Raw genomic sequence first — 52289 nt, 5'->3', positions numbered from 1 at the left:
CTACTTAATTCCCTCTGAAATTCATTTTCACTTATATGCAAAAAGAGAATGATAGATCTATCCTACAAGGTTTATAAGGGGATGAAAGCAGATAATACACTTAATACAGCACCTGACACATAAAAATTAATCATTAACCAGCAATTATCATTAGATAAGTAGAGCTTGGAAAGTTGAAACAGTGTCATTGCAGGGCCAAACAAGAGACTTTGCTCACAGATCGTTTTTTGTTGTTGTTGTTCAATTAGCCACCATATAGTACATCAATAGTTTTTGATGTAGTGTTCAACGACACATTAGTAGCATATTAACCCAGTGCTCATTAGATCACACGCCTTCCTTAATGCCTATCACCCAGTTATCCCATCCGCCGCTTTGGCAACCCACAATTTGTTTCCCAGAGTCAAGAATCTCTCTAGGTTTGTCCTCTCTGATTTCTTCCCATTCAGTTCTCCCTCCCTTCTCCTATAGTCTGCATGATTCTTTATGTTCCGTATATGAGTGGAATCTTATGAAAATTGTCTTTCTCTGATTGACTTATTTCACTTAGCATAATACTCTCCAATTCAATCCATGCTGATGGGAATGGTAGGTAGTCACCCTTTCTGGCAGAGTAATATTCCATTTTATCTGAACCATATCTTCTGTATCCATTCATCTGTTGAAGAACATCTCAGCTCCTCTCACAGTTTGGCCATTGTGGACATTGCTGCTATGAATACTGGGGTGAAGGCACCCAGTCTTTTCACTTCCTCTATATTTTTGGGCCAGTAGTGCAATTGCTGGGTGTAGGGTAACTCTATTTTTAACATCTTGAGGAGCCTCCGTACTGTTTTCCAGAGTGGCTGTACTACTTTGCATTCCCACTGACAGGGCAAGAGAGTTCCCCTTTATCTGCATCCTTGTCAACATCAGTTACTTCTTGTGTTGTTGACTTTAGCCATTTGACAGGTGTGAGGTGACATCTCATTTTGGTTTTGATGTGTATTTCCCTGATGATAAGTGATGTTGACCATCTTTTCATTTGTCTGTTGACCATCAACATGTCTTCCTCTGAGAAGTACCTATTCATGCCTTCTGCACGTTTTTTAATTGAATTATTCATTTTGAGTTGTTGAGTTTGAGAAGTTCTTTATACATTTTGGATATTAATATAGTCAGGTTTTGAAAGAATAGAATTATTGAGAGTACATCTTTAGATCACAACAAAATTAAACAAGAACACTTACATAATAAACCCAGTGCTAATCACAGGTGCTCTCCTTCATACTCATCACCCTTTAAACCATCCACCTGCCCACCACCCCTCTAACCACCCTCAGTTTATTCTCTACAGTTACAAGTCTGTTTTATGGTTTTCCTCACTCTTTTCTCCACCTATGTTCATCTGTTACATTTTTAAAATTCTTCATATAAGTGAAATCATACAGTATTGTCCTTATAAGAAATCAACTTAAAAGATAACTAGAAAATCTCCAGTTCCCAGAAACTGACACTTCCTCAGAAATTTTATTTTCTTATTTTTTATTTGTTATTTTAAAAATTAAAGTGAGACTTGTAAATATTGCTGTGTGAATTCACTAAGCCTAGAGAAGAGATAAGGAAATGGACTCTCACATATCCAGTTGTCTGATTTATGATGAAAGTCAGCATAAAGCAGTGTCCTAGGAAAGAGATGATATTTTCAGTAAACAGTGCCAGAAGAATTGGATCGCCATATTTTAAAAATGTATCTGTCGCCCTTCATTATACCATACATAGAAGTCAAATGCAGTCTTAAATGTGAGAGAGAAAAAAATGCTTTTAGAGGAAAGTGTCATTGTACCTTAGGATTAGGCAAAGAATCCTTAAATAGCTCACAAAATAAGTAGGAAAAAAAATTGAAAATTTGTTCTTTTTTTTTTTTTAAACTTTAAAAATATCGTTTCTTCTTAACCTCCAAACATTCTCTTTTCTTTTTTCATTGCAAATGTATATACTGTGACCTTTACAAGGAAATGTTCTCCTATAGCTAGAACAATGAACATGCAAGGGGTCTTAATGACCCAGAATTGTTTTCTCTTAGACATGTCAGTGAACTCAGCATGACTTTGTGATTTGAACCCTCTGAAAAACTTCCAGTTCAAAAGCAGGCTACCTTTGTCAGTTGGACTTTTTATGAATATATTTGGAAAAATGAATCAAGCATAATTCATACAGAGCTGTCTTTATCTCAACCATCTCAATATTCATCAACCCACTTGTTTATATGCTCTTTATGCATATTCTGTTTCAATAAAAGGTTTAAAAACTCAGTGTTCAAATTTCTTGATTTTTGAATTATTAAATGCAGTTATGACCAAGGAGAGTGATCCTGTTGCTTCACACACATATTTAAGAAACCCCAAAAGGAATAATTTCCTGGATTGTGGGAAAAGCAGGCCAGCACTATATTCTAGGCAAAGTTTGCTCACACTGGTCTGGGTCTTATTTTGAAAACATTGACTCACTCCAGTTCTAGAAATGATTTTTTTCAATATTATTTTATTTTTTCAGTGTCCAAGATTCATTGTTCATGCACCACACCCGTGCTCCATGCAATAGGTACCTCCTTTCTACCAGGCTCACCATCCCCCCACCAAGAGTTTCTATTCTTTTATCTTTTGAGGGTTTATGAAATCCAGAGGATGTCAGCAGTTATTGCTTTGCACATTCCAAGAACTTGAACGTGTTCCAGCAGAGAACATGCCTGGGTTAATGAAACAAATGAAAAGCAGGCCACAGCATTAACATTCAGTGGGAATGCAGGGAGAATCAGATTCAAACTCTGACATTGCTGGGGTTTGGGGTTAATTTTTTCGTCTACCTTGCAAAATTTCTGAGGGGTGGAGCATCTGCTACTCCCTTTAATTCCCGAGTTGTGTTTCAATTTCCTTTTGAGCAAGTGCTTTCCTGTGCTAATCACATTTCGTAGAGGAAGAGAACTTGACATCGTGTGAACACTGTCAGCTATCAAATGTTCCCCTCAAAGATCCTCAGAATGAGATTTCCAGGGGAGATCATTTGGCTTATATTGTGGGCTGTTCGTGTTTCAGAAGGTAAGAGTAAGAAAAGGGAGACTTTTTCCTACATTATAAAACACTTGCTAATATGCTTTTCACGGTGGTAATAGGAATTCTGTCTAGAAAATGTGATTTAATTACTGTTCTCTAGCTTCATGTGTGTGTGAGTGGCTTTTGACATTACTAAGTTTAAAAAATTGTAAGTAGCTTATTTAAATGATATGATTATCATAATTTTATTTAATGTAAAAACTCAAAAATTGGTTTTTTTAAGATTGTATTTATTCATTTGCGAGAGAGAAACAGAGAGAGAGAGGACAAGGAGGGGAAGTGGCAGAGGGGAAGGGAGAAGCAGACTCTCCGGTGAACTGGAACTCCCCCCTACCCCACATACATAGGCTGGGGCACCATCCCAGGACCAGGAGATCATGACCTAAGCCAAAGGCAGACACTTAACCATCTCAAGCACCCTAGTACCCCTCAAAAAATGTTTTAATAAACATTTTGAAAACTAATTATCATAATAATTTCCCTTGAAATTATCATAATTTTTTCTGCTTCAAATTTTCACCAAAATGTTTTGGGTGAAGGTATTATGAAGCATATGAACATACATAGAATGAGAACAGAAATTAGACAATAGAAACTGTGAAATCATGTGATGATGGAATTTATTTTGGAGATTGTTGTTAACTCTCTCTAAAGAAAAATCCATGTATCATTTACAATTGATATTGCCACAGCCTTAGAAGTCTTGCAGTGAAGCAAGCAATACTTGTATCATTAGAATGAAAATAACACATAAATTTGAAAAAGTTGAACATGCAATGTTTGTAACACTGAGTTATTCAAAAGGGTTTCTTCCTGTGGTGTATTTGAGATATATTCTAGAAGATCAGTCTTTAGGAGAAGTGAATATGAATGTAGAAGTTTTTTTTTTTTTCTGGTATCAGTAAGATAATTACCAGATTTATAATTAAATTTAATTCTAACCTCCTTCTCAATAGATTAAAAAGTTTCTTTGGAAGAAATTTGGTTTCTAATTCATAATAGGTAACTAAGTTATGTGATAATATTTGACTGACATTTTTAAACCAAATTAGTTACCTATCATTCATCAATTTCCAAAACTTTTCACTAAGTCAACAAATTTTGATTGAACCCTTACTTCATGTCAGCCTCTAAGAATTGAGAAATATTAGCAAATAACATAAAATCTCTCTCCCTGAGCATCTTTCAATCTAGAAAATAAAGGTAGATATCGCTTTAATTATATCCTTTAATCATTTTTGTAAGGCTTATTCAAATGTGTTTAATTTTTTTCAAGGGTAGAGCCTTTTTTCAGTTTTGCATTCTAATATACTACTGCTTGACTTTTACCTTGGAAATCTTAAATCTAGTCACCTTTTCAACTAGGTATTCCATCGTTCCTCTGCACACGTAAATATTACAGTTAGTACTCAAAAGTAAAATATTGTATTGGCAAAGACTTCCAGGACACTGTTAATGTTACCAATCATACCAAATATCTTTTTTTTTTAAGATTTTATTTATTTATTTGACAGAGAGCGCACAGGCAGGGGGACCAACAGACAGAGGGAGAGGGAGAAGCAGACTCCCTACTAAGTAGGAGCCCAATGTGGGACTCAGTCCCAGGACCTTGGGATCATGACCTGAACCAAGGGGAGATGCTTACTTAACCAACTGAGCCACCCAGGGACTCATAAACACCTTTTTATTTACCCAAGTTTTTTTTGTATTTTGTTTTGTTTTGTCTTTTCTTTAACAGGAATACTTTCAGTGTCTCAACATTTACATATTGTTTGCTGAGGCTTTATGTAGATATCATTTGTCACATAAAGAAGATTTGTTTTATTTGTAGTTCATATTTAAAACTCAAGAATTGAAGCCAAGTTTAATTAAATGGTTTAAGAGTTTACAAAGTGCAATTGGAATTAAATTTGATGCTGTGAAATATGTAATAAAAATTAAATCATAGCGATTTAAACTCCTTACTTACATAATTGATTCTAGCTGACTCATTTTATCTATATTTTATCTTTCATCAAAATGTGTTTAATTGTCATATAGGTTTCTTCTAGTTGAATACTGGACTGAATACTATCACAATCTGCTTTATTCAAAGGAGCTTGGCATTTTAGCTTTCATAAATGGCCTCTGGTCTGTTTAAAACTGAACATTCCTCAAAAAATGCTACTCACCAGTAAAGAGGAATAACAGACAATAGCAAGAATTTATTGGCCCAAGTTTCTCAGAGACGAACTAGTACCTTTTTAATGTGATAGGCTCTCTGCATTCCCATTGCCATTTGTATAATTGCTTCCGTATAAAACATCATGTTTGCAGGAGTCCCTACAGGCTGCTAGAATCTGGTCAGATTTACAGGACAGAGTTGAGAATAATAGCCTCTTAAACATAACACATACTCTTTGAAATTAGCCACAGCCCAGGACTATCAGGCTCATAAATGTGAATAAATGAAAACCTATTGAAACATGTTCAAGTATACATAAGCTATTTTGTGTGGAGAGATATATGTGTTATCTAATTCTGGAAGTTTAAAGGGCAAAAAACTTCTTTAATTAAGGACTTAAAATATAGATCAAAGCTCGATGATTCTCTTCAATCAGAAGAGGAGGAAAAGGAACTTTATATATGGTTTCAAATTTGAGTTAACCCTAAAAAGGAAAAAATAATTGATGTTTTAAGTCCTAAGAATTAATTCTAAACTATCTTCTTTTATGAGGTTATATGTGAATGTGATACATGGTTATCCCATTCCCAGACAACTTGAGGTAGAGGTTTCTAATCAAAAAATCTATGTCTCAGTTCCAATATCTTAATAAATTTTCTCCTTCTCCCTTCACCAGAACTCCCCATTTTCAGAGATAGTTGTGTGGTGCTTACCTTTATGATGTGATTTAAAGTTGTGCATTGACCCAACTGCCTTCAATATTGTGTCTTCTTCAAAAATATGAGATCACCAGATTGAACAAACCTGAAGTTTATGTGGAATGACAAATACTCTGAACAAATACTTTAGAAGAATGAAAGCTAGTGTTCCTCACTGCAATTCATTGTGAATTATCCTAAATGGATAACTTCTCTGGAGCATTTTAGTGAGGAAAGGTAGAAAGGGAAGATGAGGGTGAAGAACTGGACTAAGCAAGTCTGGCACGTGGGGTATTCCTGAGGAGGGGAGATCCGAGCAGGAGAGCCCCATGAGAAGGGTCAGAGCAGATGCCCCAGAATGTCATGAGAGGGGGAGGTCAGCTGAAGCAAACCTTGTTTATTTTAAGGGTACACATGTCCAGAGAACGCGCATTCTACTCTTCTGCCTGCATGTAATGTTCAACTACAACTGAATTATTGAGTATCGCTGAAATTATTCTTAGCCAGAAGTAAGTTCCCAAATGACAACAAATTACTAAAAGTCTTCATTTTCGACCTTTGATTGCTAGGGCTTGAGCCAAAGTCTAAATCGATCCACTTTTCTTTGCTCAATCCCTGATTGTAGGACAGCCTTTGCACTTTTCCTTCTTCCCAGCAATGCCTCCCCCTCCTCACCCCACACACCATCCCCCACCTGCCCAGACCTGTGAGATTCTTGCCAGCTGATCTCTCCTGTGCTCACTTTACCCATTTAACATCTTTAACTGTTTTCAGAATATGGCGCGTAAAAGGGACATGAAGTAATTGTGGGTGAGAGGAAGTGTTAAAATTCAGTTGAAAATTTTAAGGAAACATTATAAAAATGGCTCAGAGAAATTAATGTAGTAGAACAAAAAAAATCACAAAAATAACGGAAGGGAAGGGGTAAAAATATTTCTTAGAAAACTCCATTTGCTTTGACATTTTTGCTCAGCGCAACAAGTTTCTCAAATCTTGTTGACCAAAAATTTAATAGACAGAAAAGTGGTTACTGAAATGTTCACTTCACAGACTCTCAAAAGTTTTTATTTTTTGAACTTAACTAAAATCATCCCTGACTTCAGAATTATAAATTAAAATTTAGGACATGTGGACAAGATATACAATGGAATTACAGATATCAGAGTTTCTTGAATTCATGCAGTAGAGCTTTAAGATCACTAAACATTTGTTCCCAAGTCTTATCTATTACATTTGCTACCATCCACTATGCTCTTTCCTGACATTGTCTACAATCTGCAGATGTAATGGAAAGGCTCCATGAGAATTCTCTAGTCATCCACTCATTTTATTGTTTCATTTTTTTATTCATCCAATAATCATTTTTTGAGTGACTGTTAAGTGCCAGGCCCAGTGACCAGCATTTTCCAAAAGAGCACTTTTTGTAAGGAAAACAAAAAGAATGGTTGTTGTATTTTATTAATATTCTGTATTTTATCATATAAGGTATTGTGATGGAGATAAGCAAAAGAAAAACTATAGGATTACTTAGAGGAGACAAGAAACCCAAATTGGAATGGGAGGATGGAGTGGGATAGGGTTCAGGAGTTGATTTGTGAGAGCCCGAATGGAGAGGTAAATCACGATGGCATCTTGGGTAGGCTTTGGAGGTTGAATAGGAGTTAACCAGTTAAGGATGATAGGAAGGAGGACATTTAAGACTGAAGAAACATCAATTGGTGTACAACAGACTAACAGTAGATCTGCAAAAATGGAGGATTGAGATCAGCCCCCAACTAAATCCTCCATCATGGCATTTCCACAAGTGCTGCAGGTGTAACTGGGTATAGTGTGTGTTGTTTTTCTTCTTTTTCTTTTTCAATACTTATTCTTCGAGATTGTCATGAGAATTATTCAGATGCCAAATCATTCCTGCTAGAGTTTTCAAAGGTCCTCAATTAGTGTCACCCTCTGACCCAGAGCCATTTTACAACATCCAGTCAGTATAGACTGTTTTAGGAAGATACCATTTTGGCTTGAACAATAATTGACATTAGATTTTCGTGATCCAAACACTACACATCCCACGAAACTTGATTTCAGTGATGTATTCAAGCTATATCCTGAGTGTAGCTTGTTTCAGCCCTCATTATCGCATATTTGTTTTCTGCCTGATTTCTTTTAGCTATTATCTGTTCTCCCATTTGCTTTTTATAACCCTGGAATTATCTTCATGGCATTTACACTGTTAAAATTTCAAGAAGAAATTGTATAATCATACTTCCAAATTTTAAAAATATTTTATTTCTTCAAATGCTTTAATAATGCAGTATAATCTCTCTTTTTCTAGAGTTAATTTTTTGAACTTCATTTGTGGACACCTGAGTGGCTCAGTCAGTTGAGAAACTACCTCTTGATTTCAGTTCAGGACATGATCTCAGGGTCAGGGGATCGAGCCCTGAATAGTGCTCTGCAGTCAGTACAGAGGGGCTAAGATGCTCTGCTCCCTCTGCCCCTCCCCCAACCCCTCACCTCTGCTCACATGTGCAAACAAGTGTGCTCCCCACCCAAAATAAATAAATAAATAAACTCAAATTAAAATAAAACATAAAACCTTCATTACAATTGATGTTTTCTTTTTTATGGATATATGTATTATTGGCCAAATACCTTTAATTATTCTCATATTATTTACAAAATACTTTGAATATGTTTTCTTTTAAAAAGCTAATTGGATCATATATATATGCACAATAACCAATATGCATATATACCAATAAGAAGTTGGGGAAAAATTTTAATATAAAATATCTACTTTTGCTATTTCCATTTTGCCCATTTTATTTTTTTCTAATTTGATTTTTAGTTTTCTTAATAATATATTTTAATATCTACTAAATTTAAACTTAGACTAGCTGAAAGATAGTATCTCCTGTTTTTTGTCCCCCAAATTGTTTTAGAAAAACAGAGTAATTGTATGAAGAGAACAATTTTAGTCTACCAAAGCAATTTGGTACACATCTCATTAAGGATTTCTCAAATATATAATTTATCATGATTTATTTCATTTGTTTAAGATTGCTTATCAAATAACAGTTTATAGATACACTGATTTAAAAACAAGTAATTAGCTCTCTGTTTTATGTTAATAATATCCCTTTAAAATTTGAAATTTGAAATATTAAATTAATGATGATTATTAAATTATCAAGGATACTTGTTTTTAACTTGAAGCAATCATTTATAACTATGTCCCTCAAATAGAAGCAAAATGAATCTTAGTCCTATCCAATAATCAAAACTATCCACCCTCTTATTTATGGAGAGAATAATTTTAAATTACAAAATCAGGCCAAGAGAATAAATAGTTCACCCAGATAATTTTATAATTTTTTTACAAATTTATGTGACTACACAAATGTATAAGTTGAAATATTTGTTGTTTAACATAAATAGTACATAAGACAATAGAAAGTTTAGTTCACTCACTAACTTAGAACTTGAGAAGAGAGATATTATTAAAAAAAATAGAGTCATCAGCTAAGTCTTCCTTGAAAATGTTTGTATGCCTTTGAAATATGTATATGTTACCTACTTAAAACTGACAACTTAATTTAAACAATAGTGGTAGCTGTAAATTCATGCCAATTATTTGACTGCATGGGCTGAAATTACTCTTTTTGTCTAATTAAAAAAATTTTTGAGAATGTAGTTTAAGTAAACTTTACTTCTTTTGGTCAATTCAAACAGGTAAAAGTCATGTTTTGTAAGATATGCCTAATTCCTGTTAGAACACAAGATAGTGAATCATTGATATATTTTGTTATGACATGAGCTGATAATGCTCAGCATGTTGAAGATTAGAACCAAAGCAGACAGGAGATGAATTTGAGGTTAAGAGGATCTGAGTATTACTGAGAATTGTTCCTTCTATAAAAAAGGATGGAGATGGTCGTTCTTCTCAGGGAGCCTTCATTTTGATGGCAGGATAGTTGAAATCCTTGTAAAAGGATTATGAATGATAATTATTAATCGTGAACTATGTTGGGAAGGAAGTGAAGTAGGCGCTGAGGGAGAACAACAGAGATGGGCTAGTGGGGTAAAAGCCTTTAGCTGGGCTGGTCTGAAGTGGGTCACTTTGAGGAAATAATATTTGAGCAGAACCTGAAAGACGAGACAAAGGCAACCACCAAATTCTCCAGTGCACATGTTGCAGAAGAGAAAACAACTAAAAGACCTACAGGAAAAAAATACATTTGAGATGCTGGACAAAACATGAACAAACCAGGGAGACTTTGGTGCAATGGGCACATGGTAGAGGAGACAAGATGATGTCAGAGAGAATGGAAGAGTGAGACAGGGGGGTTCCCAGGGCAGAGTAAGGAGTTTGGAATGTCTTACACGTTAAAGGGGAAGTCACCAAAGAATTTTAAACACAGGAGCGGTGTGACCAATTTTGCAGTAACTCCTGTGTAGCCCTGTGGAGAATGGGAGGATGGAAGCTTGGAGACTGGTTAGCAGGCTGTTTCCCAGTCAAGGTGGCAAAGGATCATAATCAGAGCTGAGATTCTGGAGATGGCAGTAGAAGGATGGACAAATAGAGTAGGGGGTGGTGATACCGTTTTCTTACAGTCAAGAGCTGCCATTTAAAATTCATGGAAATTCTTGAGAATTACTGGAAGTAAAAAGGGTAATCGATAGGAGAACTTTTCCTCTTTAGTAAACATACATAACAGTGAATACCAGGAGAAGGTGGTAGGAAGATGACGTCAAAGAGATATGTCCCTGTCTTTTAGATCTGGTGGCTAAAAGTAGTTAATAAAGTTGAAAAATCAAGAATTATATTGAGATATAACCGAGAGGGAATGCGTTTGGCTCAGGCTAGCTAATGGGCTGACCCTGTGTGTATGTGTTTGTGTATTGATTGCTACTTTGGGGATGGATTATTCCTTTGGTAGATTCTTTACTTTTTAAAAAATAATTGAGATGAACCTGGGTGGCACAGCCAATTAAGCACTTTGCTCTTGGTTTGGACTCAGGTCATCATCTCAGGGTCCTGAGATCAAGCCCTCTGTGGGGTTCAGAGCCCAACATAGAGTCAGGTTAACACTCTGTCCTTCTCTTCTTCAGCCCCTCCCCCTTCCCCATCTCTCCTCCTCCCCACGCCATCCAAGCTTGTGCTCCTGTGGTCTCTCTAGCAAATAAATAAATCCTTAAAAAATAGTAATAATTTAAGTTGAGTGAATTAATTGATTAAAAAACTTTATTACTCTTCCCTTGCATTAACTTAGTAGGATAGAAACTAATTCTATCAAAATGTTAATATACCGAGTGATATGGAGCACTTTTTCATGTGTCTGTGTATCATGCTTAGCGAAATAAGTCAAGCAGAGAAAGACAACTATCATATGATCTCCCTGATATGAGGAAGTGGTGATGCAACATGGGGGCTTAAGTGGGTAGGAGAAGAATCAATGAAACAAGATGGGATTGGGAGGGAGACAAACCATAAGTGACTCTTAATCTCACAAAACAAACTGAGGGTTGCTGGGGGGAGGGGGTTTGGGAGAAGGGGGTTGGATTATGGACATTGGGGAGGGTATGTGCTTGGGTGAGTGCTGTGAAGTGTGTAAACCTGGTGATTCACAGACCTGTACCCCTGGGGATAAAAATATATGTTTATAAAAAATAAAAACATAAAATAACAATCAAAAAAAAAAAAAGAATGGTGAGAATGGACATTGCTGTCTTGTTCCTGCTGGAAGAGGAAAAGCTCTCAGTTTTGCCCCATTGAGAATTATATTAGCTGTGGCTTTTTCGTATTCAGACTTATGATGTTGTGATACATTCCCTGTGTCCCTACTTTGTTGAGGGTTTTCATCAAGAATGTATACTATACTTTGTCAGATGCTAATTCTTAGACAAAATGTCAGGACTGGAATTTCATCCCAAAAGAAAGAACACAGAGGCAGGAAATGCTGCCAGCCCTCTCTCTTGTCCCTGGAAAGGGGAGCTCAAGCCCACTGCTGTCTGGGAAGCCCTCACAAAAGAGGAAACAGTCTCCCCTTATGTGTTCCAGATGTCCCTCAGATCCTGCTTTAACCCTGACTGTATCTGGGCCATCTGCTTGCCCACCTGTGTTCTATCCCAGGCAAGCCAGCTGAGTTTTAGAACTCAAAACTTTAGAAATCTGGCATAGTGCAGACCAGTGCGGGTCCTCTGCAGGAAGGTCTCACCATGTTGGAACTGATGCAGGTTTATCCCAAAAGGGCAGTCGCACCAAAGCACAAGGCTATGGTAGTTTGGAGCAAAATGTGTCAAAGAACCAGTGTTTGTGTTAGCTGCTCTCAGCAGATGTCTTAGGAAATGGTGCCTGTCAGTTCTTTTTTCTCCCAGAGAGACAATGAATGGCACCTCTCCCAGATGTGCTTCAAGAGGAGGGAACAGTCTCTCCCAGGACTCCCAGGGGATCCTCAGACTGCATCTTCTGCCCCCAGGTTATCTGCCCTCCTTCTCCACAGGAACACTGCAGGGCCTTCAAGGCTCAACACTGGCCATGCTGCAGACTTCTAAAACTCTAGTCTTTGAACCCACTGGTTATAAAATCTCACAAAAATTAGCCCCTCTCATCTTCCCAGTCAGTGTCTTTGGGGATGTATTTTTCTTGTGCAATCCCCTGTGTAGTCCTCCCTCTCTTATTCCCTCTTTCTTTCTCCTGCCTCTCTCCATGACCAGGGCTCCCCTCCACAGTACCTGTGATCCATTTCTCCTCTAAATCCAGTCTCCGCACCTCCTACCTTCCATTATGTGGCCCCTTCTCTCCCAGTTTAGTTTATCAATAGTTGTGCAGTTTATCAATATGCAGATCGATTTTGTGGGTGTTCAGAATGATTTGATATTTCTCTAGGTGTGTGGAAAGGATGAGGAAAGACTAGGGTCTTCCTACCACCCTGCCATCTTAGCTCTTCCTGTCATCATTGTAGTAGCAAGGGTACTTATACCCAAATTAAACAGCAGGCAGTATTAAAAATATTAGCAGTTACACTCAGTAGGCATGAGCTTCCTATTAACATCCTGTGATCTCTTTATATGTCAGTCAATTTTTGCAAAATAAGAATCATACTCTATATGCAGATTATGTTACTTTAATACATTTATTGTGAGATATAAGAGGTAAGAGTGAATAAAATATGAGGTACTGTGTTACAAATATAAGAAATCACCCATGTCAACAAATAGAACTTTCCCAGTATCCCAGAAAATCCCAGTGGCTTTCTATTATGTCAATAGCCCTACATTTCCTCTAGAAGAAAATGTTATCTTAATATTTCTGATAATTACATTTTTGCTCTTCTTTAATATCTACACAGCCAATGGACACATCTCTAATATATATGTTATTCTAAAATTTTATATAGATGAAATCTTCCTATAATAATAATGTACCTATGTGTCTTTTTAGTTCATGTGATTATTAATTTATATCTTCATGTCATTTTATAGCATTGGTATGCTATTCCATTGCACAAATACATCATAATTTTTTATCCACTCAACTATTGATAGATACTGTAAAGTTGTTTCCATTTTTGGCTATTGAATAATCATATTCTATAAATATCACCACACATGAAGTCTGATTGGCATGTGTGTTAGTTTCTTATTGCCATATTCCTAGGACTAAAACTGCTAAGTAATAATCAACGCATATTTTCAACTTCACTACAAGTTGCTAAACTCTTTCCTTTTGTGCTGGTTCCCATTTTCCTTTGGACCAGCAGTTCCTAATGCTCCACATTATTTCCAAATAGTGGAATTTTTAGACTTTCCAAATTTTTGCCAATGTCTTCTTGCTTTGTTCATGGTTTATTATGATTTTCATTTTCATTTTCAGTTTGAGTACTTTTTCATCAGTTTACAGATCACTTGCATTTTCTCTTTGGAGAAATACTTGTTTAGATCCTTCACCATTATCCTTTTTTTCCCCCTAGGTTTTTTTGTCTGTTTGTTTGTTTTTGTTTTTGTTTTTGTTTTGTATTAATAGCAAGGTTGTTTCTCCTTGCATGTTTTGTGGAAGTGGCTGGGGAAATAAATCAGTTCTACAAAATAATGCTAGAGGGTTTTTTTTTTTTTTTTTACATATTTTTCTTATGGGACTGTTGAGGTTTGTTTTGTTTTGTTCTAAAGATTTTATTTTCTAAGTAATCTCTACATACAATGTAGGGCTCAAACTGACAACCCCGAGATCAAGAGTCACATGCTTTACAAACTGAACCAGCCAGACACCCCAGGACTCAAGGTTTTTGAAATCTCCTGGTAATAGCGATATCCTGTCTCCTGAATGATTACCGCTTCTATCCACTCAGGGGAAGGACTAAAATCTGTCCAGAGCCAGACCCCTTCCTCCACTACCTGAGGTCACAGTACAGGGCTTTTGTGGACAGGGCTCCCAGATGTATAGTTTAGGAATTCTGCTTTAGTATCATTCTACAAATTTTGATATATATCATATTTTCATTATTGTTTATTTCAAATTATTTTCTAATATATACTGGGATTTCTTCTTAACCCATGAGTGATTTAGAAGTGTTGTTCAGCTTCAAAACTTTGAGATTTTTCCAGTTATTTTCTGTTAACAATGTCTAGTGTCAAAGTGTGCACTTAGAAAGACTTTAATATTTTGAAATTTGTGGAGCCTTGCTTATAGACTATTTTGGTGAATATTCCAAATTGCATACTTAGAATAAATACATATCTGAACCTGTTGAAGGTTGCATTCTATCATGATATAAAAGGTCGATTTAGTTAATAATGTTCATATATTTGGGGTGCCTGGGTGGCTCTGTTGGTTAAGCGTCTCACTCTTGATTTCAGCTCAGGTCATGGTATCAGGGTCATAAGATCAAGTTCCACATCAGAGTCCATGCTGAGTGTGCAGCTTGCTTAAGATTCTCTCTCTCTCCCTCTCCCACTTCCCTCCCCACTCCATCCATTCTCTCTCTCTCTCTCAATAAAATAGTATTCATATATTCTATATCCTTATTTGTCTATCTGCTTGTCTATCAAATATTTGGAGAAGTGTATTTAAATCTCAATCTATGAGGATGGATTTGTTCACCTCTCTGACTCCCTTATATCTTGAAGACATATTATTAGGTTTATGTACAGTGGTATGCTGGCAAATATATAACAATCAACTATTCAGAAAAAGAGTCTTGATTTGTAGAATTTTCCAACACTCAACGTGTAAATACTCATGATAAGGTCAATTTCAAGTTATCAATGTGACATCACTGAATACTGCATTGGGAAGAGATGTTTTTCAATTATCTCCTATCAATTGGTATGAGCCAACTCCAGCAATCGTTCTAAACATTCATACACATTTAGAATTATTTCATCTTTCTGTTCAAGAAGTTCTTTTATTATTGTGAACTAGCCTTCTTTTATCTAGCAATACTTTCTGCCTTAAATTATTATTTGCCTGATATTAATATATTAACCCTATCTTCTTTGGCTAATATCTTCATAGCATATTAGTTTTCATCATTTACTTTCAACTTGTCATTCCCATTTTTTAAAGATTTATTCATGTATTTATTTATTTATTTATTTATTTGAGAAAGAGAGAGACAGAGCATGAGCAGGGGAGGAGGCAGAGAAAGCCCATATCCAAGGAGACTCCTGCTGAGCAGGGGGCCCAGCAGAGTGCTCCAACCCTAGGAGCCATGAGATTAGGTCCTGAGCCGAATCCAAGAGTCAGACACATAACCACCTAAGCCACGGGGTGGCTGGGTCCCATTTTATCAAAAGTAATCAGCACATACTTCAGTTTTATTTTGTTTTTGTCCAGTCAGTTCTTATACTTTAATTGGAGTGGAGAATCCATTTAATTTTATTGTAATTACTGATACAGTTAAGTTCTGGTCTAACATACTGCTATTTATTGTTTTCTGTCATCTCTTTGTTCTTCTATTCCTCCTTTACTGCCTTTTAAAAATATTAATCAAATATTCTTTACTACCTCACTGTATCATTTCTATTAGTTATATAGCTCTTAATGTTTTACAACAAACATGCTCAAATTATTACAGTCCACTCTTAATCAATACTTTCACTACATTCTAAACTATGTAAGCATTAAAACAGTTTAAGTTTATCTGTTGTCTCTTGACATTTTTATTATTATTTCTATGTGTTATACTCCTGAACTTTTTGCAAGCACTACAGGACATTGTTATCAATTTTAAGTCCATAGCGGCTTTTAAATTCTTTTAAAATATATATAGAACATTGCTTATTATTTTTCAGTACTCATTTTATTAATCCATATATTTATTTTCTTTAGTTCTGCTCATTCATTTCTTTCAGTTCTGCTCATATGATTCATATATTTATTTTCTTCAGTTCTGCTCATTTAATATTACCCTTTTTTGTTTATTTATGGGATCATATTCCTTCAGCCTAGTGAGCTTTAGTGGGTTTTTTTGTGGTGTCTGTCTGCTATTGTTAAATTCTCACTGCTTTTGGTTTGTTTGAGAATGTGTTTCTAATCTCCTTCATTTTGAAGTATGTTTTCTCTGGGCTCAGAGTTCTCTGATCCATTTATTTATCAACACTTTAGAAATGGCAGCACATTGACTTCATGCCTCAGTTGTTATTGTCACAAACATACTGTTATTTTTATTGTTTTCCTAAAAGAAATGTGTGTTCTTTTCTTAGCCTGCTTTTAAGATTTTGCCTTTATCATATGATTTCAGCAAAGCCTCTGTGTATCTTTTCTTTGTATTTATGCTTCTGTTTTTTTTTCTTAGCTTTTGAATCTGAGAGTTGATCTTTTTTTCAGCAATTTTTGAAATCTTTGAGGTATTCTTTCTTCAAATATTTCTGTCTTTTCTCTAGCGTTGGAATTTTAATTAGACATACATATCACTTGACTCTGCCTCATATATTGCTTATACTCTTTTGCTATTGCTGTTTTGTACACTTTTATCTCTCTGCATTCATTTTGGATATTTCTACATAAAGTCTCAGATTTAATACTTTTGGGTTCTGTTAAATCCAAATGGTTCTTAAGGCCATGCAATGCATGCCTACTTCAGATACTCATTTTGTATTTGTAGTATAAAACATGATTTTTTTTTTTTGCAGTGAACTATCAGATTTATTTTGGTTCCTTGAAAACACTAGATGGTAGGGGGAAAAAAGAAACATTCTACAGCTTATAGCAAAGCAAGAAACAATTAACAGATTGTGAGACCCCCTCCCAAAAGTTCCAGCACAGTAAAAAGAAGAAATTTTTAAATTGTCATAATTACTATAATATTTAGCTATAAAATGGTTGTGTCAATTAAGCAAAAGGTCAATAGGAGAAAGGTAATTCAATTGGAGAAAATATTTGGAACAAGCTCATAAAAATCTTTGCCTAAAACTTTTAGTATGAATCATACTCCTTTTTTTTAAATTTAATTTAATTTTTTTATTAAATTAATTTATTTATTTTCAGAAAAACAGTATTCATTATTTTTCACCACACCCAGTGCTCCATGCAATCTGTGCCCTCTATAATACCCAGCACCTGGTACCCCAACCTCCCACCCCCCCGCCACTTCAAACCCCTCACATTGTTTTTCAGAGTCCATAGTCTCTCATGATTCACCTCCTCTTTGGAAAACAGTGTGGAGATTCCTGAAGAAATTAAAAATAGAACTTCCCTATGACCCTGCAATTGCACTACCGGGTATTTACCCCAAAGATACAGATGTCGTGAAAAGAAGGGCCATCTGTACCCCAATGTTTAGAACAGCAATGGCCACAGTCGCCAAACTGTGGAAAGAACCAAGATGCCCTTCCACGGACGAATGGATAAGGAAAATCTGGTCCATATACACTATGGAGTATTATGCCTCCATCAGAAAGGATGAATACCCAACTTTTGTAGCAACATGGATGGGACTGGAGGAGATTATGCTGAGTGAAATAAGTCAAGCATAGAGAGTCAATTATCATATGGTTTCACTTATTTGTGGAGCATAACAAATATCAAGGAGGACAAGGGGTGTTAGAGAGGAGAAGGGAGTTGGGGTAAATTGGAAGGGGAGGGTCTCTTAGAAACAAGAAGGATCTTGTTTCAAATATGCAACTGTATCACCATCAAGACAGTTGCTATCTTTGAAAGTCACTCAGAGTGAGACTTAGGAGGAGAGGTCAAAACATCAGAAAAGCAGAATGAATCTCTCAGAGTGTTCTGGAATGGAGGAAGAGAGGCCAACCAGGTTCTTGATAAAAAACCAAGTAGGTCTCTATCTTGAGACTTTTGAAACCAGAAGTGGACCAACTCAAAATAGAAGTTCAACTCAGACCTATCTGAGCTCACTTCTTGGTTAGATGAAGAAAGAGAAAAAAAACTTGTCAATGGGTGGTTAATAAAATAAACATTATTATATTTATTTCATGTGAAATGTATGGTTTTGGATAAAAAATTAAAAAGACACATAAAGAAGCAAAAAAAAAATGTGATTAAAAAAGAAGCAACTCTTTTTGTAAGAGACTATAGAAACTTCCACTCCACTCTTAAGAAACTACTTAGGTTTCAGGAAAGCACCCTTATTCTGCAGGGTTTCAGAATTTTTCATGTTAGACATTCCTCCAAAATTTGTCTAGTTCTTTTCGTCATCACAGTCGCACATTCAGGCAAAGCCTGATCTTCAATCCATATCCAGCGTTGGCAAACACTATCAGGTAATTAATGGTTAAAAACAATATGTTTGCATAAAACAGGCCCTTTTCACTTAGGTTTAGTTCATTTAATCCTTTTTTTTCCAATAATACCCAGTTCCTTTCAACATGCACACACACACACAAATTTCCAAATTGCATTAGGAATGATAATCTGTTCCATCCTATTCCATCATATCTGGAATGTTTCCATTCAAGTTTGTATCATCTTGCCATGTTTTATTTTTCTAAGTATAATTTATCTAATGTAATGCATATCATATATCTCTTTAATTACTTATTTAATAACAAACTTTCCTAGTAGAGTGGAAATACTTGAGAACAAGTACCTTGTGTATTTTAAAATTTATTGGTTTTTCTTCAGAACTTAGAATATTTTCTGAAGAATACATGCAAATGCCCAATTGGTACTCAAAATCACTAATCATCAGACATATTCAAATGAAAATCAAAATGAACTATCACCTGTTAAAATGGCTTTTATCAAAAAGACAACAGATAATGAGTGTTGGTGGCAATATGGAGTAAAAGGCATACTTGGATAATTGGATGGGAATGTAATTTGTTATATGCATGTGGAAAGCAGTTTAGAAGTTCTCAGAAAGTTTATAGAACTACTGTAAGACACAGCAATCCCATTTCTGGTATATATCTGAAGGAAACGAAATCAGTATCTTGAAGAAATATGCACCCTCATGTTCATTATCGCTTTATTCACAATAGCCAATATATGGAAACGACACTTTTCTGTCCATTGATGGGTGAATGGATAGACATTATGTTAGACATGATAAGTCACAGACAGACAAATATTTCATGATTTATCTTGTATATAAAATTTAAAAAAAAGAAAAGGTCAAATTCATAGAAGCAGAGTAGGATGGTAATTATCAGTGGCTTGCAAATGAGGGGAATGAAGAGATGATGGTCCATGGCTTTAAGCCTTCGATTATAAGATGAATAATTCTGAAGATCTGAAGTACAACATGATGACTATAGTTGGTAATATATTGTATAGCTGAAATTTGCTAAGAGAGTAGTTCTTAAGCAATAAAAGTAATTATGAGCTGAATAATCAACTTTGAAAATCATTTCTAAAGGTATATGTGTACCAAATCATCTCATTGTACATTTTATATCAAGAATTTTGTCAGTTATACTTTATTAAGTAGGAAAGAAAACCATTAATAGATGTCCAATTTTAGTATATGTGGTGCTGAAGCAAGCACTTAATAGATGTACAAAAGATAAGAATCAAAGTGAATAAATATAAAATATAATCGAATTCCAAAGGAAGTCATCAAAACTGGAAGAGAATAAAAAAAAATCAACAAAAAGAAAACAATTACCCAAGTTTAATAGAGAATGTTCAACTATCAATAATTCCTTTAAATGTAAATGGAATAAACTTACATGTCAAAAGGAATATAGTACCTGAATGAGTAAAACAAACAAGTACTTGCTTTAGATTTAAAGACACAATAGGCTAAAAATGAAGGAATGGAAAAAGATACTTCATGTGAATGGCAACCAAAAAGTATTTGAGGGGCTATACCAAAGAGTATTGGAGGGGCTATACTTTTATCAGATAAAAAATTGGCTTTATGTCTAAAACTATTTCCCAAGACACAGAAGGTCTTATATAATAATAAAAGGATCAATTCAAGAGGAAGATGTAGCAATTCTCAACATATGTGGGTCCAACATTGGAACTCCTAAGTAAATATTGACATATCTAAAAAGGAGAAATTGATAGCAACACAATAACATTAGGAGACTTTAATACCCCATTTTGAATAATGGATAGAACACCCAGACAGAAATTCGAGAAAGCTCTAGATTTGAACAATGCAAACAAAATGGACATAATAGATATACATGGAATTTTCCAGGAACAGTGGAAGAGTACATTCTCCTCAACTGCACATGAAAGATTCTATACAGTATCTTTTCCAAACACAAAGGAGTAAAACTAGAAATCAGCAACAGCAAAAAGAATGGGAAAATTCACAAATACATGGAAAGAAAACAGCACACTCTCAAACAATAGGGCCATAGGAGAAAGTGCAAAAGAATTTTTTTAAATCTCTTGAGACAAATCAAAACAAAAACACAATGTAACAAAACTCAGAGATGCTGCAAAAACAGGGGAAAGAGGGAAATTTTTAGTGACAAATGCCCCATTAAAATAGGAGAAGGGGGTGGGATTATGGACATTGGGGAGGGTATGTGCTTCGGTGAGTGCTTTGAAGTGTGTAAACCTGGTGATTCACAGACCTGTACCCCTGGGGATAAAAATATATGTTTATAAAAAATAAAAAATTTAAAAAAAAATAGAAGATATTATATAAACAACCTAACTTTACACCTCAAGGAACTAGAGAAACAAACCAAGGCCAAAGTTAGAAGAGAAGCAATAATAAAGATTAGAGCAGAAATAAATCAAATAGAGAATAATAAAACACCCTATTCTACCATCTCCCTAAAAACTGTTTTTCTTCAAATTTATGCACATGTGTTTCTTTTCTTTTTTTTAATTTAAGGGGAAAAAATGAGTCAATATGAAGTCTATTCTTTTCTATTATAGATATATAATAGTAAAATTTCTCTTTCATTGCTACTTTCATTGCTATCAGCTCACAAAATATTATTTAAAATATTTGTCTTATCATTCATTTCAAGAAATATATATATATATATATATATTTATATATATATATATATATATAAAATTTAAAGAATTCCCTTTAGAGTTCTTAAAATGCTGGTCTAGTGGTGACTAAGTTCTTTAGATTTTGCTTGTCTTATAAACATTTTAATCTAAGTGTCAAGTTGTTTCTTTTCTTGCTGCCTTTGAGATTCTCTCCCTCTCTTTAACTTTGGACAGTTTAACTATATTGTGCATTGGTGTGGGTTTCTTTGAGTTCATCTTATTCGCAACTCTATAGGTTTCTTGGATCTGTGTGTCTCTTTCGTTCCCAAGTTAGGAAAATGTTCATTCCCTATTTCTTCAAATACGTTTTGTGCCCCTTTCTCTTCTCTTCTGAACTCCTATACTGTGAGTGTGGGTCTGCTAATGTTGTCCCATCAGTCCCCATCTTTTTTCTTTTGTACGGGGGTGAGTTCCACTTTTCTGTCTTTAAGTGTGCTAATACGTTCTTCTGTCTCCTTTAGTCTGCTATTGAAACTTTTCACTGTATTTTTTCAATATGATTATTGTATTCATCAGCTCTATGATTTCTGTTTGGTACTTTCTTATATCTTCTCTTGTAGAAATTCTCACTATGATTATCCATTTTTCTTCCAAGCTTAGTGAGCATCTTTATAACCATTACTTTGACTCTTTATCATATAAATCATTTATTTTCATTTTATTAAAGGCTTTTCCTGAGGTGTTATCTTGTTGTTTCACTTTGAATATATTCCTCTGTTTCTTCATTTCCTTGACTCTCTGTGTTGGTTTCTATCCATTAGATAAAAAAGGCACCTGTCCTAGTCTTGAAGGAATAGCCTCACTTAAGAGGTGACCATTACTATTTAACCCTGCCGTGGCTTTTGGTTCTCTCTCAATCCTTGTGATTGTCTAGTCACCCTACTATATTTTCAGTGGCTCCCAGTATTTCAGAGTGTGCCATGAGCCAACCAGTGCCCCAAAGGGGAAGAGCTCAGTCAGCAACTAAGTTTAGGCTGGTTAGAAGCCAGGTTCTCAGGCAGCAATTTTTAAAATATGTGAATGTACCTCTTTCAGGGGAAGACTGGAGATGGGCATTTCTGTCTGTTCCTTCTTAACTGAGCAAGGGAGTGCTAGCTATTTAAGAGCCGTTTCATTCTCTGCCACCATCTTTTTGAACTGATGAATACAAAACCTACAGACCACCATGGACATGCAGTCAAGGGCCAATTCCTGGGCAACAGTCACAAAAACCAGAGCACCAGATGCAAAAACTGGACACTAAATGCGTGTATGAGTTCCTTGCTAAGAGATTCCAGCACTCTGGAGTACACCAAAGAGAGAGGTGTGATGTCTTGCAGTCTCTGGAGAGGAGTATGGTTGGCCTTAGTTTATTTAGGACATACCTCTCAGGCCTCATTTATAAAGATTGTTCCCCATCCACTGGCCTCTATCCCCAGAGAATACCTAAGTAGGCCCCTAGCTGTGTGCCAAACTAGGAGCCTGCCCCTCAAGCCGAAACATCAGGAAAATCTAACAGACCTCTTTTGTAGGATGACTAAGATCATAGTTCAGTCTGTACCCACAGGGTATCCAAGGGATGGTAGCCAGCCATGAACTGTCTCCATTTTTTAGGATTCTGTGGGACCTATGAATTCAAGCCCCACTGGCCATCAGATCAGGTAATGTCCCTTGGGTGGTAGCCACAAAATCCAGTGCACCAGATGTAACAACTGGGGCACCAGATCCTTGTACGAACTTCCCTCTAGGAATTACCAGTACTCTGGAGTGCAGCAGGAGGAGGAGGACCTGAAGATAGTGCCTATCCACCAAGGTCTTTGCAGAGAATTATAGTTGCCCCTCAGCTGTTTAATGAGAAGTCTGCTCCTCAAGCCCTGGCAGTGGAGATTAGTCTAATAGGCCTTTTGCACAGAAAGACGGCTACTTCAGTCTGTGACTCTCTCCTGTGCCCTGGGGGTGGTATCTTCTTAAGAACTCTATTTGTTACAATATTACAGGACCCACTGGCCACCACAACCATGTGTTCAAAGGTGTCTACTGGGTGGCAGCTGTAAAAATCAGGGGAGGGTGTCTAAAATGGATACAAGCTCCTTTGCAGGAGATACCAGTGAGCTGGAATGAGGCAGAGGGAGAGCATGAAGAAGGTGACTGCTGGCCTCTGTCTTTGAAGAGAGTTTTAGTAAGCCCCCAGATTTTTATCAAATTAAATGCTTGCCCCTGAGTCCAGTGCTTTGAAATAGTCAAAAAAGTCTCTTTGACAGAAAGTCTGGGCCCTTTTCAGAGGACTTCCCTTATGTGGGGCCATGGGCTGGGTAATATCATGCATGTGGACCCTTTAAGAACTATTTCTCAGTTGGCTGTAGCCTGTGGTCTTATGGACACAAGCCCCATTGGTTTCCAAAGATATATGTTTTGGGGGCTTGTCTGTCAGGTGCCAGTCTTAAAACTGGGGTTCCAGATGTTCCCAGGCCTATTTAGTTACTCATTTCTGTTATCATTTAGCTTAATTGGTTTAGGAGAAACAGTACAAATTCACGAGTGGAGTTACTTGGCATAATGATTGTGAATCTGCTTTAGCACAGATTCATTCTTCAAAAACAATCCTATGTGCTCGGTTGAACCTAATAATATGATATTTAGTAGTGATAACTATAAGATCCTGGGCTTAGGTTAGAGGAATCAGCTGTACAAGTACAAACAGACGAGAAATTTTTTAAAATTAGTGAATATTTGGCATGTCTGGGGGACATGATAAGAATCTGACTTATCATTTCAGCTCAGGACTTGATCTCAGGGTCATGAATTCAAACCCCACACTGGGCCCCATGCTGGGTGTGGAGACTATTTAAAAAAATAACGAATGTTTTCATCAATTTTGAGATTAGTTTGAGTCAAAACTATGACAGAGCCACCAGTACTATGAGACCACAACCTGCACTGATAGAAGTCTAAAGTAGAATGAGGCTGTTCTAAGTCTTGCCAGTCTCAGTGCTGATCAGACTGTATGTGACATATTATATTTGCTTCAGAGATGATCTTGTTAGAGTATAAAAACATATTTAAGAGTGCCCAGATGAAAGAGGAAGATAGTAAAGGGGTTCAAGCCTGTCATAATAATAATACTTACTTATAATTTTATCCCCTTTGTATACCTTTTGAGAAGAAATCTCATCAAGAGTTTCCTTTAACTGATATCCTTTGAAACACCATAATCGGTAGATAACCATAGTTGTTCTGAAATCAGACACCAGGATTCAAATCTCTCCTTTACAATTTCACAGCTAATTTAATTGAATTCTCTAATTAAAGAATGTAAATCCAAAGTATGAAGCTTTCCCAGGGAAGAACTATTGTTAAATAACACACATCTTAATGTATCACAATGAAATTCATTCAAGGGTATAGAGAAAAATTACTAAGGAAAAAAATAAACCTTAGAAGGTTGCTTAAAAAGAATTAAGAGTAAATGAGCATCTTAATCTCAACACTGGAAGCTTAAAAAGAGGGCCAGGGAAATCTATCAATGAGAGCTGTGCACTATACATCAAAAATCTATACCTAGAGAAGGTATCCCTTACAAATCTTTATTAAAGGGGCACCTGGATCGCTCAGTTGTTTAACCCTCTGCCTTTGGCTCAGGTCATGATCCCTGGTTCCTGCTCAGCGGGGAGTCTGCTTGTCTTTCTGTCCATCCACCCTCCTTTGTGCTCACATTTTCTCTCTCAAATAAATAAAATCTTTTTTTTTAATTTTTAAATTTTTTATAAACATATAATATATTATTAGCCCCGGGGTAAGGTCTCTGAATCGCCAGGTTTACACACTTCACAGCACTCACCATATCACATACTGTCCCCAATGTCCATAACCCCACCACCCTCTCCCAACCCCCTCTCTATGGCCACTTTCAGTTTGTTTTGTGACATTGAGAGTTTCTTATGGTTTGTATCCCTTCTGATCCCATCTTGTTTCATTTATTCTTTTCCTATCCCCCTAACCCTCCACGCTGCATCTCCACTTCCTCATATCAGGGAGATCCAAATAAAAAAAATCATTTAAAAAAATCTTTATTAAAGAAAAACATTAGTATATGCAAGGATTCAAAGTGCATAATCCAATTAATAAGTCTGCAGAACCTACTGGAAAATTTCTCTAATCAAGCAAAAAAGAAAATGGATGTGAACTTAAACATACAAAGATGATAATGAATACGTGTGTGTGTGTGTGTGTTGGAAATTTTGCTCATGTGTTGCACAAGATTCCTTGCAATCAACTCATTTTATGGATAAAAAACTAATATTACTCTGGTGTTAAAAGTACTAGATTAAGTCTAAATCGTTCAACAAAAAGGGAAAATTTTTCTATAAAATATTATATATACATATCTTATAAACAACAGAACACTTGAACATATACATCAGAAATATTCAATAAATAAGAATAACTCAATAAAATATAATTATATTATACCTCAATTATAAAGGACATTTTAGTGTTTAAAAAGAATCAAACTATAGTGGCATCAAATATTCACTTTTATCCTAAAACATACATATTATGATATAAGAATATTTGAAAGTATCTCCTACATAAGGTATATATGACATATTACATAATTAGGACATTTTAAACACTTCACATACATGATATATACATTCTATGACGTATATGTCACATCATATATGGTATATATGTAATATACAGGTCAAATATACCCCATATAATATGATATGTTCTGTATGACATTTTAAAATACTTCATGTGTATGATATATGTTATATATGTTATGACATATGTATGACATATTTTAAAATATCTCATTCACCAATTAAGATTAGTAATAATCGAATGTTTGCCATAATCTTAATTAACTATTTAGATATTAAGAAATATTCTTGGGGTGCCTGGATGGCTCAGTGGGTTAATCCTCTGCCTTTGGCCCAGGTCATGATCTCAGGGTCCTGGGATGAAGCTCTGCATCAGGCTCTTTGCTCAGCGGGGAGCCTGCTTCTCTCTCTCTCTCTCTCTCTCTCTCTCTCCCTCTCTCCACCTACCTCTCTGCCTACTTGTGATATTTCTCTGTCAAAAAAATAAATTAAATCTCTAAAAAAAGGAAAGAAAGAACAATTCTTAGTTGATTTCTCTGATTAAATAAAGAGAAAAATTTGCCTCAATGACTAGTTTCAGGCATTATTTTTTTGTATAATGTGGCAAAAGGAAAATCTTTATCTTTCTCTATAGGTCTTATACAATTTACAATAAACAGAAAAATGAGTTAATGAATGTTAATCTACAAAAAAAAAAAAAATCCCACTATCTCCCTACATTGAGTTGGTTGAGAAGAATGGCAGGGCTCTGATTTCTGTTGAGAATAGAAAAGAAAGGAAAAGAAGATGCAGATGATCTGAGCAATAAAATCAGTACTATCATCTCTCAGCCAAGATGCTCATTTAATCAATCAGGGCTAGGATATACATACTCAGGAGAATTCAGTACAGGTCTGTACTGTCTTATTCCTCAAGAGTCTTCCCACAGGGGCACCTGGGTGGCTCAGTGGGTTAAAGCTTCTGCCTTCAGCTCAGGTCGAGATCCCAGGGTCCTGGGATTGAGACACATGTTGGACTCTCTGCTCAGTGGGAAGCCTGCTTCCTCCTCTCTCTGCCTGCTTGTGATCTCTCTCAAACATATAAAATCTTTAAAAAATATTTTTAAAAAAGAGTCCTTCTACAATTATATATTGTATCACCCACAAGATATAATTTTAACTTCATTAACAATAACTTCATCACATATCCCTGTCATCTGAATTTTGCAACTTTTCTTGTCCTAGAAATCCTGTTTCCATGAGTGAAATTATACTAATAAGAGGATATAATTCACCAATGAAACAATTCTTTTTTAATTTTTTATTTATTTTTATATTTACATGAAATTCATATATATATATATTTTTTAGTACATCATAAGTTTTTTTTATTAACATATAATGTATCATTTGCCGCAGGGGTACAGGTCTGTGAATTATCAGGCTTACACATTTCACAGCACTCACCATAGCACAAATCCTCCCCAGTGTCTATAACCCAGCTACTGTATCCCAACCCCCCACCTCCCAGCAGCCCTCAGTTTGTTTTGAGAGATTTTTTTTTAATTTAAACTTTATTTTTTCAGTGTTCCAAGTTTCATTGTTTATGCACCACACCCAGTGCTCCATGCAATACATGCCCTCCATCATACCCACCACCTGGTTCACCCAACCTCCCAACCCCCACCCCTCCAAAACCCTCAGTTTGTTTCTCAGAGTCCGCAGTCTCTCATGGTTCATATCCCCCTCCGATTTCTCCCAAACCCCTTCTCCTCTCCTACTCCCAATGTCCTCCATGTTATTCCTTGTGCTCCCCAAGTAAGTGAGACCATATGATAATTGACTCTCTCTGCTTGACTTATTTCATCAGCATGATCTCCTCCATTCCCAGCCATCTTGATACAAAAGTTGGGTATTCACCTTTTCTGATGGAGGCATAACATTCCATTGCATGTATGGACCATATCTTCTTTATCCATTCATCTGTGGAAGGGCATCTTGGCTCTTTCCACAGTCTGGCAACTGTGGCCATTGCTGCTATGAACATTGGGGTACAGATAGCCCTTCTTTTCACTACATCTCTATCTTTGGGGTAAATACCCAGTAGACAACAAGTGTTAGAATGTAGAGAAACGGGAACCATTTTACACTGTTGATGGGAATGCAAATTGGTGCAGCCACTTTGGAAAACAGCATGGAGATACCTTAAGAAATGAAACAATTAATTTCTAATTTGATTTTTTAATTAAGTTGAAACATTATTTATACGGTTCTTTTTTCTTTTCTTTGTATTGCCAGCGAAGAGCTGTGATGTTCCAGAAATAAAACATGGACAGTTACATATTAGATATATGTATAGATCAACCTTTCCAGCAGAGTTAGGGGCATATTTTTACTATACCTGTGACACCAATTTTGTGACTCCTTCAAACCATAGTCGGGGATACATTACTTGCACACAGAAAGGATGGGACCCAGCAGAACCATGCCAGAGTAAGTAAACCTTTTTCCAATTGTGTATCTGTAAATATTTCAAATAGTAGAGTACTTTCAAATAAGTGAGTACCATTAAGCCTTGTATGACAAAATAAGGCCAAAGGATGAGTTTTATGAGCAAAAAGGCTCATACACGTTTTTCTTTTTATAAGGAGCTCTTCATAAAAATCACTTTACAGATAAAGATAGAAGCTTTTCAAAAACACCAGTATCATTCATACGCATTTTAATTATAAAAAATGAAGATAAATAATATCAAATATTGATTTTATCTTTTTACACATTTGGTAGTAGCTTTAGTTTTTCTTGAGCTGCATGTTATTTTTGGATACTTAGATGTTATAGCTTAAATATTGTACAAATAGTATTCAACTTATTATTTTATATGTTTTTATGGGTTTTATGATTTTTAGGACAATGTATTTTCAATTATTTGAAAAACGGAGATTATCCAAGGTATGCAGAAAAATATTCCCAAGGTGAATCTGTGAGAGTTCAATGCAATTCTGGTTACAGTCTTCAAGATGAGCAGACTATAATAACATGTACAGAGAATGACTGGTTCCCTCCTCCTGAATGCATTCCTCTCATAAACCTCCCAGTATATTTATGGTTTTCTAACCCACAATTTATTAACTGTAGCAAAGTGTTTATATCAACTTTCTGATTTCTGCCAATGCATATACTCATCCTTATTTTTTCCAAGTATGTATGAATAGATATACAAATTTATTGATACATATATAGCAAAATAAATGTTTACTGATAGGTATTAGTCAAGAAAACAGTAAAAGAAAGACAAAGAAGAAACCTATAATAATAGAGTGACACCAGAAGTGGAGGGAAAAAGATGGCAGCGGAGTAGGAGGAACCTAAGCTTGCCTTGTCATGAATACACTGGGATAACCATCAGATCATCCTAAACTCCCCAGAAATCAGCCTGAAGACTGACAGAATAAATTTGACAACTAAAGGTCATGGAGAGATCACACTGAAGAAGTAAGATGTACAGAGACACAGTTTGAAAGTGTGGCCTCAGCGTGGCCACTGAGGTGGGGAGAAAGCCATGGTCAGAGAGGAAGGCAAGGGACAGATAAACACACAAGGGAGCACATGGGGAAATGAATCACTGTGGCAATTGTCTTAGAAAGTGAGAGAGCCCAAGTTTCATAATTCCTATAACCAGTGGGGTTTAAAGATTGGGATTTTAAAGGTCAGCGTGCTTGGCTCTTGGACAGTTCAACGGGCATTGGGACTTGGAGAAAAGGCAACCAAACAGCCTGAGAACATACAGCTGGAAAGAGCAATCTGAAGAGCACCCAGGGCACAGAGTGAGGAGTTTATTGCAGAAAGGCAGTTTCCCCAGAGATCCCTTAGGGAACAAAGGAACTGGCAGGTGCCTTCTCTACACCCCCGACCCTTCAGCATAAACACAGAGCCACCTGTGGGAACCAGTCCAGGCCAGTGTTCACTACCTAACTTGCTCACACCAAGTCCCACCTCCCTGTGTTCCAATGGAAACACACTTCCAGTCATACTTCCCTCAGTCCCTGAGCAGCCAGCCTCCTCCCCCAGAAGACCAACCCAAACTGCTTCCCCCACTACATCTCCCAACCTGGAATTTTGGGGATCCTTGATTCCAGGAATGGTCATAAGAGGTCTCAGTTCACAGACACATAGTTAAAACTCACCATAGGCCAGAGACCAAATACTGACCACCACAGGCAAAGAGGGCCTCTACACTTGACTGACCTGAAGGATAAAGCAGTCAAGACACAACAGTGGTGTGCATACAGCACATACTGGGAGAACTCCCTAATGTGCCAGGCCCTGGGACACAGGGGCCACAACATTGCAAGGCACTATAGAACCTCTTCTGCATAAGTCCATTACTCTCAAGAATAGGAGAAGAAGCTGACTTTCTGAACAAAGAAGCATGCACAGAAATTTAGACAAAATGAGAAAACAGAAGAATTTGCCCCAAGTGAAAGGACAATACAAGACCACAGCCAGAAATGTAAGTAAAATATATATTAACAATATGCCTGATAGATAATTTAAGGTGATGATTATAACGACACTCACTGGACTTGTGAAAAAAATCGAAGACCTGAATGAGACCTTTAACACAGAGATAAAGAATAACATATCAGAGATCAAGGGCTCAATAAACAAAATGAGAAACACACTTGGAATTAACAGTATGCTGGTAGAAGTAGAGGAAAGAATTAACGACCTAGAAGACAGAGTAACAGAAAGTAAGCACAACAAAAGAGAGAAAAAATAATTACGCAAAATGAGAAAAGACAAAGGGAACTCAATGACCCCATCAAATACAACAACATTCACATTATAGGAAGCTCAGAAGAAACATAAAGGGAAAGTGGGGCAGAAAATATATTTGAAGAAATAATAGCAGAAAACGTTCCTAATCGCGGGGAAGAAGCAGATATCCAGACCCAGGAGGCATAGATAACTCCCCAAAATCAACAAAAGCAGAACCATACCAAGATATCATAATTACATTGGCAAAACATAGTGATATATACACAATTTTTAAAGCAGCAAGACAGAAACAAACAAACAAAAAGACAGTAACATATAAGGAAAAAGCCATAAGGCTACCAGGGGATTTTCAGCACAATTTTCTAAATCAGAAGAGAGTGGCATGATAAATTCAAAGTGCTGAATGCGAAAAACCTGCAGCCAAGAATATTCTATCCAGAAGGTCTATAAATGAGAATAGAAGGAAAAACAAAGAGTTTCCCAGACAATCAAAAATTAATGGATTTCATGACCACTAAACCAGCCCTGCAAGAGATATTAAAGGGGACACTGAGTGAGAAGAGACCAAAAGTGACAGTACAAATGCACCAAACATAAAGCACTAAAAACGTATATTTATGTAAAAAAAAGCAATCAAGGGATTCACAGACTACAAGGGTATAAAATATGACTCCATATACCTGGGAAAAAGAAGAGTAAGAATGGGTTCAAACTTAAATGACCACCAACTTAATATGAATTGCTACATGCAGAAGATGTTATATACAAACCCAATGGTAACTGCAAATCATAAACCACTAATAAATATACAAATAATAAAGGGAAAGAAACCCAATATGTCACTAAAGAAAACCAGCAAACCATAAAGGAGAGAAAGACAAAAAGGGATCAGAGAAAATCTTCAAAAACAATCACAAAACAGGTAATAAAGTGCTAATAAATACATATCTATCAAGAATGACTTGAATGAAAATGTACTAAATGTTCTAATCAAAAGAAATAAGTTGTCAGAATATATAAAACAAGACCCATCTATATGCTGCCTACAAAATTCATTTTGGAACAAAAGTCACCTGAAGACTGAATGTGAGGAGATGGAGAATATTTATCATGCAGATGAGTGTCAAAGGAGACCGGGGTTATAAATGCTTATTTTGGACAAATATATGTTGAAACAAAGACTGTAACAAAACACAAGGAAGGACAACATAATATAATAAAGGTTATGGTCCAACAAGAAGATGTAACAATGGTAAATATTTATGGAAGCACCATGGGAGCTCCCAAATTTAAAAACAAAAACAAAACAAAACAGCAACACAACAAAAAAAAAGCTTTTAATAACAAACATAAAAGAACTAACGAATAATAATACAATAATAATAGGAACTTTAACATTGCACTTACATCACTGGACAGATCATATAAATAGAAAATCAACAAGGAAACAATGGCATTGAATGACACACTGTTTATACAGTCAGAATATTCTATCAAAAAAATAAGAATACACACTCTTTTAAAGTGCACATAGAATAAAGCACATATTAAGCCACAAAACAAGCTTCAACAGATTAAAAAATATCAAAGCCATACCATGCATCTTTTCAGAACACAATACAATAAAACTAGAAATTAACACCAAGAAAAAAATCCAAAAGACCACAAATACATGAAGGTAAAGTACCGGCTGCTAAACAATGAATGGGTCCAGAGGAAATAAAAGAAGAAATGTGAACATTCATGGAAATAAATGAAAATAAAAACACAACAGTTCAAAAACTATGTGATTCAGCAAAATCAGTCCCAAGGGGGAAGTTTATAGCCATAGAGCCTAGCTCAAAAAGCAAGAAAAGTGTCAACTAAACAACCTAAGCTTATACCTAAAGGAGTTGGAAAAACAACAAGAAACAAAACCTAAAACCAGGAGAAGGAAGGAAATAATAAAGATTAGAGCAGAAATAAAGATACAGAAACTAGAAAACAATAGAACAGATAAATGAAACCAGGAACTCTTCCTTGGAAAAAATTAATAGATTTGATAAAACCCTAGTCAGTTTTATCAAAAAGGAAAAGGATCCAAAAAAGTAAAATCACAAATAAGAGAGGAGAAATAACAGCCAACACCACAAAAACACAAAGAATTATAAGAGAATATTCTGAAAACTGCATGCCAACAAATTGGACAACCTAGAAGAAATGGATAAATTCTTACACATAAACCTACCAAAACAGAAACAGGAAGAAACAGAAAAATTGAACTGACCAATTACCAGGAAAAAAAATGAGTCAGTAATCAAAAAACCCAATAAATAAAAATCCAAGATCAGATGGCTTCACAGATGAACTCTACCAAATATTTTTTTAAGATTTATTTATTTTGGGTGGGGTGGGAGGGAAGCAGGGGAAGAAAGAAGGGCAGAGAGAGAATCCAAGCAGACACCCTTCTGAGTACAGAGACTGACATAGGGCTTCAGCTCATGACTCTGAGATCACAACTTGAGCAGAAATCAATAGTCAGACCCTTACCTGACTGAGCCTCCTAGGCACCCCTCTACCAATCATTTAAGGGAGAATTAATACCTATTCTTCTCAAACTATTCAAAAAAAAAAAAAAAGAAAAGAAAAAGGAAGGAAGGTTTCTGAATCCATTTTATGAGGCCAGCACTACCCTGGTAACAAAACCAGGTAAAGATTCCACAAAAAAAGAGTACCGCTGGTCAAAATTTCTGATGACACAACAGACAGAAAAATGACACATAGACACAAAAATCCATAACAAGATACTAACTGAATCCAACATACATTAAAAAAAAAAAATACTCACCACAATCAAGTGGAATTTATTCCTGGGTTTCAAGGGTGAATCAATATTCAAAGATCAACCAACATGATACAGCATATCAGTAAAAGAAAGGCAAGGACTATATGATCACTTCAACAGATGCTGAAAAAAGATTTGACAAAGTACAACTTCGATTCATGATGAAAGTCTTCAACAAATTAAGGTTAGATGGAACATACTTCAACATAATGAGGGCCACATATGAAAAAAATCTAACGTTACCCATAATGGGGAAAAATTGAGTCCTTTCCCCTTAAGGTCAGGAACAAAACAAGGATGTCACACCACTTTTCTTCAACATAGTACTGGAAGTCCCAGCCACAGCAATCAGAAAACAAAAAGAAATCAAATACATCCAAATCAGTAAAGAAAAAGTAGAATTGTCACTATTTGCTGATGACATGGTATTCTACATAGAAATCCAAAAGACTCCATCAAAATCTGCTATAACTGATCAATGAATTCAGTAAGTTTTAAGTTACAAAATCAAAGTACAGAAATCTATTGCCTTTCTATACAGCAGTAATGAAGCAGCAGAAAGAAAAAATAAGAAAACTGTCTCATTTATAATTGCACCAAAGATAATAAAATACCCAAGAGTAAGACTAAACACAGAGGTAAAGGATCTGCCCTCTGACAACTATAAAATACTGATGAAAGAAATGGACGATGACACAAAGAAATGGAAAGGCACTCCTTGCTCATGGATTGGGAGAGCAAATATTGTTAAAATGTCTACACCACTCAAACTAATCTACACATGCAACAAAATCCCTATCAAAATACCAACAGCATTATTCACAGAACTAGAACGAACAATCCTAAAATTTCTGTGGAGCCACAAAAGACCCTGAATAGCCAAAGCAAGGTTGAAAAAGAAACAGGAGGCATCACAATTCCAGACTTCAAGTTATATTACAAAGCTGTGGTGATCAAGACAATATGATACTGGCACAAAAATAGACACATAGATCAATAGAACAGAATGGAAAACCCAGAAACAAACCCACAATTATATGGTCAGATAATCTATGACAAAGATGGAAACAAAATCCAATAGGAAAAAGTCCCTTCAGCCAAAAGTGTTGCAAAAACTGGACAGCAACATGCAAAAGTGTTGCAAAAACTGGACAGCAACATGCAAAAGAATGAAACTGGACCACATTCTTTAACCCACTGAGCCACCCAGGTGCCCCTGGACCACATTCTTATGTCATATTTAAAAATAAATTCAAAATGGATGAAGTACCTAAATGTGAGACCTGAAATAATAAAAATCCTAGAGGAGAGCACAAGCAGGAACTTCTCTGACATCAGCCACAGCAAGTTTCTAGACAGATCCCTGAGACAAAGGAAACAAAAGTAAAAAAAGAAGGTAGGGGTGGGGGAAGATCCTATTGGGACTACATCAAAATAAAAAAGCTTCTGCACAGCAAAGGAAACAACTAACAATACTAAAGGGCAACTTATGGAATGGGAGAAGATATTTGCAAAAACATGCCTGGTAAGGGGTTAGTATCCAAAATATAGAAAGAACTCATAAAACTCAACATCAAAAATCAAATAATCCAAATTAAAAATGGGCAGAAAACATGAACAGACCTTCTCCAGAGAGACACAGATGGCCAACAGACCTATGAAAAAATACTCATCATCACTTATCATCAGGGAAATACAAATCAAAACTACAATGCAATATCACCTCACACCTATCAGAATGACTAAAAGCAACAACACAGGAAACAATAGGTATTGACAAGGATGTGGAGAAAGGAGAACCCACTTGCACTGTTGGTGGGAATGCAAACTGGTGCAACTACTCTGGAAAACAGTATGGAGTTTCCTCAAAAAGTTAAAAGTAGAATTTCCATATGACCCAGCAATTACACTCCCCAGTATATACTCAAAGAAGAAAAACACTTACTCAAAGGGATCCATGCACCCCCTACATTTATAGGGGTGCATGGATCATTATAGAAGCATTATATAGAATAGCCAAGATATGGAAGCAGCCTAGTGTCTATTGATTGATGAATGGAAAAAGAAGAGATGATATAAAACAGAATATTACTCAGCCATAAAAGAAGAATGGCGTCTTATCATTTGTAACAACATGGATGAATCTAAAGAGTATAATGCCAAGCGAAATAAGTCATAGAAAGACAAATACCATATGATCTCACTCATATGTGGAATTTAAGAAACGAAACATATGAGCAAAGGGGGGAAAGTGAGAGAGAGATACAAACCCAAAACAGAACAAAACAAAACAAAAAAAAAGAAAAAAATGACTCTAAACAACAATGTGATAGTTACTAGAGGGGAGAGAGGTGGCAGGGGCAGGGGGATGGCTGAAATAGTGGATGGGGATAAGAATTGCACTTGTCATGATGAGCACTGGGTGTTGTATGGAATTGTGGAATCACTATATCATACTCCTGAAACTAATATAACACTGTATGTTAACCAAGTGGTATTAAAATAAAAACTTAAAAATTAAAAAAATAAAATAAAATCTTAAAAAAGTAAAATAATAAAATAAAAAATAAGAACTTGAACACACACATTCACATATTTAATCTAGAAAAAAATAGAGTGACATCAGCAACATGGCAGAATACAAGTTTTTATTCTTCCTGGCAAAGAACACCAATTTTAACAATAACCCACAGACAAGAGCTTCTTTCTGGGAATCTGGGAATCTAACAGAAGATTCAGCACACTGTTAGAGCAAGAAGATCCAACAGTGGGTGCTTTGAAGGGGGTGAGAGGAACAGTTTTAATGACCTGAGTCACTCCTCCCCCAAAGTGGCATGGTTCAGTGCCAGGAGAGACCCACTCAGCCTGCAACTTCTCCACTGGAGGGAAGAGTGTGTGAGTTAGAGTCTGCTTCCTCACCTGTGTGGGTCTCTGACCAAAAGGCCCATTTCTTTCTCACCACATCCAGAATACTCAGGTGATCTTCATGACTTAAGGAATTGGGGAAAGCTTGGAGCACAACAATCAAGCCTCAGAGGTCATCAAGGGACAAAGATCCTACTAACTACTTGGCACTAACCACTGGAGATGACTGGCCTACCGATCCTGCTCAACTAATGGTACCCACAACATTCCACACACTGCTATCCATTGGTCAGTACCTTGTGTACACCCCAAAGGTAGGGAATGCAGCAGTTTTTAGATGGCTAGTGAGCATACCTAGAAATCCTAACTGACCCACAGGAGTGCTAGAAAGCACATACTTGAGCATTCAGCGTTAGAGCCAGAAAACTGGAAGCTGGCTATGCAGGTTTAAAAGAAGGCATACAATCTAAGATTTCCTTCCCAAGTTGTAGTAAAACATAGGGAGCAGATATATCCATATAAAAGTTCTTTTAAAAGCCTCAGAATCCCTTACAGGTGTGATAGAATGTATTTCTCTCCCAAGGTCAGTCAGGAAAGACTAGAGAACATGCGAGCTTCTTCAAAGATGAAGGCAGCAATGCAAGACTTTAAGGAACATGAGAAATCAAAGAAACATGACACTACCGAAGAACACAATAATATTCCAAAAATGTACCCTCAAATAATGAAGGTCTATGATTTTTTCCTGATAAAGAATTCAAAACAGTAGTTTTATGGAAGCTCAGTGGCCTATAAGAAAACATAAAAAAGAGAATTCAAAGGAGTCAGGAAAACAATGAGATAGAATCATAAAAGGAACCAAACAGAAATTCTGGAACTGATGAATACAATAAATGAAAAGAAAAATACAACAGAGAGCATCAACAGCAGACTTTATAAAGTAGAAGAAAGAATCTGTGAAGTAGAAGAAGGTCATGTGAAATTTGCAGTCAGAGGAGAACAAAGAAAGAAGAATTAAAGAGTAGAGAGCGCCCATAGGAATTTAGGAGGCTATGAGAGGAAACATTTTAGGCATTGTGGAAGTCCCAAAAGGAGAAGAGGTGGAGAATGGGGCAGAAAGTTTACTTAAAGAAATAATGGCTGAGAATTTATCAATCCAGGAATAGATATGGACTATCATATCAAGAAGCTCATAAGTTCCCAAGCAGATTTAACCCAAAGAAATCATCTCTAAGACACCTTACAATAAAACTGCATAAACCAAGACAGAGAATTTTGAAAGCAGCAAGAGAGAAAAAAATACCTCACGTACGAAGGCAGTTTTATGAGAGATTTTATAGTGATAAATGCCTACACTTAGAGAAAGAAATGATTTCAAATATACAACCAAATTTATATATCAAAAAAAAAACTAGAAAAGGAACAAAGTTTAAAATTAGAAGAAGCAAGGAAAAAACAGAAATCAGAGAAGAAATATGTGAAAGAAAGACCCAAAAAATCAACAAAGTTAATACCTACCTTTTTTGAAAAGATAAACAAAATTGACAAACCTAAAGCTGCTAACCTAAGAAAAAAGAACATAAAAGAAACAAAATGAGGAAAGAAAGTGGAAACATTCAATTGATGCCACAAAAATACAAACGTTCATAAGAGAAAATCATAACCAATTACACACCAATAAATTAATAAAGAAATGAATAAATTCCTAGAAATTCAAAACTTGCCAAAACAAAATAATTAAGAAATTAAGAAATCTGAACAAACTAATAACAAGGAACAAGACTGAATCATTAATTTAAAATATCTCTGCAGGGATGTCTGGGTGGCTCAGTTGGTTAAGCTGCAAGCCTTCAGCTCATGTCCTGATCCCAGGATTCTGGGATCAAGACCCACATTGGGCTCCTTGCTTAGTAGGGAGCCTGCTTCTCTCTCTCTCTGCATCTATCTGCCTGCCATTCTGCCTGCTTATGCTCTCTCTCTATATATAATAAATAAATAAACAAAATCTTTAAAATATGTCTGCAAAGAGGGGCACCTGGATGGCTCAGTGAGTTAAGTGGTGCCTTCAGCTCAGGTTACAATCTCAGGATTTGGGGTTTGATCCCAATGCGGGGCTCCCTGCTTAGCAGGGAGTCTGCTTTTCCCTCTCCTTCTGCCTCTCCTCCCCTTCCACTGATGCTCCCTTTCTTTCTCCCAAATAAATAAATAAAATCTTTAAAAAAAACTCTGCAAAGAAAAGTCTGGGACCAGAAGCTTTCATTGTCATTTAAAGAAGAATTAATACCAATTCTACTCAAACCATTCCAAGAATGTGAGGGCGGGGGCTTCTAATACCACTTTACAAGATTAGCATGAATGTTAGTTTCAAAACTAGACAAGGACACTACAAGAAAAAGAAATTATAAGCCAGTATCACTGATAAACATAGCAGAAATGCTCAAAAAGTATTTGCAAAGTGATTCAACAGCTTATTAAAAGATTCATACACCATAATGAGTTGGGTTTATCCATGGGCCTCAAGATTGGCTCAACATAAGCAAATCAATAATATGATAAACCCAATTAACAATAAAAAATGTAAAAATCATATAATCATCCCAATAGATGGAGGAAAAACATTTGACACAGATCACAATCCATTTATGATATCTCAACAATTTGGTATTGAAGAAATGTACCTTAACATAATAAAGGCCATAAATAAGAAGCCTATAACTAAGATTATATTTAATTGTGAAAAGCTGGAAGCTTTTCCTCAAGGATCAGGAAAAAGACAAGGATACTCACTTTCACCACTGTCGAACAAAGGGAAATTATAGGTACCCAAATAAAAAAAATAAGTAAAATTATCTCTGTGTGAAAAAAAAGAAAAGAAAACAAAGCAAAACCCTTTTATAATTCATAAATGAATTTAGCAAAGTTGCAGGATACAAAATCAATACACAAAAATCTGTTGTGTAATGAAAAATGAACTATAAAAAGAGAAATTTAAAAAACAGTACCATTTACAATAGCATCAAAAGTAATAAGATAGATGCAGAATAAATCTATCCAAAGAGATGAAAGACTTGTATCCTGAAAACAATAATAAAATAATAAAATAAATTGAAGAAGATATAAATAAATGGAAAGATAGTCCATGTTCATGGATTGGAAGAATTAATGTCATCAAAGTGTGCATACTGCCCAACAGATACAATTCCTGTCAAGGTCCTGCTGGCACTTTTTGCAGAAGTAGAATAAACAATCCTAAAATTATGGAACCAAAGATTCTCAAGTAGCCAAATCCATATTGAGAAAGAAGAGCAAAGCTGGTGCCATCGTGCTTCTTGGTTCCAAACTAATATAGAGTGATTAAAATGAAAACAATATCATATTGGCAGATCAACTGGCAGGAACAAAATTAGGAGCCATAATCAAGCTCACATGCATATCCTTAATTAAAATTTGATAAGGGAGCCAAAATACACATGAAGAAAGTAGTGTCTTCAGGAAAGAGAAAAGTTGGATATCCACAAGCAAAAAAAAAAAAAAAGAAAGAAAGAAAGAAAAAGAAAAAGAAACACTATATTAAACCACTGACAAAAATTAGCTCTAGATGAATTAAAGACTCAAATTTGACTTGAAACTATGGAAGTCCTAGAAGATACATAGGGAAATATCTTCTTGACACTGGTCCAGGCAATGATATTAGTTGTATATGACAGTAAAAGCTGAAATAAGTAAATGTATCAAATGAAAAACTTCTACTTAGCAAAACAACAGAATAAAAAGGTAACCTATGGAATGGGAGAAAATATTTGTAAGCCATAAACCTGATGAGGGAAATATATATATATACATTATATACATATACATATATATGCCTGTATATACATACACACATACACATACATATTATATATATATGTATTACATATATATGTGTGTATAAGTTGTATTATATATATACAACTCTAGAGCAAAAAAAAAAAAAAACCCCAAGCCAAATAAAAATGAGCAAACATTTAAGTAAACATTTTTCTGAAGAATACATGCAAATGGCCAATTGGTACTCAAAATCACTAATCATCAGGCATATGAGATCAGAACCACCATGAACTATTTATCTCATACCTGTTAAAATGGATTTTATCAAAAAGACAAGAGATAACAAATGTTGAGAATGTGGAGTAAAGGGAACACTTGTATACTTTCAGTGGGAATGTAATTTGTTATAGGCATATGGAAAACAATGTGGAAATTCCTCAGAAAGTTAATTGAACTACAGTATGATACAGCAATCTCATTGTTGGGTATATATCTGAAGAAAATGAAATTCGTATCTTGGAGAAATATCTGCACCTTCGTGTTCATTACAGCTTGATTCACAATAACCAACATACAGAAAAAAACTAAATGTCCATTTATGGATGAATGGATAAGGAAGATGTGATAAATATATACATTTTTTTCAATGGAATACCATGAGAGAAAGTAAAATTTTGCTATTTACAACATGTAGACAAATAAACTTCAAGTCTAACTTATATATAAAATCAAAAGAAAAAGAGAAAAAGTCAACATAAAGCAGAGAGTAGAATAGTAAATACCAGTGGCTTGCAGATAGGGGAAATGAGGAGACGGTGGTCCAAGGTGTAAGCCTTCAGTTATAAGATGGAGAAGATCGAACATACAGTCTGATGACTATGGTTAGTAATAATGTGTTGTATAGCTGAAATTTGCTTAGAGAGTAGATATTAACCATTCCACCCACAAAAATAAGTAATTATGTGAGGTGACTAATGCAATTTTAATTATTTTCCAAGTGTATATGTGTACCAAGTCATCTCATTGTATACTTAATATATAGAATTTTGTCAATTATACATCAATGAAGCAGTAAAGAAATTTGAAAATACAGCCTGTTATTAAGGAGATGGTGGAATAGGGTGGTTTTTTTTTTATTCTCCATTTAATTCATTTCTGCTCTAATCTTTATTATTGCTTCCCTTCTAACTTTGGGCTTGGTTTGTTTTTATACTTCCTTGAGGCATAAAGTTGGATTGTTTATATATGAACTTCTATTTTAATGGAGGCAAATGCCTCACAGCCCCAAGATCAAGACCTGATCTGACCATGAGAGTCAGATGCTCAACTAACTGAGCCACCCAGGTGCTGCTTTAATGTCTTTTTTTTTTAAGATTATATACTTTTAATTCCATATAGTGTTTATTATTCCATGTATCCCATGTCCTATCTACTAAATGCTCCAAGTGAAGGAATTAAACTATGAGATAAAATTGTGAAATAAAATAAAACCATGAAAATATACATACTTCATATTTTCTCCTTTGACTTCTTCTTTATTCATGGGTGAGACAATAAATAAAGATGAATTTGTGAAGAGACCGGATAACTGACAGAAGTCTTCTTTATTGTTTCAAGTGAAGTTATACTTAATTTGAGGATCATCGGTTTGGTCTAAGAAGATAAATGAATGTGTCATATTCATCAAACTCCATGTATCCATATGGTTTTAAGCATCCAGTTATGGTGGCAAACATTTCAAATTATCAGAATTGTAGTAGTTATGGTGGCAGATTCTCTAAGATCATCACCTGATCTGAGATATTCCAATTAGTTAACCGAATGCTGGGGTTGCTAAAGAGATCCTGAGTACACAATATTTAAAACAAGTGTCTGGAAAGAATCTGTTGCCAGTGTAATTCTGGCATGCTGTAGGATTCCAGATCCATTAGACAAACAAATTTCTAATAATTTCCTAGAAGGGATTCGGAGTATTTTAAATTTTGCTTCTTTATTCCAAAAGAAATTTTAATGAACTATCCTGATTTAATATCTATGGAAACTCATAGCTCATTTTCTCTGTCACAAGAATTTTGGTGATTCGGATTTTCTGGGTTTTCGCTTATAAATGACTCCTTATTTTTTTATTGTTATATTATTTGATTCTTCATAAAAACGTTAAAATAAAATCATAAAATTCATAAAATCATCATTTTAGTCTTGGAAAATCAATGAATGTAATGTGCTAATCTGTGTCATATTCATCAAACTCCTTGTATCCGTATGGCTTTAAGCACCAGGTTATGATGACAAACATTTCAAATTCTCAGAGTTGTAGTAGCTTTGGTGGCAGATTCTCTGAGATCCTCACCTGATCTGAGATACCCCAATTAATTAACTGAATGCTGGCGTTGCTAAAGAGATCCTGAGTACACAGTATTTAAAACAAGTGCCTGGAAGGGATCTGTTGCCAGTGTAATTCTGGCATGCTGTAGGATTCCAGATCCACTAGACAAACAAACTTCTAATAATTTCCTAGAAGGGATTCTGGGTATTTTAAATATTGCTTCTTTATTCCAAAAGAAATTTTAATGAACTATCTTGATTTAATATCTCATGGCTTATTTTCTCTGTCACAAGAATTTGGGTGATTCAGGTTTTCTAGGTTTTCATTTATAAATGACTCCTTATTTTTTATATTGTTATATTACCTAAGTCTTCATAAAGATGTTTATTTATATGCTTTCTTTTCCTTATACTTTCCCCCTTTCAGAAAGATGTTTGAAATCAGAGATAGCAATTGAAAATGGATTTTTTTCTGAATCTGAATTTGCATATCCCTTGAATAAAGAAACAAAATATCAGTGTAAATCAGGATATGTAACACCAGATGGTAAAACTTCAGGATCAATTACATGTCTGGAAAGTGGATGGTCACCTCAACCCACATGTATTAGTAAGTAATTTTATGTTCATTTCATTATCCTGATGATTGTTATGCAAAAATTTACTTTAACTTAATTCTTCTCTGTGGGCAAGGGCTGACATGGTTCCCATTTGAAAAAATAAATGAAAAAATATGTAATTTTTTTACAAATTTTTTAAATTTTTTTAATTTTTTAATTAAAAATTTTTAATTTTTTAAAAATTTTTTTAAAATTTTTTAAGATTAATCACTTACAGGGTGGAATATCAGTCTATGTTTCAGTTCAAGTTTTCTTCTACTTTAAAACATCCTGTGAATTAACTAATTGATTAATAATTAAAATAAAACATCCTGTGATTTGGAAACTACATAGGGAGACTTATGTCTATTCTCTTCAAACTCATTTAGTTTTGGCTGACATCTTTGTGCCAATTGTACCTGTTTTTAGGTGATTAAACTCTTATGTCAGAGTCTTTGTCCCTAGACACAAAAGTTATGCTTTTAAGTGAAGATCTGGGTCTACAGTGCATAATTTAAGTTGACCTGCAGAACTTATATGTTTGATAATCCAGGGTAGGTCCACCTCTAAAATATCTTCTCCCTTAGGAAATCTTCATACATCTATGCAGTGGAGACGGAAATGCTTCTATATAGTACCAAATGCAACTGTGTTGAAAGACTTCCCTAGATATTTATGAAAATTTTCTTTTTTTTTTTTAAGATTTTATTTATTTGACAGAGAAAGATCACAAGTAGTCAGAGAGGCAGGCAGAGAAAGGGAAGAAGCAGGCTCCCTACTGTGCAGAGAGCCCAATTTAGGGCCCAATCCCAGGACCCTGAGATCATGACCTGAGCCAAAGGCAGAGGCTTAACACACTGAGCCACCCAGGTGTCCCTGAATATTTTCTAAGAATAATTTTCTCAAGTTTATCTTATACTTCAAAGCTACACAATGATACTTTTTTAAAATTTATTTTTTATTTATTTTCAGCATAACAGTATTCATTATTTTTGCACCACACCCAGTGCTCCATGCAATCTGTGCCCTCTATAATACCCACCACCTGGTACCCCGACCTCCCATCCCCCGCCCCTTCAAAACCCTGAGATTGTTTTTCAGAGTCCATAGTCTCTCATGGTTGACCTCCCCTTCCAATTTCCCACAATGATACTTTGAACTGATACTTAGCATATTCACTTTAAGTAAAGTGGATATTTAAATATCCATTTCGACTGCTTTCACGTCCTTATTTTTTTTCTAATTTCCATGCTTACTATGAGCACTAGCCATAGAAAAAAATGATAAAACTTTTCCCTTATCAAACTCATTTTATATGAAATTGTATGCAGTTAACCATTTAAACATTCTAATTATGGAAGAGGAAATCTCTTTCATTCTCTCTCTTTTTTTGCTAGTATAGTTTTGCTTTCTTTTTTAAGGTTTTAAAGTACCTAGCTACAGTACAACATTCATGGTGAATTACTTAAACCTTTATTAACATCATTCTAGTATTGTGTTGGCAAAATTGAGACTTTTAATACTTTCCTTCCTTTTAACAAATTATAAACAATAGTTATCTCTCCATTCAAATATATGAGAATGTGATATCTAATAGAGCACAGTGATATTTAATTCAATCAAAGTCTTTTGTGAATAAATATTTCAACTTTAAATGTAAATTAATGAGTAAACCTGATCACCAAGGAGATTGTTTGCCCAGAGTTTCAAAGCACATTGTTTACAAGTGGAAACTAAAAAAATTTATAAAAACATTGACATTACCGTGTTTTTAAAGAAGTTCTTAATCTTTTCACTAAAAGGAGGAAACTATTAGTTCTAGTGTTAAATATGGTAGGTAATAAAATTCCTCTTAGGTGACCGGTAATTCCAATTGCCCACGTTTGAAATAAGTACCCTTAATATGAGATTACATACATACCTGAGTATGAGATTAATTAGTGAGAATCACAAGTTTTAGTATCAGACGTTCCAGAGGAAGTTGCTGTTGTTACTTTGATCTTAATATTTGTACATAAAAACTGATTTTTTTGAGCATTGTTTTGTATTGTACTTTAATATCTGGTGTACAGTTCCAGAAATAAAAATCTGGAAATCTCTAAAAAAACATAAAAGGAATAGGTTTTCCAGAGTGTTTAAGTGCTAAGAAAAATGCTGTGTAGAAAAATAGTTTTTCACCTTGAATAACTTCTTTCAGGACAATGATTTATCACTGTTATTCTTAGATTCTTTTAATATGATACTTAATACACTAGCACATACTAATTGAGAAAGCTTTTTTTACCATCTTGGGATAAGACTTAGTTACATTGTCCACTAAGTAATATTAGAAATGAAATCGTCGATTCTATTATGCTTTAGAATCTTGTGACATGCCAGTATTGGAGAACGCCACAATCAAAAGTAATAGCACATGGTTTAAAGTCAATGACACGTTGGACTATGAATGCCATGATGGATTTGAAAGCAGAGATGGGCACACCGGTTCTGTAGTGTGTGGTAATGATGGTTGGTCTTATAAACCAGAATGTTATGGTAAGTGCTTTTTTCCCAGGTATTCTTTTTTTCAGGATTAACAAAATTAACAAAATGTATTTCAAATGTTCCATTTTAAACAAATTTGCATTAAAGTCATTTTTAAGATTTTTATAGCCCAAAGAAAATAATTTATCTTTAAGACAGTATATTAACATTTCCTATGGGCCATATACATGATAGATTTGTAAATAAATTTTAATTGTGTTTCTTAATCCAAATGCAGTCTTTCATATTATTTTAAATGGAGTTCTTTCAGTGTATAGTGTAAGAACACCAAAATTATAGTTTTTAACAATTTCCTCAGTTATTTTGCTCCTGAGTTTCTGCTTTTACACCTTCTACCTTGAGTGTTAATTTCCTTCTTTTTTTTTTAAAGACTTTATTTATTTGACAGAGAGAGATCACAAGTAGGTATAGAGGCAGGTGGGGGAGTGGAGCATGCTCCCTGCTGAGCAGAGAAGCCAATGGGGACTCAATACTAGGACCCTGAGATCATGGCATGAGCTGAAGGCAGAGGCTTAACCCACTGAGCTACCCAGGTACCCCTTGGGTTTTAATTTCTTCAGGTTCGAAAAGCTCTTTATTTTCTGACTTTGACAAGCTCTGTGTACTATTATATGAATCTCTTTCATGTTTACAAATCACTATTTTCTAGGACTAAGAGTAGAATTTGAATCTGTGGAAATTTGAGTAGATTTAGATTGCTCCACGCCAAGGGAACAGTATGTACAAAACTCTGACAACAAAACAGTTTGGGAAATATCAGGGTGAGCAAATTCTACTCAAGCTGTGAGAGAGTTTTATAAATTGGAGCTGTTTGGTAGAATTCCCCTGGGAAGCTATCTGGCCCTGGATCCTTCTTTGTTGAGAGGTTTTTGATTACTGTTTCCATTTCCTTGCTGGTTATGGGTCTGTTCAATGTTTTCTATTTCTTCCTGGTTCAGTTTTGGTAGTTCATACGTCTCTGGGAATATATCCATTTCTTCCAAATTGTCTAATTTGTTGGCATATAGTTGCTCATAATATGTTCTTATAATTGCTTGTATTTTTTTGGTGTTGGGTGCGATCCTCTTTCATTCATGATTTTGTTTATTTTTGATCCTTTCTTTTCTGTTTGATAATCTGTCAAGGGTTTGTTAATCTTCTTAATTCCTTCAAAAAACCAGCTACTAATTTCCTTGACCTATTCTATTGTTCTTTTAGTTTCTGCTTCATTGATTTCTGCTCTGATCTTTATTTCTCTTCTACTGCTGGGTTTAGTCTTTCTTTGTTTTCTTTCTCCAGCTCCTTCAGGTGTAGGGTTAAATTGTATATTTGAGACCTTTTTTGTTTCTTGACAAAGGCTTATATTGCTATATGCTTTCTTTTAGGACCATCTTTGCTGCATCCCAAAGATTTTGAACAGTTGTTTTTTTCTTTGTCATTTGTTTCCATGATTTTTTTTATTTTTTTTTTAAGTTTTCATATAAATTCCAGTTAGTCAACATACCATGTAATTTTAGTTTCAGGTGTGCAATATAGTGTTTAAATAATTCCATACAACAACTAGTGCTCATTCAAGGGCTCTCCTTAATCCCCTTCACCTATTTCACCTACCCTTTCACTCACTTCTCCTCTGGTAACTCTCAGTTTGTTCTCTATAATTAAGGGTCTGTTTTCTCGTTCGCCTCTCTCCTTTTTCCCCTTTGCTCATTTTTTTAAATTCCACATGTGAGTGAAATCATATGGTATTTGTTTTTGTCTGATTGATTTTACTTAGCATTATAGTCTCTAGCTCCAACCATGTCATTGCAACTGACAAGCTTTCATTTGTTTTTAAGGCTGAGTAATTTATATACTGCCATTTCTTTATCCATTCATCTATCAATGGACATTTGGGCTGCTTCCATATCTTGGCTATTGTAAATAATGCTGCTATAAATATCACGGTGCAAGTATCCCTTTGAATTAGTCTTTTTGTATGTTTTGGGTAAATATCTAGTGGTGCAATTGCTGGTTCATAAGGTAGCTCCACTTTTAATATTTTGAGGAGTCTCCATACTGCTCTCCAGAGTGGCTGCACCAGTTTGCATTCCCACCAATGGTGCACATACTTACCAGCACCTGTTGTTTCTCCTGTTTGTTTGTTTTTTTTTAATTATTTTAGTCATTTTCACAAGTGTGAGGTGGTATCTCATTGTGGTTTTGATGAGTGATATTGAGCATCTTTTCATGTATGTTGGCCATCTGTAGTCTTCTTGGAAGAATTTCTGTTCATGACTTCTTCCCATTTTTAATTGGGTTATTCATTTTTTGGGTCTGAGTTTTATAAGTTCTTTCCATATTTTGAATACTAACCCTTTATCAGATATGTCATTTTCAAATATCTTTTCCTGTTCTGTAGGCTACCTTCTGGCTTTATTATTTCCTTCACTGTGCAGAAGCTTTTTATTTTGATGTAGTCCCAATAGTTTATTTGTGCCTTTGTTTCCCTTGCCTCAGGAGATGTATCTAAAAGGAAGCTGCTACAGCTGATTTTATACTGACATTTTTAGTTTCAAGTTCTTGCTCAGGTTGCCAGCTGGACGCACATCAGAGTAGTGGTTTTAGAAAGTATTTGTGCACCTTCTCTGTGTTATGATTGTAGTTCCTGTGTTGTCATTTATTTTCAAATTATACTGCCAAATATGGCAACCAGTACATAAAATGAAATTTCAGAGTTAATGATACATGGAATCATTGTTTCACTTTTTTTTTTTTTAATGGCTTCCTTGTGCACCACCAGGATCTGTGGAAATAAGAGGAGCCAATATTGGAGATACAGCCACTTCTTTTTCAAATCAACTTTTGCCTGGAATATGTATTTTCCAGTCTTTTACTTTGAGCCCACCTATGTTTTCATGTTGAAGTTAGTTTCTTTTAGTTGCCATATAGTCTCCTCTTGTTTATGTGTCCACTCTGCCACTTTCAGTCTTTTAGCTGAAGAATTTAAACCATTTACACTTTAAGTAAGTATTGATAGCTTAGGGGCTGTGTCAGGCATTTTGTTATGTTCCTTGCATTACTTTCCTCTGTTTCTCACTCCCATTTCTTTCTTTCTTTCTTTCTTTCTTTCTTTCTTTCTTTCTTTCTTTCTTGCCATCCCTGGGATTTGGGGAACATTCTAAATAATTTTATTTTGATATGTCTTTTTTGTTTTGGAGCATGTCTCTTTTAATAACTTTATCCATGGTTGCTCAAGGTATTAAGATGCACATACATAGCTTGTCACTTCTACCCCTGGTTTTGACATTTTACTACTTCAAGTAAAATGACGAAAGCTTACTTCCGCTTAGGTCCATTTTCTCTCCCCACATTTTATCTCATTTTATTTTATTTATTGTTTATCTATTGAGAGATAAAGAGAGACAAGAGAGAGGGAGTGAAGTGACAGTGGGAGAACAAGAGAGAAAATCTTAAGTAGACTCAACACCCAGCTCAAAGCCTGACACAGTGCTCAATCTCACAACCCTGAAACCATGACCTGAGCTAAAGTCGAGTGGACATTTAACCAATTGACTGAGCCTCCCAGGTGTCCATACGATCCCCACCATTCAAACATAAATGTCTGAAGTATTTCTTCTACATATATGGAGCACCATATCAAATGATATAATTTGCACAAACACCAAACCTAACAAACTCCTCAGGAAAAAGAGAGTTCATTATATTTACCCCTGTTTTTTCAGTCCCTTGTTTTTTCTTCCTTCATGAAGTCTCAGTCCTTGCTCTGTTATCTTTTCCCTGATATTTGAAGAATTCTTTTACCAATTCTTCAAAAACAGATATACTTATATACTTATATTATAGTTAAATGCTGTTTTCCTTTGTCTCAGAATATCTTCTGCTCTCCCTTAAACCCCAAAGGACAGTAACACAGGATATAGCATTTGAGGTTGACCATTCTTGTCTTCTAGCACTTAAAAAATGACTGTGGACTCTGAAAAACAATCTGGGGGTTTTGAAGGGGCGGGGGGTGGGAGGTCAGGGTACCAGGTGGTGGGTATTATAGAGGGCACAGATTGCATGGAGCACTGGGTGTGGTGCAAAAATAATGAATACTGTTATGCTGAAAATAAAAAAGAAATTAAAAAAATGTCACTTCTTCTGGCTTGATGGTCACAGGTGAGAAGCCCACTGATGTTTGAATTCTTTTTACATTATATGTTTGCATAATTTCCATTTAGCTGCTTTTGAGAATTTTTCTTTCCCTTTACTTTTCCTCAGTTTGATTATGGTGTTATGTTGGCATGAATTTCTTTGGGTTTGTCCTGTTTCGCTTTTTCAGTATGAATGCTTATACCTTGTGCCCAACTGGGAAATTTTCAGTCCATATTTTACAAAGTTGTTTTGGTTTTGTTTTCAATCTATTTTCAAAGTTAGTCATTTATATTCTATATTCAAATTTATTTAGCTTTTGTTATTGCTTTATGTATACTTTCATGGGGGATAAAAGTGTGATTTTCAGCTTAAGTGATTAAAATGTCTTCAATGGGGACATGTGGGTGGCTTAGTTGTTTAACCACCTGCCTTTAACTCAGGTCATGATCCCAACATCCTGAGATGGAACCCCATGTCAGGCTCCCTCCCCAGCAGGGACTCTGCTTCTCCCTCTGCCTCTCCCTTGGCTTATGCGCTAGTTCTCTTTCTCTCTCTCTCTCCCTGACTCACTCTTTCTCTCTCTCTCTCTCTCAATAAATACATAAAAATCTTTAAAAAATAAAATAAAATTTTTTTAATGAATCATTTCTGTCAGCAGAAATCACAAGTCTTGATATTGCATATTGTGCTATATTTTTATTTGCTTTATTTTAACCTGTTTTTCTTTGGTCTTTCAATAAATCAAATAAATATATATTTTTTTAGGTTCTGGAGAAAAATGTGGGCCTCCTCCACGTATTGACAATGGAGACATTACCTCATTCACGTTATTATCATATGCTCCAGGATCATCAGTAGAGTACATATGCCAGTCCTTCTATGTACTTCAGGGACACGGGACCATAACATGCAGAAATGGACAGTGGTCACCACCACCAAAATGCTTAGGTAAATATTTCAGTATTCTTGGGGATCCTGGGAAAATCAGTATAATGCAGTAAGATGCTTTACTGTTATTATTAGAATCTTCCCTAACAACAACCATTTATTGAATGCTTGACTACCAAATATTAATGTGTAAAGAAGTAAAGTTGGAAATGAAAACTCTTGTTCAAGGAACAAAAGATCTTTAACAAAAGGACTCTGGATTTATTCATATTAAAATTGACATTATGAGGGCACCTGGGTGACTCAGTTGGTTAAGCAACTGCCTTTAGCTAGGTCATGATCCCAGAGTGCTGGGGTCGAGTCCTGCATCCTGCTCCCAGCTCCATGGGGAGTCTGCTTCTCCCTCTGACCCTCTCTCCTCTCATGCTCCCTCTCTCATTTTCTCTCTCTCAAATAAATAAATAAAATTTTTAAAAATTGACATTATGAATCTTCGATTGTAACATTTAATTTTCATAGCTATAACATAGTACCTCATTTTATATCATTAATTATTTAAAATGATTTAAATCGACATGATGGATTTTCAAGGGATTGTTCTGGAAAAGGTTTTGAAAACGAAGCCCTGAACTAGTGTAGAAGATTCCACATGAAAGTCTGAAAATCTGAGGAAAATATTTGTTTACTACTCAGTGTTTTGTGTTCTTTCTTTTTTCAATCTTCAGAGGCCTGTACAGTATCAGAGAACATCTTGAGAACACATAATATACGATTACGATGGTCTCATAATACAAAAATTTATACTAGAACAGGGGATGTTATTGAATTTGAATGTCTCCGTGGATATCATAGAAAGACACCAGCGCATACATTCCGAGCCACCTGTCAAGATGGGAAAGTGACATATCCTGAATGTGGATAAAACAATGGTTAAGAAGCAGTCTTAAAATTAAAATAAGTACATTTACTCAGAATTTTTCATCATCAATCAATTCTCAGTTTATTTTGTCAAGTATTGTGTAACTCATTTATATTCATAAATCAGAATTTGTATTAAATATTATGTGGATGATGTAATGATTATCAGAGAGATGAATAAATCACTTCTTAAAATTACCTCATTGAAATTTGGCCAACCAAAATGCTTTGCAAGAAATTAGATTCAATCACTCCAGTGCCTACTTCTATTCATCTTTCCCTCTAACTTTCTCAAAGCTTCTTCCAAAACTTCTGGGGCTGCCTGAGACTCTCCATTTCAGAGAAAATGGGAGAAAATGCTTTTTTCCACCTTTAAAATAGTTGAAATAATTTCACTTCAAAAACAATCTGAGGGTTTTGAAGGGGCAGGGGGTGGGAGGTTGGGGGAACCAGGTGGTGGGTATTGGAGAGGGCATGGATTGCATGGAGCACTGGGTGTGGTGCAAAAAACAATGAATACTGTTATGCTGAAAATAAATTTAAAAAATTTAAAAAAGAACACCTAAAAGAATAACTGTGCCATTCCTATGTTAGTAATCTGTATAGTAGATAAATATATCAAAAATGATGAAAGGTAAGATTTTCTACAAGATGCCTATCTAGCACACATAAA

At 35.3% G+C, this 52289-nt stretch overlaps 1 protein-coding gene across 1 annotated transcript; it reads left to right on the top strand.

Annotated features, from left to right (window-relative positions):
* The first annotated feature begins 2901 nt into the window (after positions 1–2901).
* On the top strand, positions 2902–51814 carry LOC106006179 (complement factor H-related protein 4). Its single transcript, XM_013058263.2, has 6 exons — positions 2902–3077; positions 28247–28441; positions 42982–43164; positions 45515–45688; positions 50576–50758; positions 51424–51814. The coding sequence occupies exons 1-6, from the start codon at positions 2996–2998 to the stop codon at positions 51618–51620; spliced, it is 1014 nt and encodes a 337-aa protein (XP_012913717.1). The 5' UTR covers positions 2902–2995; the 3' UTR covers positions 51621–51814.
* Positions 51815–52289: the final 475 nt, after the last annotated feature.

Source organism: Mustela putorius, unplaced genomic scaffold (genome assembly GCF_011764305.1).
Source record: "Mustela putorius furo isolate JIRA1106 unplaced genomic scaffold, ASM1176430v1.1 tig00000508_pilon_pilon_pilon, whole genome shotgun sequence".
Taxonomy (NCBI): Eukaryota; Metazoa; Chordata; class Mammalia; order Carnivora; family Mustelidae; genus Mustela; species Mustela putorius.
This window is presented reverse-complemented; position numbering and strand designations above follow the sequence as displayed.

Excerpts from the sequence above, each read along its gene's own strand:
- LOC106006179 (XM_013058263.2), top strand. The coding sequence starts at position 2,996 with ATGTTCCCCTCAAAGATCCTCAGAATGAGATTTCCAGGGGAGATCATT. Across the intron at positions 43,165-45,514 it reads ACCTCAACCCACATGTATTA|AATCTTGTGACATGCCAGTA; the intron begins GTAAGTAATTTT and ends ATTATGCTTTAG. Across the intron at positions 45,689-50,575 it reads TTATAAACCAGAATGTTATG|GTTCTGGAGAAAAATGTGGG; the intron begins GTAAGTGCTTTT and ends ATATTTTTTTAG.